The sequence below is a fragment of the Arachis stenosperma genome, chromosome 6 (genome assembly GCF_014773155.1).
Source record: "Arachis stenosperma cultivar V10309 chromosome 6, arast.V10309.gnm1.PFL2, whole genome shotgun sequence".
In the NCBI taxonomy this organism is placed as follows: Eukaryota; Viridiplantae; Streptophyta; class Magnoliopsida; order Fabales; family Fabaceae; genus Arachis; species Arachis stenosperma.
Window position 1 is genome coordinate 133,440,800 of NC_080382.1, and position 72,089 is coordinate 133,512,888.

The 72,089-nt window shown below is 33.2% G+C and overlaps 2 protein-coding genes and 1 non-coding gene across 3 annotated transcripts in view; all 3 read left to right on the forward strand.

Annotated features, from left to right (window-relative positions):
• Positions 1–846, forward strand: part of LOC130934682 (photosystem II CP43 reaction center protein-like) — a 5,587-nt gene extending 4,741 nt beyond the window's left edge. The window contains exons 3-4 of the mRNA XM_057864226.1: positions 471–539; positions 625–846. Coding sequence (XP_057720209.1) covers positions 471–539; positions 625–846 — 291 coding nt within the window. The remainder of the gene's footprint in view (positions 1–470; positions 540–624) is intronic.
• A 34,498-nt stretch (positions 847–35,344) lies between these two features.
• On the forward strand, positions 35,345–35,452 carry LOC130938319 (small nucleolar RNA R71). Its single transcript, XR_009069489.1, has one exon. It is a non-coding gene; the product is annotated as a small nucleolar RNA R71 (small nucleolar RNA).
• A 5,545-nt stretch (positions 35,453–40,997) lies between these two features.
• On the forward strand, positions 40,998–48,569 carry LOC130933165 (WAT1-related protein At4g15540-like). The gene is made up of 7 exons (XM_057862710.1): positions 40,998–41,306; positions 41,559–41,624; positions 44,721–44,834; positions 46,002–46,233; positions 47,139–47,297; positions 47,381–47,529; positions 48,243–48,569. The coding sequence occupies exons 1-7, from the start codon at positions 41,095–41,097 to the stop codon at positions 48,409–48,411; spliced, it is 1,101 nt and encodes a 366-aa protein (XP_057718693.1). The 5' UTR covers positions 40,998–41,094; the 3' UTR covers positions 48,412–48,569.
• The last annotated feature ends 23,520 nt before the right edge of the window (positions 48,570–72,089 follow it).

Here is a 72,089-nt window from a genome sequence, read left to right on the forward strand (position 1 = left end):
AAAGCTCCATACCCTGGAGTTCGCTAGTCCTGGCGAGTTTTTTGTGGTGACGCAAATTGGAGAAAGTCAAAACCTGCTCATCGTTTGTTCAAAATCGGTGAAGGAAGGAGCAAAGCTTTCTCGTGAAGCCCCCTGACACTAGGGTAGGCATGCAGTGAATAAAATATTTTTTATTTATTTTTTATAGTGTTAAGGTATCCATTGTTGTGAATTTGAGTTAGAAATTTTGTGTTGGTTAATGAAAAATTATTGAATGCTACATTATTAAGTAGGGTTTCTTGCAATGGGTGGTGTGAGTTTGGATTTTATGAATGCTCTGTTTTCACACAGGGAATGAGGGTGTTTCTATAATGGTAATGTCATGAAGTAGCTATTTTTAAACAATATTGGATTATTTTCTACTATGGTTTATTGATTGTATTATCAATAACATACATTAGATAACTTGTTATACTTTTTTTCCAGTGTAGATGAAAAAATTGCTGGATATCATGTTCTATCATGGTGGGACGTTTAAGAAGAATGATGATGGAATATTGGTTTACTCACCTGGCAATAGAAGTTGCTTAGGAGATTTAGATGAAGATACCCTTGATATTTTTTTTCGTGAGAAACTATTTCAAGGAGTTGGGGTACGACAAGGTAGTTGAATGCTGGTGGCTGGTTCGCGGCAGGAGCTTGGAAGTGGGACTGAGAGCTCTGACCAGTGATGATGAACTAAGGGAGATGTGCTTCCATGCAAAGAAGAATGATGGAGTAGTTGATGTTTATTTTGAACATGGAATTTCCACACCTGAACTGCTGGAGGGGAAAAGAACTGTGATGTTACTTGATTATGAAGCATAAGAGGTTTGCCATGGTGACTTATAGACTAACAAGAAAACACATGTGGATAGTTCAAATCAAACCCCAGATGCTACAGGTCCATCATTGTTTCTGTGTATGGCATATATGGCAAAATTTCAACAAACAGTGGAAGGATCTGAAGTTGAGGAGACTCCTCTGGGATGCTGCTAGGTCAACTACATTTTAAGACTTTATTGATCACATGGACAAAATAAAGAGAGTCAGTGAGGAGGCATGGACATACTTTAACAAGTGGCCAAGGCATTCATGGACAAAGTCTCATTTTAGCCACAGGCCAAAGCTGGATAATATTTGCAACAATACATGTGAGGTGTTTGATGAGAGAACTTTTGCGTGGTCTAGAATTCAGAATAAATTTCCGTTGCAAGTATAGCTTCTAAACCAACAAAAGTCCTTTCATACAAACGTTTTGGTTGTCACAAGTAACAAACCCCTAAATAAATTGATAACCGAAGTATTTAAACCTCGGGTCGTCTTCTCAAGGAATTGCAGGGAGGTATGTTCTTATTATTGGTTATGAGTTTTGTAAATCGGGGGTTTTGAGAATGAGGAGCAGATATGATAAATAACAAGTAAACTAAATAAATGACAGTAACATAAACTCTTGGCAAGGTATGAGAAATTAGAAGTCCTATCCTAGTTATCCTTATCAATGATGACGAAAATTGAATCTTAACTCCACTTAGTTAACCTCTGCTGTTGCAAAGGAAGGTCAAGTGGCTAATTAGTTTGATCTTTAAATCCTAGTTAATTCCTAAGAAAAGGTTGGGATTATAGAAGTTCAAGCTAATTAGTAAAGATAGCAGTTATCGATCATGTTGAGTTTGATAACTCAAGAGTTACTGATTTCCTAACCAAAGCCAAGAATGTGGAAAGCTAAATTGAAATCATAAATCTAAAAATATCTCAATAATGTATAATCCTAACATGAAAAGCTCATAAGCCAATTGGGAAACATAAATCAAATACCAATAAAAGCATTAAAGTATCTAAAATAAGAGATAAATATAAAGTAAAGGAAATATTGAACCTGATGAAGAGTCGAATTAAATCCTAATTTCTAAAAATCCTACCTAAATCCTAAGAGAGAGGAGAGAACCTCTCTCTCTAAAAACTACATCTAAAACTAAAATTATGAATTATGAGAGCATAATCTCCAGTCTCCTTCATTCCTCTACTTTGCAGCCTTTAATCCGTGTTTTCTGGGCTTGAAACTGGGCCGGAAATAGCCCAGGATTTGCTGTTTGCGAATTCTGCCACGCTGATTTTCGCAGATACGATGCATCCGCGTGGATGACGCATTCGCGTCACCTATCTGTACGGCCACTATGACAAATTATATATCAAATCGAAGCCCCAGACGTTATCTTTCCAACGCAAGTGAAACCGCGTCATTTAGACCTCTTTAGCTCAAGTTATGGTCGTTTTAGTGAGAAGGGTCAGGCTGACAGCTTTGCAGTTTCTTCAACTTCTTGTATTCCTTCCACTTTTGCATGCTTCCTTTCCATCCTCTAAGCCATTCTTGCCCTGTAATCCCTGAAATCACTTAACACACATATCAAGGCATCTAATGGTAATAAGAGAGGATTAAATAAAAGAAAATAAAAGCCAAAGAAGCATATTTTCAATCATAGAACAAATTCTGGGAAGGAATTGTAAAACATGCAAATCATATGAATAAATGTATGAAAGATTGATAAAATCCACTCAATTAAGCATAAGATAAACCATAAAATAGTGGTTTATCAACCTCCCCACACTTAAACATTAGCATGTCCTCATGCTAAGCTCAAAAAAAGCTATAAAGGAGTGAAGATGAATGATAGAATGTATGAAATGCAACTTATCTATATGAATGTAACTACATGCAAAATGTTTCTACCTACTTGGTTAAAAATAAATAAGTTCTTCAAGACAAATATGAATTAAATTTCACTAATTCAAATCACAGAATAAAAAGCAAGTAAACTTGTAAGAAGATAGCTAATGAAAACAGGGAACATAGAATCAAGCATTGAACCCTCACTGGTAGTGTATATCACTCTAATCTCTCAAGTGTCTAGGGTCAATCACTCTATTCTTCTCTAATCATGCTTTCTAAACTTTGTTCTTCATCTAACCAATCAACAAATATTTAATGTACTAATGCAAACATCATGAGGTCTTTTCAAGGTTGTAATGGGGCCAAGGCAAGGGTGAAGATGTATATATAAGGCTAAGTGAGCTAACAAAGTGAATCCTTGATTAGTCTAAGATCTCACCTAACATACATACCTTCTATAATTTCAAAGTTCTTTACCTAGCTACCCAAATTTTTCCACTTTTGTATTACATGCTCATGCACCAAATTTATTTTTGAATTTTGTCTCATGTGCATTGATTCTTTTTATTTTGCTTTTGGGGTATTATTATTTTTTTTTTGTATCCCCTTATTCAATCACTTAATAATAATTTTTTTTATCAATGTACATGGTAATTTATTTTTATTTTGATTTCATATGAGCATGCTTCCCAAACCTTGAAATATCTTATTCAGTTTAATTTTCTACTTTTTTTTTATCATCCAATGTTCCCGTAAAATTCTCCACACTTAAATTTTACACAATATTTATCTTAAGCTAACCAAGGATTCAACTTGGGATTTTTAATTTGTTTTTCTGCTTAAGGCTAGTAATGTGGTTTATAGAACAAGAGGAAATTAAAAAGCTCAAGGGGGCTAACAAGGGTGATGCAAAAGGTAGGTTAATTTGGGATAAGTGAGGAAAATTTCAAATGATAGCCTCAATCATATGCAAGCATGTAAATACACTAAATAATGGACATATAGATTGGAACAAAATCTAGATTGCAGTTATAGAGAAGGAAACACACAAGAATAAAATATTATGGTTAAATAATGTAACCATACAATTAAGCTTAAACCTTACAGGTTGTGTGTTCTAGCTTTTACCTATGTTCTAAATAAAACTTCCAAACAAGTTTTTTTAAAAAGTTTAATTCAAATTAGTGAAATGTTATAAAATTTTTTTGAAAAAGAAAATATTACTTCAGCCAAGTAGTGACTAAATGCATAAAATCAAACAAACATGCAAATGCAACAATTAACAAATTAACATTGGTGTTGAGAAGGGACTAACTAACCCGGGAGATCGGTATCGACCTCCCCACACTTAAAGATTGCACCGTCCTCGGTGCATGCTGAGATGTGCAGGTGGATAGGGGTTGTGGTTCCTCAGCTGGTGCTTTTTTTTTTTTACCTTTCTTTGCCGGTGGTTTGGGAGTAGCTTTCTCTTTGCCTTTCTTAGTGGCCATTCTGAAAAAGGGAAGTAAAGTAAATTAAATTCTAAGAGATAGAGCAAGGAAGAGGAATGAATAGATTAATGAAGGTTACACATGGTTATGACAACATGTGAAAAGTTCATCAAAGGGAATAGAATAAGTGCATGAAAGGGTAAGTAGATGCAGGATGTTTGTTAGCATGCCGGCAAGGGCATGAGTAGCATAGATCAAGCATCACTCCGTAATAAACTATCACGTTTGTATTGACAATTAAATTGAATTAATACAATAGTAGAGGGAATTTGTGAAAAGCAGGCATTGAATAATAGAATAGAATAATGTAAAAAAGTGCATGATGTCATATGGGCTTTTTCACAAACACATAGCATGCATGGTAAATAATCCAATGAAAATAATAAATTGAACATGCAAGCAACCCTTTAAAAATATAATTGCTAAACAATTTTGTAACAATCCACAAGCATATAATGAGGAATAATGACTCAAATAAATTTCTAACACCATATAAAAAGGAAAGAAGAAGAAAGAAAATATGGATAATGAAAAGAAAAAGAAAAGAAAAGAAAATAACATATAAAATAATAAGAATGATAGAAAAGGAAGGAGGGAAGAAGAAAATAAAACCTTGTTAATGGAGGTGAGAGAGAGAGAGTGAAAGGTGAGATAGAAGGAAGAAGGGAGAAGGAAAAAATAAGGAGGGAAAAGAAAAATTAGAATTTGGAGAAGAGAAAGATAAGATATTTTGGCAATTTAGGTTGAGCTGTGCGGCGCAAGCGACGCGGCCGCGTGGAGCACGCGTTAGCGTGATTGTGCTTTAATTCAGTTGACGCGGTCGCGTCGGTCATGCGGTCGCGTGACCCATATTGTGCTTCTGGCGCGAGTACAGCCTCGCGCCTGCACAACTCTTTGTTCAAATTGATATATTTGCCAAATTTGGGGTGACGCGATCGCGTGGGGCATGCGATCGCGTGAGTGGGCTTCAGAAGGGATGACGCGGACGCGTCAGCGACGCGGTCGTGTGCTATGGATTGTGCGTTTAGCACCAATCCAGCACCACTCTCGCACAATAATTCGTTGTGCACCCCTTTTTACGTCGAAAATCAGGGCATGCGGCCACGTGGGAGGCCATTATTCCCATATGACGCGGACGCGTCAGCGACGCGGTCGCGTGGGACGATTTGTGCCACTGGCACGCCTCCAGCCACGCTCCAGCGTGACTCTGTGTTCGTTTTTATTTTCTTTCCTCTCCTTTCGACGCGGACGCGTCGCTGATGCGGTCGCGCGCGTGGCATTTTTTTTTTAGAGAAATAAAAGTATGTAAATGCAGATGCAATGAATGTTATGCAAAATTCCAGGTTCAATCAAAACTCAAAAACAGACTAAAATTTAAACTGAAAAAGGAACGATCATACCATGGTGGGTTGTCTCCCACCTAGCACTTTTAGTTAAAGTCCTTAAGTTGGACATTCTGGTGAGCTCCTTGTTATGGTGGCTTGTGCTTGTACTGATCCACGAATCTCCACCAGTGTTTAGAATTCCAGTAGCCTCCAGGATCCCAAACTAGGCGCAGAAAGCCTTCAAGCAAGTTAAAGCAAGTGACAAGGCCCCACGAATGTTGATTGTTGGAATGAATTCCGGGGTCCCAAACCTTGCTTTTGCACCCGTCTTTGTGTAGATCATCATGATTCCATCCGGGTAGCAAGCAATCTGAATTCTCACTAAAGTGGCCAAACAACTTCCGAGACCCATTCAGTGGAGCTTTACACCAACCTTTGTGTTTAAACTTAAAGCTTCCAACCATAATGAACCTTGCAAGACAATTCTTACCACTGACCATCTTCCTCTTACTCTTAATGCCACAAAGAGCTCTAATTTGACCATCCGTCTCCAGTAGCCCATATTCAAGTGGGGTTAGAAAGCTAAGGGATATGAATTTTACCCACTTGAATGTTGTGAAGGATGATGGCAACTTAGGGGGAGAGGTCTCCAATAACTTTGGCAAGGTGATTTCAAGCTCCACTCCCTTGTGCTCTTTGACAACTTTCACCTCTTTGCAAACTTCTTTGATTTCAACCTCTTCCTCTTGGTAGCTTTCTTCTAATTCAAACTCTTCTTCATTGCGCACCAAGGGCATGGGAGGTTGTGCCTCTTCTTCTTGAATCTCCATCTCTTGATTAACCTCTTCCAAGTCTTCTATTATGACATGCCTTGGAGGTTGTACACCCTCCTCAACATCAATTTCAAATACCTTGGAAGGAGGCTTTATGACTTGAATTTTCCATGGAGGTTCTGCATCTCCTAAGTCTTCAACCAATTCTTCTTCTTTGATAATTACAGCTTCCTCTACTTGTTCCAGTACAAAGTCATGTTTCGTACTGTCCACTGGAGTTTCTAGTATCTCCTTCGTGCTGCGTTCTTCATTAGATTGTCCACATGAAGCCATGGGGGTTCCTTGAGTGTCCGAACGTCGGGAAGCTAATTGACTTATCGCTTGATTTAATTGGTGAAGGGTTGCATGAAATTTTTTCACTGTTTTCTTGAGACGATCCCTTGATTCTTGTTCCGCTTGGGTATCATAAGTAGGACCATAAGACTCTTGGATTGATGGATATGGAGATGGCAAATATTGAGGTGGTGGTTCTTGGTTGTAATTGGGTTGGAATCGGAGTGGTTCTATATATGGTTCATATGGCTCATAAGGTGGTTGGTATGGTGGTTGAGGGTTAAGGTCATATGGAAGTGAATGGTGAAAAGGGACTTGTGAGTATGGTGGTCCAAAGCTATGTTGAGGAGGGGGTTTATAGGCGTATGGTGGTGGTTATTGATAGTCAAAAGAGTGCTCACCATAGCCATTGCCTTGATATGCATCACAAAATGGTTGTTGATAGTCCATTGGAGGTGGTTGTTGCCATGAGGGTTGATCAAATCCTTGTGGCTCCTCCCATCTTTGATTGTTCCAACCTTGATACCTGTTCTCATTATAATTTCCTCTTCCTACAACATAATTGTAACCAGACTCAAAGCCAAAGGGGTGAGAGTTCATAGTAGTGAGATAAAATAAAAATAAAATTAATAAAAAAGAAAATATTTTGAAAAAAAATATGATTTTTGGAAAAGATAAAAAAAATATTTTTGAAAAAAAAAATATGATTTTTGAAAAAGATAAGATAAGATTTTGAAAAAGATATGATTTTTTTTTTGAAAAAGATTTGAAATTTAAAATTTGATTTTGAAATAAGATAAGATAAGATAAAAATTTTAAAATAAAAATCTGAATTTTTTTTTGAAAATATTTACAATAACCAATAATAAGGCACACGTTTGCAATTTCCCGGCAACGGCGCCATTTTGATGATAGAACTTTTGCGTGGTCTAGAATTCAGAATAAATTTCCGTTGCAAGTATAGCTTCTAAACCAACAAAAGTCCTTTCATACAAACGTTTTGGTTGTCACAAGTAACAAACCCCTAAATAAATTGATAATCGAAGTATTTAAACCTCGGGTCGTCTTCTCAAGAAATTGCAGGGAGGTATGTTCTTATTATTGGTTATGAGTTTTGTAAATCGGGGGTTTTGAGAATGAGGAGCAGATATGATAAATGACAAGTAAACTAAATAAATGACAATAACATAAACTCTTGGCAAGGTATGAGAAATTAGAAGTCCTATCCTAGTTATCCTTATCAATGATGACGAAAATTGAATCTTAACTCCACTTAGTTAACCTCTGCTGTTGCAAAGGAAGGTCAAGTGGCTAATTAGTTTGATCTTTAAATCCTAGTTAATTCCTAAGAAAAGGTTGGGATTATAGAAGTTCAAGCTAATTAGTAAAGATAGCGGTTATCGATCACGTTGAGTTTGATAACTCAAGAGTTACTGATTTCCTAACCAAAGCCAAGAATGTGGAAAGCTGAATTGAAATCATAAATCTAAAAACATCTCAATAATGTATAATCCTAACATGAAAAGCTCATAAGCCAATTGGGAAACATAAATCAAATACCAATAAAAGCATTAAAGTATCTAAAATAAGAGATAAATATAAAGTAAAGGAAATATTGAACCTGATGAAGAGTCGAATTAAATCCTAATTTCTAAAAATCCTACCTAAATCCTAAGAGAGAGGAGAGAACCTCTCTCTCTAAAAACTACATCTAAAACTAAAATTATGAATTATGAGAGCATAATCCTACCTAAATCCTAATTTTATGGGCTTGAAACTGGGCCGGAAATAGCCCAGGATTTGCTGTTTGCAAATTCTGCCACGCTGATTTTCGCAGATACGATGCATCCGCGTGGATGACGCGTTCGCGTCGCCTATCTGTATGGCCACTATGGCAAATTATATATCAAATCGAAGCCCCGGACGTTAGCTTTCCAACGCAAGTAAAACCGCGTCATTTAGACCTCTTTAGCTCAAGTTATGGTCTTTTTAGTGAGAGAGGGTCAGGCTGACAGCTTTGCAGTTTCTTCAACTTCTTGTATTCCTTCCACTTTTGCATGCTTCCTTTCCATCCTCTAAGCCATTCTTGCCCTGTAATCCCTGAAATCACTTAACACACATATCAAGGTATTTAATGGTAATAAGAGAGGATTAAATAAAAGAAAATAAAAGCCAAAGAAGCATGTTTTCAATCATAGAACAAATTCTGGGAAGGAATTGTAAAACATGCAAATCATATGAATAAATGTATGAAAGATTGATAAAATCCACTCAATTAAGTAGAAGATAAACCATAAAATAGTAGTTTATCAGTGTTCAATGCACGAATCAAGGAGGCCATGAGCAAGGAGGCTAATCATCACATTGCTTAAAGAGGTAAGGATGTTTGTTATGCGATCGATTGCAAAGAATAAATTAAAGTTGAACAACCATGTCGGGAAACTGCCTCCTGTTATTCAGAGCCGATTGGAAAATTTTTGTAAAGAATCAAAGAATTGGGTTCATATATGGACTGGAGATGAAGAATATAAAAAATTTGAGGTCCATGGACACCCAACTAACATGATTGTTGATTTAGGCAAGAGACTTTGCACCTGCCAGTTCTGGATGTTAACAGGTGATATTATTAGCCTTTACACCAACTTTATTTTCTTCTTCATTATAAATGGCTTTACTTCATTTATTATGTTGGTTGGTGTGGAGTTGATCATTTCTTGGTTTATTTACTATAGGCATTTCTTGTGTTCATGCTTGTGCTGCTCTTGCACGGGTGAACAAGAGACCCGAGAATTTCTGTCATCCCTTGGTCACCATGGATTCATACAAGAAGACATATGAACATCACATCAATCCTCTTCCAGGCCAATCCCTGTGAAAAAAATCAGTCTACAATCAACCCCAAACTCCTAACATTGAACGTAAACTTGGAAAACTGACAACCAAAAGACGAAAGGATGTTGATGAGGGTACTAGTGAAAACAAGAAACCTAAGCCAATCATTACTCTAAAGAGATAGTTGAAGTCGTTCACATGCACATATTGTAGAATAAAAGGTTACACCAAGAGGGGATGTTAAAAAAAAGAGCTGATGAGCTTGCTGCTGCGCTTGCAGCTGCAGCAGCTGCTGTGGCGGTAGCCAAGTCCAAAACTACTCCAACTGGGAGTAACCTACAGCTGAAGCAAGCAACACCACTAATGTGGCACCACAAGTAGTTGAAGCTCCTCCTGGTGTAGGTGTCCAGAATCATGCTCATGTTGAGGTTACAGAAAACCTTCCACCACCAGCGGCTGCTGCCGAGATTGACTTATTGGTGCACGAAATTGTTATCACTAGGCATGGCTCCAAAAACTTGGTGCACAATACCATGATTCACACGTCTCTTCACAACTTCGCATAACTGACCAGCAAGTGCACTGGGTCATCCAAGTAATACCTTACGTGAGTAAGGGTCGATCCCACGGAGATTGTCGGCTTGAAGCAAGCTATGGTCATCTTGTAAATCTCAGTCAGGCGGATTCAAATGGTTATGGAGTTTTGATAATTAAAAGATAGATAAACATAAAATAAAGATAGAGATACTTATGTAAGTCACTGATGAAAATTTCAGATAAGCGTAAGGAGATGCGTTATTCCTTCTGAATCCCTGCTTTCCTACTATTTACATTCAATCATTCATACACCTTTCCATGGCAAGCTGTATGTTGGGGATCACTGTTGTCAATGGCTATCTCCCGTCCTCTCAATGAAAATGGTCCTCTACGATTTCTGTACGACTAATCAACAGTCGGATTTCTCGTCTCGCATGAAAAATACCAGGCACAGCCACCGTATGGCTAATCAGCTGTTGGTCCTCACTTGTGTTGGAATAGGATCCTGTGATCCTTTTACGTCTGTCACTACGCCCAACAGTTATGAGTTTGAAGCTCGTCACAGTCATCCCTTCCCAGATCCTACTCGGAATACCACAGACAAGGTTTAGACTTTCCAGATCTCAGGAATGCTGCCAATTGTTTCTAGCCTATACAACAAAGATTCTAATCACGGATTTAGATGCCCCATTGTCAGAGGGGAGTCGATATAAATTGTTGATTAGAAACCCAAGAGATATACACTCAAGCGATTACAGATAGAATGGAAGTGGTTGTCAGGCACGCGTTCATGAGTGAGAATGGTGATGAGTGTCACGGATCATCACATTCATCAGGTTGAAGTGCGAGTGAATATCTTAGAATAAGAATAAGCTTGAATTGAATAGAAGAACAATAGTACTTTGCATTAATACTCGAGGAACAGCAGAGCTCCACACCTTAATCTATGGGGTGTAGAAACTCCACTGTTGAAAATACATAAGTGATGAAGGTCCAGGCATGGCCGAATGGCCAGCCCCCATAAAAGTATAAGATAGCCTAAAACTGATCAAAGATCTAAATATGATCCAAAGATGTGAGTACAATAGTAAAAAGTCCTATTTATACTAAACTAGTTACTAGGGTTACAGAAATAAGTAAATGATGCAGAAATCCACTTCCGGGCCCACTTGGTGTGTGCTTGGGCTGAGCATTGAAGCTTTCATGTGTAGATACTTTTTTTGGAGTTAAACGCCAGCTTTTATGCCAGTTTGGGCGTTTAACTCCAGCTTTTATCCTGTTTCTGGCGTTTAACGCCAGAATAGGGCAGGAAGTTGGCGTTTGAACGCCAGTTTGTGTCGTCAAAACTCGGGCAAAGTATGGACTATTATATATTTCTAGAAAGCATAGGATGTCTACTTTCCAACGCAATTAAGAGCGCGCCAATTGGGCTTCTGTAGCACCAGAAAATCAATTTCGAGTGCAGGGAGATCAGAATCCAACAGCATCTACAGTCTTTTTTCAGCATCTGAATCAGATTTTTGCTCAGGTCCCTCAATTTTAGCCAGAAAATACCTGAAATCACAGAAAAATACACAAACTCAGTGAAGTCAAGAAATGTGAATTTTGCTTTGATGAGTTTGGAAAACTCTTATTTAATTTTGATGATGAACAAACATTATTGAAATATTTAAATACAAAATTATTAATTTAATCCTAATTCATATATGTTTAATTAATAATTTTGTTGTGCAGATTTTATGCTGGGCCGAAACAAAAGAAAATTAACAAGCCCAACTGTTGCATTATTGGTTCAGCTTTGTGTTTGTAATTGAAGCTAGTTATAATTGGGCCAAAATAAATATTATTGTTACAAGCCCAAACAAATGCTTTCTTGTGTGCTTTCCATGCTTGATCCGAAATCAATGTTATCAGGAAAGCAATTGTTATCTAAATGGGCTAGCTTTGATTATAATGTCACAAGGCCCAAAATTCAACTTTGATGAATGTTTCCATGCTTTGACCGAACCCAAGAAGCAAAGAAATGATTCAATGCTTCCAACGGATTCCATTCCTCACCTTGGATGGAATTCAAATTTAATTTAATGCATTGGAAACATAAGCAAGTGAGAGAAGATTGATTTGACTAAAGGCATCATTGCTACACGCCAACTAAGGGAAGTAAAAGCAAGCTAGTTTCAATTAATTAGTTCAATCACTATGAAATAGCTTTACTTCAGATTCTTTCTTCTCTCTCTCATCTCTTTCTCTCTTCGGTTATTGCACAAAAAATATTGGCAGCCATGGAAGCAAAAGTGAGCTACCGAAAAGGAGAGAAAGCAAGCCTAAAGACCGTCACTATGATGGCAAGAAAACACACCAAAATAAAAGTGAGCTGTGGCTAAGATATTCACCAAATGTGGTTAGATTTGGTGAGGCTATCTTGAGCCTTTCATGCTCAAAAATGGAAGAAGAAGATTCGGCCAAGAGGGAGATCCTTGAAGCATGGCTTGTCTTCGAATCTGACCAACCACCACAGGGAGTAGCTAGAGTGGCGAAGTGATGGTTGGAGGCAGAGTTGGAAGCAGATGAAGTCATCATCATCATGAGGCATCAAGGGCCAGAAATCCATCTTGGAGAGGAAGCCAAGGATGGAGAGCCCGGATTGATGAAGGTTGATGATCAAGAAAAGACTAGAGGTAATTGCATGTTGGTTAATGCATGGTTATCTCTTCTCTCTCTGTGTGGCCGAACCGGTTTGTTGAAGGAGGAAGAAAGTTGGTTCGGTTTTGGCTTCAAGTGTGGAGGCTTTCCTGTTTCTTTAAAAAGGGGGAACAACCACTGTTTGAAGTAGGGAGAAAATTTGAGAGTGCAAAGCACAGAGTTCTCAGAGCTACCTGAGCTAACAGATTTCTCTTCTCCTTCAATGTATTCTGTTTTGTAATTTTTCTGTTTAATTTTGTCATGTCTTGAGTCTCATGGTAAAAGGCAAACAGTGAGGTTTGTAATGAAAAAGCCATAGAGCGGAAAAAGGCAGAGAGTGCAAAATTGAAAGAAAAAGCCATAGATGTCTTAGAGGTCCTTTGTTCATCTATGTTGTGTATCATGATTCTGTGGGAATCCCCTTGTAAGTTGGGTTAGCACTTTACAAGTTGTAATCAGATTGATTATAGTGAAATTCCATCATGTTTGTGATGGAGACTGGATGTAGGCTGCACTGCACTTAGCAGCCGAACCAGGATATATCTGGGTGCAAGTTCTTTCTCTTTCTACTCCATTTCTGTTTTCTACCACACACGAGCAAAAGCCAGAATTATCTCGTGCCAAGTGACGAGACAAAACAAAAAGTCTCGTGGCAAGGGACGAGACAAAACAAAGTTGCTCGTGTCAAGTGACGAGCAAAAACAGAAAAGTCTTCTCTGAAGTTCAGCAAGTGCCAGCATTTAAAAAGGGGGCTAAGATTCAACCCCCCCTTCTCTTAGCCACTGAAACCATCAATTGGTATCAGAGCTTGGTCTCAAAGAGATCAAGCTTTGCAGCTTGGAGTAAAGATCCTCATGGGAGAAAACAGTGGCACAAATGTGTTATCATACAATCTGTCTGAAGGTCAATCAAGCAACAGACCTCCCCTCTTCAATGGGAAAAATTATACCTATTGGAAGGAGAGGATGAAGATATTTGTACAAGCTGTGGATTACAGACTTTGGAAGATCATCCTGGAGGGTCCTAAATTTCCAACTACCACAAATGCTCAAGGAGTGGTCTCTCTTAAACCAGAAGCAAGCTGGACCGAGGAAGATAGGAAGACGGTGGAGTTAAATGCCAAGGCAACCAATCTGCTAAATTGTGCGATCAGCTTTGAGGAGTACCGACGAGTATCACGGTGCACAACGGCAAAGGAAATCTGGGACAAGTTGCAAATCACTCATGAAGGAACTACCATTGTAAAGAAGTCTCGGACAGACATGTTAAACAGGGAATATGAAATGTTTGCAATGAAGGAAGGAGAGTCCATTAATGAATTGTTCGAACGGTTCAACATCATCACTGTTGGCTTAGATGCTCTTGGAATCACACATTCAGAATCTGTGCTAGTGAGAAGAGTGTTGAGATGTCTCACAAAAGAGTGGGAAACAAAAGCCTTAATAATTTCCGAGAGTAGTAACTTAGATTCTATGACCCTTGATGATTTGAGAGGAAACTTACTTGCTTTTGAAAACTCCTATTTGAAAAGAGATTCAAAAAAGAAAGGAATTGCTTTTTCTTCTGTGACTAACCCTCTGGATGATGAATCCAGTGATAACTCTTCTGAAAATGAGTTTGTGTTGTTTGCAAAAAAATTCAGGAAAATGGCAAAGCTCAAAAGCAAAGGCAGTAGCTCCAGGAGGACAAAGAAAGATCTCAGCAAAATAACCTGTTTCAATTGCAAGGAAACAGGTCATTTCAAATCTGACTGTCCCAAGTTGAAAAAGGAAGAGAAGCCGAAAAAGATAAAGAAGAAGGGACTGATGGCCACATGGGAAGATTTGGAAAATGACTCAGAAAATGATGATGAAGAGTCTGAGACTAAATTACAGCATTGTCTCATGGCAAATGAGATAGATCAGGTATCATTTCAGAACTCTAACACTGAAGACCTTCATCTCATGATAGATCACCTTTCTGAAAAAATTAGATGTTTTCTAGCAGAAAATCAAGATCTTGAACAGCATAATTTCATTCTTAAAGCTGAAAATGATTTTCTCAAAGAAAAACTAAGAGAGGCCGAAACTGCTTGTGATCTTGTGGAAGAAAACAAGCAGTTAAAAGCCCAAGTTAGAAGCTGTGAAAGTGATCATTCCATTCTTGCATATGTGAACTGTTTTAAGCAAAATGAAGAGTTGGTCAAAGAGGTTAAAAGACTTAAAGATGACCTAGCCAAGTTCACCCAAAGTTCTGAAAATTTGAACCAAATCTTGGCTAGTCAAAAACCTCTTTATGATAAAGCTGGGTTGGGTTTTTATAAATCTGAAAAATCACATCTTGAAAATATTGCCTCATCTTCAAATGCTGTAACTTATCAAGACCCAACTCACTTTAATAAAACTACAACTCCAAGATTTTGTAGAATGTGCAACCGGAGTGGTCATTTTCCAGTTCAATGCTTCTTTGGTGAAAGAATGATTGGTGACAAAGTTTACAAAGTTGTCTTTGATTACAATGATTTGGGTCATAAGAGATGGTTTAACGTGAAAGGATCCAAGAAAATTTGGATACCTAAGGTCACTTGAGTTTATTTTGTAGGTTCGCCTAGCATCCAAGAAAAAGGAAAATATGTGGTACATGGATAGCGGATGCTCTAGGCATATGACCGGGAAGACAACCTTCTTCATAAAGCTTGATGAATATGATGGAGGACTTGTTACCTTTGGTGATGATGCAAAAGGAAAAATAGTGGCTGTTGGGAAAGTTGGTAAAAACTTTTCTTCTTGTATAAATGATGTGCTTCTTGTAAATGGTTTGAAACATAACTTACTTAGTGTTAGTCAATTGTGTGATTTAGGCTTTGATGTTATCTTTAAGAAGTTTGTTTGCTTGGTTGTTTGTGAGAAAACTGGAGATGTTTTATTTGAAGCTAAAAGATGCAATAATGTGTATGGATTAACTCTTGAGGATTTAAAGGAACAAAATGTAACATGCTTTACCTCACTTGAATCTGAAAAATGGCTTTGGCATAGAAAGTTGGGACATGCTAGCATGTACCAAATTTCTAAGCTAGTCAAAAGGAATTTGGTTAGAGGAATTCCAAACATCAAGTTTGATAAGGATCTTACTTGTGATGCTTGCCAATTGGGCAAACAAGTAAAATCCTCTTTTAAATTAAAAGATGGAATCTCAACCAAAAGGCCATTGGAAATGTTACATATTGATCTTTTTGGTCCTACTAGAACTCAAAGTTTGGGAGGTAAACATTATGGTCTTGTTGTGGTTGATGATTACTCTAGATTTGGTTGGGTACTTTTCCTTGCTCATAAGAATGATGCATTTTATGCCTTTTCCACCCTTTGTAAGAAACTTCAAAATGAAAAGGATTTGAAAATTGCCCATTTGAGAAGTGATCATGGAAGAGAATTTGAAAATCAAGATTTTGAAAAATTCTGTGATGACTTAGGGATTTTTCATAATTTCTCATGCCCTAGAACACCCCAACAAAATGGGGTGGTTGAGAGAAGGAATCGAAGCCTTCAAGAAATGACTAGGGCCATGCTATGTGAAAATGAAATTCCTAAATTTTTGTGGGCTGAAGCTGTGAACACAGCATGTTATATTTTGAATAGAACAATCATTAGGAAAGGATTAAAGAAAACCCCTTATGAGCTATGGAAAGGAACCCCTCCAAATCTTAAGTACTTTCATGTTTTTGGATGCAAATGCTTTGTACTTAATAATAAAGAAAATCTTGGAAAGTTTGATCCAAAATCCTATGAAGGAATGTTTGTTGGATATTCCACCACAAGCAAGGCTTATAGAGTTTATCTCAAAGAACATAGGACAATAGAGGAATCCATACATGTTACTTTTTGTGATTCTAACTTAATTCCCAGTACTGTGATAGATAATGATTCAGATGGAGAAGGAGCTGGAACAAGCAAAGAAATTCCCAAATCTGTCCAGAATGAAGAGTCTGCCAGTCCAGTTTTGTCTCGTCAGATTGAAGGAGAAACTCCCGATTTGTCTCCTGAGCAGGGACGAGAAACTGAAACAGTGATACCACCAGAAGTTCATCAAAGCTCAACACCTGTCCGAAAGCCTAGAGAATGGAAGTCTATGAGGGTTATCCTCATGACTTCATCATTGGTGATCCCTCTCAAGGAGTAACAACAAGATCATCCACCAAAAGGCCAACCGAACCTAGCAATCTTGCTCTCTTGTCACAAATAGAGCCCAACAATGTCAAACAAGCTCTTGAGGATCCTTCATGGGTCAAAGCAATGCAAGAGGAGCTTGCTCAATTTGATAAGAATAAGGTTTGGACATTAGTACCTCATCCGGATGGTAAGAAGGTAACGGGTACTAAGTGGGTTTTTAAAAAATAAACTTGGTGAGGATGGACAAGTTGTTCGTAACAAGGCTAGATTAGTGGCCGAAGGTTACGATCAAGAAGAGGGGATTGATTTTGATGAGTCTTTTGCTCCGGTAGCTAGAATGGAAGCAATTAGGTTGCTTCTTGCCTATGCTGCCCATAAGGGTTTCAAAATGTTTCAAATGGATGTTAAGTGTGCTTTTCTTAATGGTTTTATTGATAGGGAAGTGTATGTGGCTCAACCCCCCCGGTTTTGAACATAAAGAATTTCCAAATCATGTTTTTAAATTAACTAAGGCTCTTTATGGTCTTAGACAAGCTCCAAGAGCTTGGTATGAAAGGCTTAGTGCCTTCTTGTTGGAAAATCATTTTCAAAGGGGAACCACCGACACTACCTTATTTATTAAAGCATCTAATGATGATATTCTTCTTGTTCAAGTTTATGTTGATGACATTGTATTTGGTTCGGCCAATGTTTCCTTGTGTGAAGAGTTTGGAAAACTCATGACTAGTGAGTTTGAGATGAGTTTAATGGGAGAGCTTACTTTCTTTCTTGGCCTCCAAATTAAGCAAACTCTTAGTGGTACTTTTATTCACCAAGGAAAGTATGCAAAAGAACTTATCAAAAAGTTTGGCCTAGAAAATTCCAAATCAATGGGCACTCCTATGCATCCCAATACTAAACTTGAAAAAGATGATGATGGCCAAGATGTGGACGAAACAAGGTATAGAGGAATGATAGGTTCACTCATGTACCTTACCTCCTCTAGACCGGATATAGTCCAAAGTGTGGGTGTATGTTCAAGGTTTCAATCTCATCCAAAAGAATCCCACCTCACGGCTGTTAAACGCATCATTAGATACATTAAGGGAACTTGTAATTATGGATTATGGTATCCTAAATCTGATTACTTTTGTGCAGTAGGTTTTTGTGATGCAGATTATGCGGGAGATCGAGTAGATAGGAGGAGCACCTCAGGCATGTGTTGCTTCCTTGGAAGCTCACTCAACATGTGGTCAAGCAAGAAACAAGCCACAGTGGCTCTATCCACTGCCGAAGCCGAATATGTTTCCGCATCTGCTTGTTGCTCACAATTAATTTGGTCAAAAACACAATTGGAAGATTACAAATTAAAAATCAATAGTATACCCTTATTTTGTGATAATATGAGTGCTATAAACATTTCAAAAAATCCTATTCTGCACTCAAGAACTAAGCACATTGAGATAAAATATCATTTTATTAGAGAACATGTGTAAAAGGGTACTATTGATATTCAATTTGTAAAATCTGAAGACCAAATTGCTGATATTTTTACAAAACCCCTTTGTGAAGACAGATTCTGTACTTTGAGAAAAAGTTTAGGAATGTTTGATTTAAGCTTCATTGAAAATCTGTGAATATGTGACTCTGCTCTGTTTTGCTCGTAGGATTGGACGAGATGAAAATAATGGTACAATGGAAGAGCTGTGGTCAAGGGGGAGGCAACACAGAATTTAATTCCTATGGGCCCCACTGAATCTCTTTGACCCCACTACTGACCGTTTTGTTAGTTCATCATTTTTTTTGAAAATCAAAATCTTTTTGTGGTCTTATCACATCATATCTTAAGAGGGGAGGATAGTAGAAATAGGGAGTGACTGATCTAATGATACTCTGAATTTTTTGATGTTTATTGCCTGCCAATTTTATTTGATCTGATATGTTGGTTGAACTTTATGTTGCTGGATATTTTTGCTTGATTGAATTGTTTGGCAGGAAATATTTTTTGAACATGTTGAGTTTTGGTTACCTGTTGCTGCTGCTGAATGCTCTGTTATTTTGCTCTATGTGTATTTGACTCAAGAAAACTATTTTCATGACTGTACCAAACTTAACTCGATGCTGTTTTGTTTTATGCTTGAATTATTATGGATTGCATTGCTTTGCAGGGTCCCTCCTTGATGACAAAAGGGGGAGGAGAAGAGAAAAAAGGCTGAATTGAAACTGTTATGTTTCATTGATTTGTTGCACTATTTTGCAGACCTGCTTCGCTCTGTTTTATGCTCTGATCTGGCTCTGTTTTGAGCACTTTATGGATTAATTTTGACTTGAGCTTTGATTATCATTGATAAATTTATTTTCTCAAATGCATGTGTGATATGGAATTTTATTAAGGTGTTTGAAAAACATTTTCTTATGAAAATATGATTCAGTCTTAAAAGATCCAAATCCTTGAAATTTTCATCTTTTAGGAATCATTTAGAGTTTGTACACAGTTTTTGCTGTCTTGTTTTAGGTATTGTACTTGGATACTCTGGACCATTGTGTTTTGGTGAAAAACAAATATTCTGCTGTTTGGTATGTTGTTTTCATTTATTTTGCAGTGCCCCTTGATGCCAAAAGGGGGAGAAAATAGCTGAAAATTGAAAATGGAAAATAGGGGATGAAACTCTTTTGAGAGTTCATGATCACTCTTGTTTATGCTTGCTTGATAATGCACTTGTTTTATCATTATTGCTGCTGATTGTGTAATGTTTATCTTGGTAAAATGCTTGGTTGATTGTTGATTGTAATTATGAAGCATTTGTTGTACCTTGATATAATGATTACTGTTTTGACTTTATTTTTGGCAGTTCCTTTAAAATTGTGCAAAGTATAAAAACTGCCTTGTTTTTGATAATATGTACTTCAAATAATTTTCCATCATTTTGTTTTGCTCTGATATCCGAACAGGAAATGTTTGAAAAATACTTGGACAGTTTTTTTGATAGTTTGAGCAGTAAATCAGTTATGATATCAAATGAGTTTTGATTATCAATTAAAACTGCTCATAAATCAAGCAATTTAGCATTATAAAATCTGCTAAATAACATTGTTACTTGAAGCTTGATTTAAATGTTACAGGTTTATGCTTTCCTTGGTAAAATAGCATATATTGAGGGGGAGCCATGTGACATTTTGAAAGGGGGAGAAATTCAAATCAAAGGGAGTATTCCTTACTCAAATCTTTAAATTTCTTTCCATTTCAATTTTAATAATGTTTGTCATCAAGGGGGAGATTGATGAGTTTGGAAAACTCTTATTTAATTTTGATGATGAACAAACATTATTGAAATATTTAAATACAAAATTATTAATTTAATCCTAATTCATATATGTTTAATTAATAATTTTGTTGTGCAGATTTTATGCTGGGCCGAAACAAAAGAAAATTAACAAGCCCAACTGTTGCATTATTGGTTCAGCTTTGTGTTTGTAATTGAAGCTAGTTATAATTGGGCCAAAATAAATATTATTGTTACAAGCCCAAACAAATGCTTTCTTGTGTGCTTTCCATGCTTGATCCGAAATCAATGTTATCAGGAAAGCAATTGTTATCTAAATGGGCTAGCTTTGATTATAATGTCACAAGGCCCAAAATTCAACTTTGATGAATGTTTCCATGCTTTGACCGAACCCAAGAAGCAAAGAAATGATTCAATGCTTCCAACGGATTCCATTCCTCACCTTGGATGGAATTCAAATTTAATTTAATGCATTGGAAACATAAGCAAGTGAGAGAAGATTGATTTGACTAAAGGCATCATTGCTACACGCCAACTAAGGGAAGTAAAAGCAAGCTAGTTTCAATTAATTAGTTCAATCACTATGAAATAGCTTTACTTCAGATTCTTTCTTCTCTCTCTCATCTCTTTCTCTCTTCGGTTATTGCACAAAAAATATTGGCAGCCATGGAAGCAAAAGTGAGCTACCGAAAAGGAGAGAAAGCAAGCCTAAAGACCGTCACTATGATGGCAAGAAACACCAAAATAAAAGTGAGCTGTGGCTAAGATATTCACCAAATGTGGTTAGATTTGGTGAGGCTATCTTGAGCCTTTCATGCTCAAAAATGGAAGAAGAAGATTCGGCCAAGAGGGAGATCCTTGAAGCATGGCTTGTCTTCGAATCTGACCAACCACCACAGGGAGTAGCTAGAGTGGCGAAGTGATGGTTGGAGGCAGAGTTGGAAGCAGATGAAGTCATCATCATCATGAGGCATCAAGGGCCAGAAATCCATCTTGGAGAGGAAGCCAAGGATGGAGAGCCCGGATTGATGAAGGTTGATGATCAAGAAAAGACTAGAGGTAATTGCATGTTGGTTAATGCATGGTTATCTCTTCTCTCTCTGTGTGGCCGAACCGGTTTGTTGAAGGAGGAAGAAAGTTGGTTCGGTTTTGGCTTCAAGTGTGGAGGCTTTCCTGTTTCTTTAAAAAGGGGGAACAACCACTGTTTGAAGTAGGGAGAAAATTTGAGAGTGCAAAGCACAGAGTTCTCAGAGCTACCTGAGCTAACAGATTTCTCTTCTCCTTCAATGTATTCTGTTTTGTAATTTTTCTGTTTAATTTTGTCATGTCTTGAGTCTCATGGTAAAAGGCAAACAGTGAGGTTTGTAATGAAAAAGCCATAGAGCGGAAAAAGGCAGAGAGTGCAAAATTGAAAGAAAAAGCCATAGATGTCTTAGAGGTCCTTTGTTCATCTATGTTGTGTATCATGATTCTGTGGGAATCCCCTTGTAAGTTGGGTTAGCACTTTACAAGTTGTAATCAGATTGATTATAGTGAAATTCCATCATGTTTGTGATGGAGACTGGATGTAGGCTGCACTGCACTTAGCAGCCGAACCAGGATATATCTGGGTGCAAGTTCTTTCTCTTTCTACTCCATTTCTGTTTTCTACCACACACGAGCAAAAGCCAGAATTATCTCGTGCCAAGTGACGAGACAAAACAAAAAGTCTCGTGGCAAGGGACGAGACAAAACAAAGTTGCTCGTGTCAAGTGACGAGCAAAAACAGAAAAGTCTTCTCTGAAGTTCAGCAAGTGCCAGCATTTAAAAAGGGGGCTAAGATTCAACCCCCCTTCTCTTAGCCACTGAAACCATCAATTGGTATCAGAGCTTGGTCTCAAAGAGATCAAGCTTTGCAGCTTGGAGTAAAGATCCTCATGGGAGAAAACAGTGGCACAAATGTGTTATCATACAATCTGTCTGAAGGTCAATCAAGCAACAGACCTCCCCTCTTCAATGGGAAAAATTATACCTATTGGAAGGAGAGGATGAAGATATTTGTACAAGCTGTGGATTACAGACTTTGGAAGATCATCCTGGAGGGTCCTAAATTTCCAACTACCACAAATGCTCAAGGAGTGGTCTCTCTTAAACCAGAAGCAAGCTGGACCGAGGAAGATAGGAAGACGGTGGAGTTAAATGCCAAGGCAACCAATCTGCTAAATTGTGCGATCAGCTTTGAGGAGTACCGACGAGTATCACGGTGCACAACGGCAAAGGAAATCTGGGACAAGTTGCAAATCACTCATGAAGGAACTACCATTGTAAAGAAGTCTCGGACAGACATGTTAAACAGGGAATATGAAATGTTTGCAATGAAGGAAGGAGAGTCCATTAATGAATTGTTCGAACGGTTCAACATCATCACTGTTGGCTTAGATGCTCTTGGAATCACACATTCAGAATCTGTGCTAGTGAGAAGAGTGTTGAGATGTCTCACAAAAGAGTGGGAAACAAAAGCCTTAATAATTTCCGAGAGTAGTAACTTAGATTCTATGACCCTTGATGATTTGAGAGGAAACTTACTTGCTTTTGAAAACTCCTATTTGAAAAGAGATTCAAAAAAGAAAGGAATTGCTTTTTCTTCTGTGACTAACCCTCTGGATGATGAATCCAGTGATAACTCTTCTGAAAATGAGTTTGTGTTGTTTGCAAAAAAATTCAGGAAAATGGCAAAGCTCAAAAGCAAAGGCAGTAGCTCCAGGAGGACAAAGAAAGATCTCAGCAAAATAACCTGTTTCAATTGCAAGGAAACAGGTCATTTCAAATCTGACTGTCCCAAGTTGAAAAAGGAAGAGAAGCCGAAAAAGATAAAGAAGAAGGGACTGATGGCCACATGGGAAGATTTGGAAAATGACTCAGAAAATGATGATGAAGAGTCTGAGACTAAATTACAGCATTGTCTCATGGCAAATGAGATAGATCAGGTATCATTTCAGAACTCTAACACTGAAGACCTTCATCTCATGATAGATCACCTTTCTGAAAAAATTAGATGTTTTCTAGCAGAAAATCAAGATCTTGAACAGCATAATTTCATTCTTAAAGCTGAAAATGATTTTCTCAAAGAAAAACTAAGAGAGGCCGAAACTGCTTGTGATCTTGTGGAAGAAAACAAGCAGTTAAAGCCCAAGTTAGAAGCTGTGAAAGTGATCATTCCATTCTTGCATATGTGAACTGTTTTAAGCAAAATGAAGAGTTGGTCAAAGAGGTTAAAAGACTTAAAGATGACCTAGCCAAGTTCACCCAAAGTTCTGAAAATTTGAACCAAATCTTGGCTAGTCAAAAACCTCTTTATGATAAAGCTGGGTTGGGTTTTTATAAATCTGAAAAATCACATCTTGAAAATATTGCCTCATCTTCAAATGCTGTAACTTATCAAGACCCAACTCACTTTAATAAAACTACAACTCCAAGATTTTGTAGAATGTGCAACCGGAGTGGTCATTTTCCAGTTCAATGCTTCTTTGGTGAAAGAATGATTGGTGACAAAGTTTACAAAGTTGTCTTTGATTACAATGATTTGGGTCATAAGAGATGGTTTAACGTGAAAGGATCCAAGAAAATTTGGATACCTAAGGTCACTTGAGTTTATTTTGTAGGTTCGCCTAGCATCCAAGAAAAAGGAAAATATGTGGTACATGGATAGCGGATGCTCTAGGCATATGACCGGGAAGACAACCTTCTTCATAAAGCTTGATGAATATGATGGAGGACTTGTTACCTTTGGTGATGATGCAAAAGGAAAAATAGTGGCTGTTGGGAAAGTTGGTAAAAACTTTTCTTCTTGTATAAATGATGTGCTTCTTGTAAATGGTTTGAAACATAACTTACTTAGTGTTAGTCAATTGTGTGATTTAGGCTTTGATGTTATCTTTAAGAAGTTTGTTTGCTTGGTTGTTTGTGAGAAAACTGGAGATGTTTTATTTGAAGCTAAAAGATGCAATAATGTGTATGGATTAACTCTTGAGGATTTAAAGGAACAAAATGTAACATGCTTTACCTCACTTGAATCTGAAAAATGGCTTTGGCATAGAAAGTTGGGACATGCTAGCATGTACCAAATTTCTAAGCTAGTCAAAAGGAATTTGGTTAGAGGAATTCCAAACATCAAGTTTGATAAGGATCTTACTTGTGATGCTTGCCAATTGGGCAAACAAGTAAAATCCTCTTTTAAATTAAAAGATGGAATCTCAACCAAAAGGCCATTGGAAATGTTACATATTGATCTTTTTGGTCCTACTAGAACTCAAAGTTTGGGAGGTAAACATTATGGTCTTGTTGTGGTTGATGATTACTCTAGATTTGGTTGGGTACTTTTCCTTGCTCATAAGAATGATGCATTTTATGCCTTTTCCACCCTTTGTAAGAAACTTCAAAATGAAAAGGATTTGAAAATTGCCCATTTGAGAAGTGATCATGGAAGAGAATTTGAAAATCAAGATTTTGAAAAATTCTGTGATGACTTAGGGATTTTTCATAATTTCTCATGCCCTAGAACACCCCAACAAAATGGGGTGGTTGAGAGAAGGAATCGAAGCCTTCAAGAAATGACTAGGGCCATGCTATGTGAAAATGAAATTCCTAAATTTTTGTGGGCTGAAGCTGTGAACACAGCATGTTATATTTTGAATAGAACAATCATTAGGAAAGGATTAAAGAAAACCCCTTATGAGCTATGGAAAGGAACCCCTCCAAATCTTAAGTACTTTCATGTTTTTGGATGCAAATGCTTTGTACTTAATAATAAAGAAAATCTTGGAAAGTTTGATCCAAAATCCTATGAAGGAATGTTTGTTGGATATTCCACCACAAGCAAGGCTTATAGAGTTTATCTCAAAGAACATAGGACAATAGAGGAATCCATACATGTTACTTTTTGTGATTCTAACTTAATTCCCAGTACTGTGATAGATAATGATTCAGATGGAGAAGGAGCTGGAACAAGCAAAGAAATTCCCAAATCTGTCCAGAATGAAGAGTCTGCCAGTCCAGTTTTGTCTCGTCAGATTGAAGGAGAAACTCCCGATTTGTCTCCTGAGCAGGGACGAGAAACTGAAACAGTGATACCACCAGAAGTTCATCAAAGCTCAACACCTGTCCGAAAGCCTAGAGAATGGAAGTCTATGAGGGGTTATCCTCATGACTTCATCATTGGTGATCCCTCTCAAGGAGTAACAACAAGATCATCCACCAAAAGGCCAACCGAACCTAGCAATCTTGCTCTCTTGTCACAAATAGAGCCCAACAATGTCAAACAAGCTCTTGAGGATCCTTCATGGGTCAAAGCAATGCAAGAGGAGCTTGCTCAATTTGATAAGAATAAGGTTTGGACATTAGTACCTCATCCGGATGGTAAGAAGGTAACGGGTACTAAGTGGGTTTTTAAAAAATAAACTTGGTGAGGATGGACAAGTTGTTCGTAACAAGGCTAGATTAGTGGCCCAAGGTTACGATCAAGAAGAGGGTATTGATTTTGATGAGTCTTTTGCTCCGGTAGCTAGAATGGAAGCAATTAGGTTGCTTCTTGCCTATGCTGCCCATAAGGGTTTCAAAATGTTTCAAATGGATGTTAAGTGTGCTTTTCTTAATGGTTTTATTGATAGGGAAGTGTATGTGGCTCAACCCCCCCGGTTTTGAACATAAAGAATTTCCAAATCATGTTTTTAAATTAACTAAGGCTCTTTATGGTCTTAGACAAGCTCCAAGAGCTTGGTATGAAAGGCTTAGTGCCTTCTTGTTGGAAAATCATTTTCAAAGGGGAACCACCGACACTACCTTATTTATTAAAGCATCTAATGATGATATTCTTCTTGTTCAAGTTTATGTTGATGACATTGTATTTGGTTCGGCCAATGTTTCCTTGTGTGAAGAGTTTGGAAAACTCATGACTAGTGAGTTTGAGATGAGTTTAATGGGAGAGCTTACTTTCTTTCTTGGCCTCCAAATTAAGCAAACTCTTAGTGGTACTTTTATTCACCAAGGAAAGTATGCAAAAGAACTTATCAAAAAGTTTGGCCTAGAAAATTCCAAATCAATGGGCACTCCTATGCATCCCAATACTAAACTTGAAAAAGATGATGATGGCCAAGATGTGGACGAAACAAGGTATAGAGGAATGATAGGTTCACTCATGTACCTTACCTCCTCTAGACCGGATATAGTCCAAAGTGTGGGTGTATGTTCAAGGTTTCAATCTCATCCAAAAGAATCCCACCTCACGGCTGTTAAACGCATCATTAGATACATTAAGGGAACTTGTAATTATGGATTATGGTATCCTAAATCTGATTACTTTTGTGCAGTAGGTTTTTGTGATGCAGATTATGCGGGAGATCGAGTAGATAGGAGGAGCACCTCAGGCATGTGTTGCTTCCTTGGAAGCTCACTCAACATGTGGTCAAGCAAGAAACAAGCCACAGTGGCTCTATCCACTGCCGAAGCCGAATATGTTTCCGCATCTGCTTGTTGCTCACAATTAATTTGGTCAAAAACACAATTGGAAGATTACAAATTAAAAATCAATAGTATACCCTTATTTTGTGATAATATGAGTGCTATAAACATTTCAAAAAATCCTATTCTGCACTCAAGAACTAAGCACATTGAGATAAAATATCATTTTATTAGAGAACATGTGTAAAAGGGTACTATTGATATTCAATTTGTAAAATCTGAAGACCAAATTGCTGATATTTTTACAAAACCCCTTTGTGAAGACAGATTCTGTACTTTGAGAAAAGTTTAGGAATGTTTGATTTAAGCTTCATTGAAAATCTGTGAATATGTGACTCTGCTCTGTTTTGCTCGTAGGATTGGACGAGATGAAAATAATGGTACAATGGAAGAGCTGTGGTCAAGGGGGAGGCAACACAGAATTTAATTCCTATGGGCCCCACTGAATCTCTTTGACCCCACTACTGACCGTTTTGTTAGTTCATCATTTTTTTGAAAATCAAAATCTTTTTGTGGTCTTATCACATCATATCTTAAGAGGGAGGATAGTAGAAATAGGGAGTGACTGATCTAATGATACTCTGAATTTTTTGATGTTTATTGCCTGCCAATTTTATTTGATCTGATATGTTGGTTGAACTTTATGTTGCTGGATATTTTTGCTTGATTGAATTGTTTGGCAGGAAATATTTTTTGAACATGTTGAGTTTTGGTTACCTGTTGCTGCTGCTGAATGCTCTGTTATTTTGCTCTATGTGTATTTGACTCAAGAAAACTATTTTCATGACTGTACCAAACTTAACTCGATGCTGTTTTGTTTTATGCTTGAATTATTATGGATTGCATTGCTTTGCAGGGTCCCTCCTTGATGACAAAAGGGGGAGGAGAAGAGAAAAAAGGCTGAATTGAAACTGTTATGTTTCATTGATTTGTTGCACTATTTTGCAGACCTGCTTCGCTCTGTTTTATGCTCTGATCTGGCTCTGTTTTGAGCACTTTATGGATTAATTTTGACTTGAGCTTTGATTATCATTGATAAATTTATTTTCTCAAATGCATGTGTGATATGGAATTTTATTAAGGTGTTTGAAAAACATTTTCTTATGAAAATATGATTCAGTCTTAAAAGATCCAAATCCTTGAAATTTTCATCTTTTAGGAATCATTTAGAGTTTGTACACAGTTTTTGCTGTCTTGTTTTAGGTATTGTACTTGGATACTCTGGACCATTGTGTTTTGGTGAAAAACAAATATTCTGCTGTTTGGTATGTTGTTTTCATTTATTTTGCAGTGCCCCTTGATGCCAAAAGGGGGAGAAAATAGCTGAAAATTGAAAATGGAAAATAGGGGATGAAACTCTTTTGAGAGTTCATGATCACTCTTGTTTATGCTTGCTTGATAATGCACTTGTTTTATCATTATTGCTGCTGATTGTGTAATGTTTATCTTGGTAAAATGCTTGGTTGATTGTTGATTGTAATTATGAAGCATTTGTTGTACCTTGATATAATGATTACTGTTTTGACTTTATTTTTGGCAGTTCCTTTAAAATTGTGCAAAGTATAAAAACTGCCTTGTTTTTGATAATATGTACTTCAAATAATTTTCCATCATTTTGTTTTGCTCTGATATCCGAACAGGAAATGTTTGAAAAATACTTGGACAGTTTTTTTGATAGTTTGAGCAGTAAATCAGTTATGATATCAAATGAGTTTTGATTATCAATTAAAACTGCTCATAAATCAAGCAATTTAGCATTATAAAATCTGCTAAATAACATTGTTACTTGAAGCTTGATTTAAATGTTACAGGTTTATGCTTTCCTTGGTAAAATAGCATATATTGAGGGGGAGCCATGTGACATTTTGAAAGGGGGAGAAATTCAAATCAAAGGGAGTATTCCTTACTCAAATCTTTAAATTTCTTTCCATTTCAATTTTAATAATGTTTGTCATCAAGGGGGAGATTGATGAGTTTGGAAAACTCTTATTTAATTTGATGATGAACAAACATTATTGAAATATTTAAATACAAATTATTAATTTAATCCTAATTCATATATGTTTAATTAATAATTTTGTTGTGCAGATTTTATGCTGGGCCGAAACAAAAGAAAATTAACAAGCCCAACTGTTGCATTATTGGTTCAGCTTTGTGTTTGTAATTGAAGCTAGTTATAATTGGGCCAAAATAAATATTATTGTTACAAGCCCAAACAAATGCTTTCTTGTGCTTTCCATGCTTGATCCGAAATCAATGTTATCAGGAAAGCAATTGTTATCTAAATGGGCTAGCTTTGATTATAATGTCACAAGGCCCAAAATTCAACTTTGATGAATGTTTCCATGCTTTGACCGAACCCAAGAAGCAAAGAAATGATTCAATGCTTCCAACGGATTCCATTCCTCACCTTGGATGGAATTCAAATTTAATTTAATGCATTGGAAACATAAGCAAGTGAGAGAAGATTGATTTGACTAAAGGCATCATTGCTACACGCCAACTAAGGGAAGTAAAAGCAAGCTAGTTTCAATTAATTAGTTCAATCACTATGAAATAGCTTTACTTCAGATTCTTTCTTCTCTCTCTCATCTCTTTCTCTCTTCGGTTATTGCACAAAAAATATTGGCAGCCATGGAAGCAAAAGTGAGCTACCGAAAAGGAGAGAAAGCAAGCCTAAAGACCGTCACTATGATGGCAAGAAAACACACCAAAATAAAAGTGAGCTGTGGCTAAGATATTCACCAAATGTGGTTAGATTTGGTGAGGCTATCTTGAGCCTTTCATGCTCAAAAATGGAAGAAGAAGATTCGGCCAAGAGGGAGATCCTTGAAGCATGGCTTGTCTTCGAATCTGACCAACCACCACAGGGAGTAGCTAGAGTGGCGAAGTGATGGTTGGAGGCAGAGTTGGAAGCAGATGAAGTCATCATCATCATGAGGCATCAAGGGCCAGAAATCCATCTTGGAGAGGAAGCCAAGGATGGAGAGCCCGGATTGATGAAGGTTGATGATCAAGAAAAGACTAGAGGTAATTGCATGTTGGTTAATGCATGGTTATCTCTTCTCTCTCTCTGTGTGGCCGAACCGGTTTGTTGAAGGAGGAAGAAAGTTGGTTCGGTTTTGGCTTCAAGTGTGGAGGCTTTCCTGTTTCTTTAAAAAGGGGGAACAACCACTGTTTGAAGTAGGGAGAAAATTTGAGAGTGCAAAGCACAGAGTTCTCAGAGCTACCTGAGCTAACAGATTTCTCTTCTCCTTCAATGTATTCTGTTTTGTAATTTTTCTGTTTAATTTTGTCATGTCTTGAGTCTCATGGTAAAAGGCAAACAGTGAGGTTTGTAATGAAAAAGCCATAGAGCGGAAAAAGGCAGAGAGTGCAAAATTGAAAGAAAAAGCCATAGATGTCTTAGAGGTCCTTTGTTCATCTATGTTGTGTATCATGATTCTGTGGGAATCCCCTTGTAAGTTGGGTTAGCACTTTACAAGTTGTAATCAGATTGATTATAGTGAAATTCCATCATGTTTGTGATGGAGACTGGATGTAGGCTGCACTGCACTTAGCAGCCGAACCAGGATATATCTGGGTGCAAGTTCTTTCTCTTTCTACTCCATTTCTGTTTTCTACCACACACGAGCAAAAGCCAGAATTATCTCGTGCCAAGTGACGAGACAAAACAAAAAGTCTCGTGGCAAGGGACGAGACAAAACAAAGTTGCTCGTGTCAAGTGACGAGCAAAAACAGAAAAGTCTTCTCTGAAGTTCAGCAAGTGCCAGCATTTAAAAAGGGGGCTAAGATTCAACCCCCCCTTCTCTTAGCCACTGAAACCATCATGCTTAAAAACTAATAATTATTTACTAAAAACTAACTTAATCATACTAAAAACTACCTAGAAACAATGCCAAAAAGCATATAAATTATCCGCTCATTACAACACCAAACTTAAATTGTTGCTTGTCTCCAAGCAACTGAAAACAAAATATAATAAAAAAAAGAGAGTATACAATGAATTTCACAATATCAATGAAACTTAGTCTCAATTAGATGAGCGGGGCTAGTAGCTTTTTGCTTCTAAACAGTTTTGGCATCTCACTTTATCCTTTAAAATTCAGAATGATTGGTATCTATAGGAATTCAGAATTCTTGATAGTGTTATTGATTCTCCTAATTCAGTATGTTGATTCTTGAACACATCTACTTTATGTGTCTTGGTCGTGGCCCTAAGCACTTTGTTTTCCAGTATTATCACCGGATACATAAATGCCACAGACACATAATTGGGTGAACCTTTTTCAGATTGTGACTTAGCTTTGCTAAAGCCTCCAATTAGAGGTGTTTAGAGTTTTTAAGCACACTCTTTTTATTTTGGATCACGACTTTAACCACTCAGTCTCAAGCTTTTCACTTGGACCTTCATGCCACAAGCACATGGTTAGGGACAGCTTGATTTAGCCGCTTAGGCCAGGATTTTATTCCTTTAGGCCCTCCTATCCATTAATGCTCAAAGCCTTGGATCCTCTTTACCCTTGCCTTTTGGTTTAAAGGGCTATTGGCTTTTTCTGCTTACTTTTTCTTTTTCTTTCTTTCTCTCTTTTCTTTTTTTTCGCCATTTTTTTTCCGCTGCTTTTTCATGCTTCAAGAATCAATTTCATGATTTTTCAGATCATCAATAACATTTCTGTTTGTTCATCATTCTTTCAAGAGCTAACAATTTTAACATTCATAAACTTCACTATAAAAAATATGCACTGTTCAAGCATTCATTCAGAAAACAAAAAGTATTACCACCACATCAAAATAATTAAACTAATTTCAAGATAAAATTTGAAATCCAAGTACTTCTTGTTCTTTTATAATTAGGCACATTTTTCATTTAAGAGAGGTAAATGATTCATGGAATTATTCATAGCTTTAAGATATAGACACTAGACACTAATGATCATGTAATAAAGACACAGGCATAGACAAACATAAAGCATCAAATTTGAAAAACAGAAAAATATGAACAAAGAAATCAAAGAACGGGTCCACCTTAGTGATGGCGGCTAGTTCTTCCTCTTGAAGATCCAATGGAACACCTGAGCTCCTCTATGTCTCTTCCTTGCCTTTGTTGCTTTTCCCTCATGGCTATTTGATCTTCTCTAATCTCATGGAGAATGATGGAGTGCTCTTGGTGCTCCACCCTTAGTTGGTCCATGTTGTAACTCAACCCTTCCAAAGAGGTGTTGAGTTGCTCCCAATAGTTGTGTGGAGGAAAATGCATCCCTTGAGGCATCTCAGGAATTTCTTGATGAGGAACTTCCTCATGCTCTTGTTGAGGTCCATGGGTGGGCTCTCTTATTTGCTCCATCCTCTTTTTAGTAATGGACTTGTCCTCTTTAATGAGGATGTCTTCCTCTATGATAATTCCGGCTAAACTGCATAGGTGACAAATGAGATGAGGAAAGGCTAACCTTGCCAAAGTAGAGGACTTGTCAGCCACCTTGTAGAGTTCTAGAGGTATGATCTTATGAACTTCCACTTCCTCCCCAATCATGATACTATGGATCATGATGGCCCGATCCACAGTTACTTCAGATCGGTTGCTAGTAGGAATGATAGAGCGTTGGATGAACTCCAACCATCCTCTAGCCACAGGCTTAAGGTCCGGTCTTCTCAATTGAACCTGCTTGCCTCTTGAGTCTCTTTTCCATTGAGCTCCTTCCACACATATGTCCATGAGAACTTGGTCTAACCTTTGATCAAAGTTGACCCTTCTAGTGTAGGGGCATGCATTTTCTTGCATCATTGGCAAGTTGAACGCCAACCTTACATTTTCTAGACTGAAATCTAAGTATTTCCTCCGAACCATTGAAATCCAATTCTTTGGATTCGAGTTCATACTTTGATCATGGTTCTTAGTGATCCATGCATTTGCATAGAATTCTTGAACAATTAAGATTCCGACTTGTTGAATGGGGTTGGTGAGAACTTCTCAACCTCTTCTTTGAATCTCATGTCGGATCTCCGGATACTCATTCCTTTTGAGCGTGAAAGGGACCTCAAGGATCACCTTCTTCTTGGCCACAACTTCGTAGAAGTGGTCTTGATAGACCATTGAGATGAATCTCTCCATCTCCCATGACTCGGAGGTGGAAGCTTTTGCCTTCCCTTTCCTCTTTCTAGAGGTTTCTCCGACCTTAGGTGCCATAAATGGTTATGGAAAAACAAAAAGCAATGCTTTTACCACACCAAACTTAAAAGGTTTGCTCATCCTCGAGCAAAAGAAGAAAGAAAGAAGGGGAAGAAGAAGAAGATGGAGGAGATGGAGGGAGAGAGGGAATTCGGCCAAGGTGGTATAAGGTGATTGTGATGTGTGATGTGTGAAAATGAAGGAGGGATGAGGGGTTTATATAGGAGTGGGGGGAGGGTTGGGTGCGTGTATTTTGGGTTGGGTTTTGGGAGGGAAAGGATTTTGAATTTTGAGAGGTAGGTGGGGTTTTTGGGGAAGAGTTTTGGAGGTGATTAGTGAAGGATATTTGGGGTAGAGAAATGGAGGTGATTGGTGAAGGGTATTTGGGAAAGAGTGTTATGAAAAGGTGTGTGAGAGAGAGAGAGAGAATAAGTTGAGGTTAGTGGGAATCCTGTAGGGTCAACAGATCCTGAGGGGTCAAGGACTTCTCATCCCTGCTCCATTTAGGCGTGCAAAACGCCCTTAGAGTGCAATTTTGGCATTTAACGCCAGACTGCTGCCTATTTCTGGCGTTAAACGCCAGCTTTTAAACCTTTTTTGGCGTTTAACGCCAAGCTGTAGCCTGTTTCTGGCGTTAAACGCCAGTCTGGTGCTCATTTCTGGCGTTAAACGCCCAGAATGGTGCCAGACTGGGCGTTTAACGCCCATCCTGCTACCCTTACTGGCGTTTAAATGCCAGTAAGTTCTTTCTCCAGGGTGTACTGTTTTTAATGCTGTTTTTGAATTTGCTTTGATTTTTGCAGTTGTTTTTTTGTGACTCCACATTATCATCATCCTAAAGAAAACATAAAACAATAATGGAAATTTAACATAGATAGATAAAAATTGGGTTGCCTCCCAATAAGCGCTTCTTTAATGTCAATAGTTTGACAGTGGGCTCTCATCCTCACAGATAATCAGAGCATGGTTGTGGCCTCTCAATACCAAACTTAGAGTTTGGTTGTGGCCTTCGAACACCAAACTTAGAGTTTGAATGTGGGGGCTTTGTTTGACTCTGTATTGAGAGAAGTTTTTCATGCTTCTTCTCCATGTGTACAAAAGGAGAACCTTGAGTCCTGAACACAAGGTAGTCCCCATTCAATTGAAGGACCAACTCTCCTCTGTCAACATCAATCACAGCTTTTGTTGTGGCTAGGAAAGGTCTGCCAAGAATGATGGATTCATCCTCATCCTTCTCAGTGTCTAGGATTATGAAATCAACAGGGATGTAAAGGCCTTCAACCTTTACTAGCACGTCCTCTACTAGTCCATAAGCCTGTTTCATTGATTTGTCTACCATCTCTAGTGAGATTCTTGCAGCTTGTACCTCAAAAATTCCTAGTTTCTCTATTACAGAGAGTGGCATGAGGTTAATACCTGACCCTAGGTCACACAGAGCCTTCTCAAAGGTCATGGTGCCTATGGTACAGGGTATTAAGAATTTACCAGGATCCTGTTTCTTTTGAGGTAAAGTGTGCTGAACCCAGGTATTCAGTTCATTAATGAGCAATGGAGGCTCATCCTCCCAAGTCTCATTACCAAATAGCCTGGCATTCAGCTTCATGATTGCTCCTAAATACTGGACAACTTGCCCTTCAGTAATGTCTTCATCTTCTTCAGAAGATGAATAGTCATCAGAGCTCATGAATAGTAAAATAAAATTCAATGGAATCTCTATGGTCTCTGTATGAGCCTCAAATTCCTTTGGTTCTTCATTAGGGTACTCCTTAATGGCCAGTGGACGTTCCTTGAGGTCTTCCTCACGGGGAATCACTGTCTTTTCACTCTCTCCAAGTTCGGCCATGTTGGTCACAGTTATGGCCTTGCACTCTCTTTTGGGATTCTCTTCTGTATTGCTTGGGAGAGTGCTAGGAGGAGTTTCAGTAACTCTTTTACTCAGATGACCCACTTGTGCCTCCAAGTTTCTGATGGAGGACCTTGTTTCATTCATGAAACTGAGAGTGGCCTTAGATAGATCAGAGACTATATTTGCCAAGCTAGATAGATTCTGCTCAGAATTCTCTATCTGTTGCTGAGAGGATGATAGAAAAGGCTTACCATTGCTAAACCTGTTTCTTCCACCATTATTATTGTTAAAGCCTTGTTGAGGCTTTTGTTGATCCTTCTATGAGAAATTTGGATGATTTCTCCATTAGGAATTATAGGTGTTTCCATAGGCTTCACCCATGTAATTCACCTCTGCCATTACAGGGTTTTCAGGATCATAAGCTTCTTCTTCAGAAGATGCTTCTTTAGTACTATTGGATGCATCTTGCAATCCATTCAGACTCTGAGAAATTATATTGACTTGCTGAGTCAATATTTTGTTCTGAGCCAATATGGCATTCAGAGCATCAATTTCAAGAACTCCTTTCTTCTGAGGCGTCCCATTATTCACAGGATTCCTTTCAGAGGTGTACATGAACTGGTTATTTGTAACCATTTCAATTAGTTCCTGAGCTTTTACAGGCGTTTTCTTCAGGTGAATAGATCCACCTGCAGAATAGTCCAATGACATCTTAGACAATTCAGACAGACCATCATAAAATATATTCAAGATGGTCCATTCTGAAAGCATATCAGAAGGACACTTTTTGGTCAGTTGCTTGTATCTTTTCCAAGCTTCATAGAGGGATTCACCTTCTTTCTGCCTAAAGGTTTGAACATCCACTCTAAGCTTGCTCATCTTTTGAGGAGGAAAGAATTTGGCTAAGAAAGCCGTGACCAGCTTATCCCAAGAGTTCAGACTATCTCTAGGTTGAGAGTCCAACCATATTCTAGCTCTGTCTCTTACAGCAAAAGGGAAAAGCATAAGCTTGTAGGCCTCGGGATCAACTCCATTGGTCTTAACAGTATCACAGATCTGCAAGAATTCAGTTAAGAACTGAAAAGGATCTTCTGATGGAAGTCCATAAAACTTGCAATTCTGTTGCATCAGAGAAACTAATTGAGGCTTAAGCTCAAAATTGTTTTCTCCAATGGCAGGGATTGAGATGCTTCTTCCATGGAAGTTGGGAGTTGGTGTAGTAAAATCACAAAGTACCTTTCTTGCATTGTTATTGTTGTTGGGTTTGGCCATTACTTCTTTTTCGAGATTCTCTGTAAGGTTTTCTTTGGATTGTTGTGCTTTAGCTTCTCTTAGCTTCTTCTTCAGAGTCCTTTCAGGTTCAGGGTCAGCTTCAACAAGAATATTCTTGTCCTTGCTCCTGCTCATATGAAAAAGAAGAGAACAGAAAAGAAGAAGAATCCTCTATGTCACAGTATAGAGATTCCTTTATGTGAGTAGAAGAAGAGAAGAATAGAAGAATAATGTAGAGAGAAGAGATGAAGAATTCGAACACAGAGAGGGAGAGAGGGTTCGAATTATAAGAAGAAGAGAAGAGTATTAGTGATTAAATAAATAAATAGAAGAAGATGAGAGAGAGTTTTCGAAAATAATTAAAAGGAAAAGGAAAATATTTTTGTTTTTATTTTAAAATTTAGTTAGAATTCGAAAATTAAGAGAAGAAATAAAATTAAAATTAAAATTTGAAATAATTAGTTAATTAAAAGAATTTTTGAAAAAAAAAGGTGAGGATTTTTCAAAAATTAGAGAGAGAAAATTAGTTAGGTGGTTTTGAAAAAGATTTTGAAATTAATTTTGAAAAGATAAGAAGTTAGAAAAAGATATTTTGAAATTAAAGTTTGAAAAAGATATGATTTGAAAAAGATATGTTTGAAAAGATATGATTGAAAGGATATGATTGAAATTTATTTTGAAAAAGATTTAATTTTTAAAATCAGAATTAATGACTTGACTCTCAAGAAATCAAAAGATATGATTCTAAAATTTAAAGTTTGAATCATTCGTAACAAGAAAGTAACAAACTTTGTTAGTATTAATTTCAAAAAATATGAGGTAAAAATAGGGAAAAAATTTTTGAAAAAGATTTTTGAAAATTTTTGAAAAACAAAGGAAAAAAATGAAAAAGATTTGATTTTGAAAAGATAAATTTTTGAAATTGAAATTTTGACTTGACTAACAAGAAATAACTTATTTTAAAAATTTTTGACTAAATCAACCCAAAGATTTCGAAATTCATGAGTGAAATAAGGAAAAGATATATATATATTTTTTTTGAATTTAACGAGGAAAGAGAAAAACCACAAAATGACTCAACATATAAAAATTTTGGATTAAAACAAATGATGCATGCAAGAACACTATGAATGTCAAGATGAACACCAAGAACACTTTGAAGATCATAATGAACATCAAAAACTTATTTTGAAAAATTTTCAAGAAAAGAAAAACATGCAAGACACCAAACTTAGAGATTTTTCATGTTTAGACACTATGAATTCAAAAATGCATATGAAAAACAACAAAAGATACAAAACAAGAAAATATGAAGATCAAACAAGGAGACTCGTTAAGAACAACTTGAAGATCATAAAGAATGCAATGCATGAATTTTCGAAATTTTTTTTAGAAAAAATTAAAACATGCAATTGACACCAAACTTAAAAATTGACACTAGACTTAAACAAGAAACACACAATATTTTTTTATTTTTATGATTTTATGATTTTTTTTATTTTTCGAAAATTATTTTGAAAAAAAACGAAAAAGAAGAAGAAAAAATTTGAAATATTTTTGAAAGCTTTTTAAAAATAAAATGAAAAGAAAATTACCTAATCTAAGCAACAAGATGAATCGTCAGTTGTCCAAACTCGAACAATCTCCGGCAACGGCGCCAAAAACTTGGTGCACGAAATTGTTATCAGTAGGCATGGCTTTAAAAACTTGGTGCACAATACCATGATTCACACGTCTCTTCACAACTTCGCACAGCTGACCAGCAAGTGCACTGGGTCGTCTAAGTAATACCTTACGTGAGTAAGGGTCGATTCCACGGAAATTGTCAGCTTGAAGCAAGCTATGGTCATCTTGTAAATCTCAGTCAGGTGAATTCAAATGGTTATGGAGTTTTGATAATTAAAAGATAGATAAACATAAAATAAAGATAGAGATACTTATGTAATTCATTAGTGGGAATTTCAGATAAGCGTATGGAGATGCGTTATTCCTTCTGAATCTCTGCTTTCCTACTGTCTTCATTCAATTATTCATACTCCTTTCCATGACAAGCTGTATGTTGGGGATCACCGTTGTCAATGGCTATCTCCCGTCCTCTCAGTGAAAATGGTCCTCTACGATTTCTGTACGACTAATCAACTGTCGGATTTCTCGTCACGCATGAAAAATACCAAGCACAGCTACCGTATGGCTAATCAGCTGTTGGTCCTCACTTGTGTTGGAATAGGATCCTGTGATCCTTTTGCGTCTGTCACTACGCCCAACAGTTATGAGTTTGAAGCTCGTCACAGTCATCCATTCCCAGATCCTACTCGGAATACCACAGACAAGGTTTAGACTTTCCAGATCTCAAGAATGCTGCCAATTGTTTCTAGCCTATACAACAAAGATTCTAATCACGGATTCAGATGCCCCATTATCAGAGGGGAGTCGATGTAAATCGTTGATTAGAAACCCAAGAGATATACACTCAAGCGATTGCAGATAGAATGGAAGTGGTTGTCAGGCACGCGTTCATGAGTGATAATGGTGATGAGTGTCACGGATCATCACATTCATCAGGTTGAAGTGCGAGTGAATATCTTAGAATAAGAATAAGCTTGAATTGAATAGAAGAACAATAGTACTTTGTATTAATACTCGAGGAACAGCAGAGCTCCACACCTTAATCTATGGGGTGTAGAAACTCCACCGTTGAAAATACATAAGTGATGAAGGTCCAGGCATGGCCGAATGGCCAGCCCCCATAAAAGTATAAGATAGCCTAAAACTGATCAAAGATCTAAATATGATCCAAAGATGTGAGTACAATAGTAAAAAGTCCTATTTATACTAAACTAGTTACTAGGGTTACAGAAATAAGTAAATGATGCAGAAATCCACTTCCGGGCCCACTTGGTGTGTGCTTGGGCTGAGCATTGAAGCTTTCATGTGTAGATACTTTTTTTGGAGTTAAACGTCAGCTTTTATGCCAGTTTGGGCATTTAACTCCAGCTTTTATCCTGTTTCTGGCGTTTAACGCCAGAATAGGGCAGGAAGTTGGCGTTTGAACGCCAGTTTGCGTCGTCAAAACTCCGGCAAAGTATGGACTATTATATATTTCTAGAAAGCCTAGGATGTCTACTTTCCAACGCAATTAAGAGCGCGCCAATTGGGCTTCTGTAGCCCCAAAAAATCAATTTCGAATGCAGGGAGGTCAGAATCCAATAGCATCTGCAGTCCTTTTTCAGCCTCTGAATCAGATTTTTGCTCAGGTCCCTTAATTTCAACCAGAAAATATTTGAAATCACATAAAAACACACAAACTCATAGTGAAGTACAGAAATGTGAATTTTGCTTAAAAACTAATAATTATTTACTAAAAACTAACTAAATCATACTAAAAATTACCTAAAAACAATGCCAAAAAGCGTATAAATTATCCGCTCATCACTTATCCCAACCAAATTATAGTGGAACACAAGATGAGGTAAAAATTTTGTATATCATTTTTTGATATTTTTTTAATTGTTCATTTTTCACACTTGTTTCCTAACTTTACTCAGGCACCACCACCACCACCAATAAAAAGGCCAGATAAATTATCAACCAAAAGGAGAAACTCACCACCACCAGTAACTGCTTCTGTTGATCCCATGCAAGGAGCAAGTGCAGCAACATCTTTTAGGTTGGCAAACTTTTTGAAGTTTGTTCCAACTTCAGGGTTTAAACCATTAAGAAAGAAAAACACTAAGTAATTAGATGTACTAGCTGCTGAAGTCTGATTGATTACATATGGAATTTGGGCACTAATTATTTTTTTTTTTTGTTATTTTCGTTCAAGAGTAGCACATAACCAGATTGTATGAATAATTTTTACTTTTGGTAGTTATAAACCTTTAAACTTGGAGTTCTTATTATATTCCTTTTTGGTGTTGTATTATGGTATTTATTAGGAGCTACTCCACTGACAGTGTTTGACAATGTGTTAATTATAATCAAAATATGGTTTTATCAATTTACTTGTTCTGTTCTATTTTTTCAGTTTCGTTATTATCTTTGTAAACTATTTAGTATTTACATAGACCACACTAATAATCCAAAGAGTGCCCATTCATTCATAAACAATACATAGTTGTTATATTTTTACAATCACAACTAGTACAACAACTAACAAGAAAAAAACCAAAAATCCTAACATTTGTATTACATATTTCTGGGTCTTTAATTCAGCCTCCAAATTGCCAATCCTCAATGCAAGACTCACGCTCATTTCTTCATTGTTATATGCTGTAGCTTCTTCAAAATTACCATTATCATCTTCCACAACGTATGTTCATTGAAAAAATTCACACCACCGTTTTTCACTATACTGTGAGCAGTAAATTTAAGGATTTAGGAGTTGACATTAAAAGCTGAACAAGAACTCTTAAAGACAAACTCACGTTGTAATTCGGACATCCGAAGAACGGATTGTTTGGGTGGGTATCCGTTCCAGACCATCAGAACACAGGGCGTTTCCCACACCCACAGTCTTCTGGCACTCGTGAGGCTCTGCTGCGACTAGGCATCCTTGTCGTCGATCGAATAGAACTTCCATCTCCCTCATTTGCACGTCCAACCATCGTTCCACCCAGCACAGCAACGACGAAGAAAACGAACAGGGAAGTGGTGTGCTACTCCATCAACAGTTAGGATTAAAAATGGGCTCAGGACCACATTGGGTTACAAACTTTCGATAGCCACGTCATTTAACCGTTAGACACTCCAGCATGGCAAAAAAATGCTATATCATTGTCGCCGGAAAGGAGTTTGGACGGAAAAGCGGGAAGGAATCAACTAAGTGCATTTTTTTTTCAATCTCGATGACATAAATAGTACAATTGAGAGTCACGGATTAAATCGGTACATTTTGTAAATTTCAGGACTACTTTGAGATTTAACTCTATCAAATCAATTATTATACATAAATTTAATGAATATTATATATTATATTATTAATTGATTAATTTTTAATACGTACCTAATACGATTATTTGTTATTTCACGTGACATACAAGTTATATGGGATATGACTTATGAGGTGTGATAGTTAGTGCGACTTATTAATTATTTAATTAGAGTGTAGGTGAGGGTGTGGCCTATGCAACCGTAACTTGAGTCTTGAGTGAGAGAGAGAGAGAGAGATGGAAACTATAAATAAATAGAAACTTGAAGAAAGAACGTGGTTCCATTATGCGTGAGAGAGAGAGAGAGAAAGAGAAATGGCATCATCATCAGGTAGATGTTATTGGTACATGAACGTGGTTCCATTGTGTGCAATGGTGGCAGTTGAATGCTTCAGCGTTGTTTCCAGCGTTCTATTCAAAGCAGCCACTCAGAAAGGCTTGAGTTACTATGTTTTCATTGCTTATTCCTATGCCATCTCCACCTTTATTCTTCTTCTGCCTTTTCTCTTCATCTTCTTCACCACCAGGTTCATCTATCAACTCTCTTTCATCAATTATTATTATCATTGTGTGCTTTAAGATTTGAAAAAATCTAAGAACCAATATTTTTATTAAAATTTTATCCGTACTTATTTAATAAAAAAAGTGAATAATCACATACTATTAAATATAATTTCACACAACTAAAATTATTAATAATAATTAATTAATAACTACAAATTACAAAATTTCCTAATCCCTAACATTCCTCTCATGATTTAATTTACTCAATGGCGCAGGTCAAGTGGATTGCCCACATTTAAAGCCTCATTGGTCGGTAGGATTTTTCTTCTTGGAGTCATTGGGTAACAATATTTAATTTACAATCCTTTTCCTTGCAAGAATGGTTCCTATTGTCTCTTTCTTTTTCCACTCGGCAACATAACATACTCAACAACAAACACTACATATGAACTGAATTAAAAGGTTGGAAAATGTTACAACTTAGCTTACTCCCTCCATGAATATATGCCTGTTTATTTTAAAGTTAATGAGTTTCTGCAATTTTAAAATGTTAATGTAGTACAGTGTTAGTTATTAGTTCTTTTCAACTGTACCTAACATTGATAATCTCTTTCAACTTATTTTATTAAGAATCTCTTTTTTCAAAACAATATGCTCCTTCGTTCTAGTTCCAAATAAGGATGTCAAAACCCGTAAAAAATGGAACGCCTTGACTCGATCCGCCTAAATAAAAATGCCTAAAATTCTAATTTATTCTGGTTTATAGAGAATTAAGCATATCAATCCGGTTATGTAATTAATAAGGATTCTATCAGTGCCAATTCCTGTTTATGATACAATATTTTTTTTATGATTGTGTCTTATATTTTTTAAATATGTCTCTTTATACATGTGTTTTTTAGTAGAAATATCTTTGATATTAATTATTATTAGCAATAAGTTGAAATATAATATATTAGTATCCTATACTTTTTCTAAGCATATTGACGAATTAATTTGTCTACTTTTCTTTTAATAAAAATAATAGATCAAAGAATTTTGTAATTTGTAATTATTAATTAGCCATTATTAATATTTTTAATATTCTAAAATTATATCTAATAATGTAAAATTACTTTTTTTTATTGATTTAATAAAAACATTTTGAGTTTAAATAAATTTAAGTGAATGCATACATAGATTTATTCTTATTAATTATCCTATTCTTATAGGAGTATTTATTTTTTCCTGCTTATGCTCTCACCTTTAATTCATTTAATGAGGTTATTAGTTGGATAAATTTAATTAGTATTCTCTAAAGAATAATGCTAAAAAGCTAACATTATAATACTTAATTTCATTCAATATTATATTAAGTTTTCAAATAAATTTAATATAAAATTTATTAAAAATATAATTTTGTTGAGTTTGAATTTTAAATGATGGTTTTAATTGAATTTTGTATATTCTTATTTTTATGAGGTTCAATTTTTTTATATTAAATATTAATTGTAAAGACCTTTTTTCTTTAATAGTTTTAAAATAACAATTATTTGAATAATTTTTTTAAAATAAAATAAAAAATATATTATTTTTCTAAACAAATAAATCTATTATTATTCTCCGAGGACAAATTTGCCGTGCAGACAGGCTACCTTCGTCTTTTAATCATAGCAAAGATCAGTGTCCAATCATAATTTCACTCTAACATGTATGCAATGTCACAAACTTAAATTCAGTGCGTTTGAGATATTTTTTAGGTTTAGTTTGGTAAAATTTTTTGAAAAGATGTTTGTATTTTTTAAAAATTTAAATTCTTTATTTTGTGTTTGACAAATAAAAAAGATCATGTATTTATGCTTACAGTTCTTAAAAGATTGAGGTATTTTTGAAAGTACTTAGGATAGAACTTTTTAAAGTTGGTTTGTGCTTTTTAAAATTTAAAAGTCTAATATAACCTCATATATTAACTAATTTTTAAATTTAATACTTGCATTTATGCCTATTATAATATTTTTAAATTTTAAAAGCTATTTTACTAAATACAATTGATATTGCTTATGTTTATTAAAAACTATTTTTGATTTGATTTAACAAACATAAATATTACAATTTTTAAAAAGTCATCTTTTAAAAATTAATTTTTATAAGCTACTTTTAAAAAGTAAAAATTTTAACAAAGTAAACCTTAATCTCTTTGAAAAAACACACCAGATATAATTCCTTTTTGTCCGCAAGATCCGAGAATCCTAAACAAAAATTGAGATCATAAAATCAGATAACATCAATAATCTAAATTTTGAACATATTAAAGATATAACAACTTAAATAAGTTGTATTCTCATTCAGTTAAATTTGTCGGACAATATAGTAGTCAATCCGATCTCGTTTATAAATCATATCCTAACAAATTTAATTTTACGCCATTAAACTACACCACAATCAATAAATAAATTAGAATAAATGATTTTCAACTAAACAAACTTCTTATCAAACATATTAGAATTCTAATTAATCTCCAATCATGTCATAAATTAAACTGAATAAAGTTTTGCTATAACTTTATAATTCTTTGACCTACTCTAACATATAACACAACTAAAGTTAAAATAAATATAATACTATTTACTCTAACTAACATAATAATGTTCTCTAAATTAACTATGTAATTGTGATATAGTAAGTAAAACTACTTTAAAACTAAATAAAATAATATTGTATGAAATAAACTTTAACAGAAATAGAAAGATAAAATTATCTGAAAGTGACGAATACCAAACACAAAAAGTCATGTACTATAGAAACGGACAATATAACTGAAATTTAATGTAATTGACAAAGAAGAGAAGAAAGGATTATAAAATGGTAAAAAAGTGAAAACCGAAGGGAACCACGACTTATACAGCGTCAAAATTCTCGTATATAATGTCTATCCTCTTATATAATATCTGTTTTATTTGTTTGGGGAAATAATATATTTTTATTTTTAGAAAAAATCCATTATTTAAAACTAGAATGAGTATAAGTTTTAGATTCCCTAGATTTTAATAATTTTAATAATTTCCTTAATATGCATAGTCAAATCTTAAAGGACAGGTTTTTCAAATGGATGAACTGTAATTTGACTTAATTTTATTACGAATGTTTATATAAGTATATATATTATAAATAGTTTTTACACCTTCATGTTTGGTGTGAATAATATACACATTAAATTACTATTACAATTTTATGAGTATAAAAATAAAATCAAATTCACCATGTGCATATTTTTACTCTGTTTCTTTTTTATGTCATTGTGAAAATTTAGAACACAAATGGATATCAAGGTATATTCAAATACTTTGATAGCTAATGATGTATCAAATTTTCATAGTAACATTTAATTATCATTTAACTAGTGATATATATATACAGGTACATGATTAAATTAATGTTGCTGGTATTTGATGTGGCAGGTTTGTATTTCAACTTATTGGATATAAAGGACTTGAGTTTAGTTCACCTACTCTCGCTTCTGCTCTCAGTAACCTTGTACCCGCTTTTACTTACGTACTCGCTATTTTATTCAGGTAATTTTTGTTCAATTCTCCTTCAACATCATAATACTTTGCAAGTCAAGAGAGCTAAGGAATTATTATATATTCTCATGAAATATACTTGTCACATAGTTATAGCTAGAAATTGAAACGATCTCATCCACTTCAACCTATTGGGTTATTAGATTTTTTTTTTTTTTCGTTAAACACAAAACTCATCGCAACAATATGAAACAAAGAAATAAAATAAGAACCACAAAAACTAAAATTTAAATCCTTTAAAGTTTGAATTTCACTTTAAAGAATAAAGTGTGATTTCTCACCATTGATTTCATAAGTAAGATCAAGAATAAATATAAAAGAGAAACTATTTAAGGATAGAAGATCACACTTTACTTTCTAAAATAAAATTCAAACTTGAGAGGATCTAAATCTCAAAAACTAACTACAAACCCCAATTCCTATGTCACTATTTCAACTACATCAGACTTAACTAAGTTAACTAACAGATTTCTCTATAAACTTTCATTTTCTTGCACTACAAGCTAACTGTACTACTCACTCTATCATGTCTTCACGTTTTAATCAAGATATAATATTTTATATTCTACTAAACCACTAGGCTGTATTTAAAAGAGAGATTGAGACTGATACTGATACTGAGAGACTAAAATGAAAAGACTGAGATTGAATTAAATTTCTATATTGTATTTAGTATAAAATATATTGAATTAAATAATGTCTCAATATTATATTTAATTTAAAATAAATATAGAGATTGAATGATAGATTTGGAATTTAAAAAATTAAATAAAAATATTTTTGATAAAAAATATTATTAAAGTTTTAATCTCTGTGTTCAAAATTTTAGTCCTCTGTTTTCTCACTTTCGGGAGATATTGAAGGGAGTGACGGAAACTAAAATTTTAGTTCTAATTTCTAACCAGCAAAAAGAATACTGAGGCTCAATCTTCCGGTCTCAGTCTCAATCCTCCTAATTAAACACTACTTTAAAAATTTAAATGAATTTTATTTTTTGATCTGGTTTATTAATAATAAAAAATCTATAACTAATTTGCTATTATTTGTCTTTCTTCTTTTCCTTTTCATCTACAAAAAGAAAAAGACAGTATTATTACTAAAAAGAAATGCACATTTACCTTAACCTTTGTGAATTATTATTCTCATGAGTAACTGAAGGATGGAAAAAGCAACATTGAAAAGCTCGAGCACTCAGGCCAAAATAATAGGTTCAATTGTATCAATCATTGGTGCCCTTGTAGTAACGCTCTACAAGGGCCCTATTGTGTTATCTGCTTCTGCTTCTTCATCATCACTACTCAGCTCATCGTCTTCACAAGGGGATTGGGTTCTTGGGGCCTTCTTACTTGCTGCTTCATACACTTTACCTCCACTTTGGTTTATTGTACAGGTAAATTAAACTAAATCTCAGTAAATCTCTCTAAATTCATCCTCACAAAATTTCATTATATTTAACAAATTATTTTTTAATTACATATTAGTTTTTAATATTTTAAAATATTAAACATGTTAATCGCTTTTAACAAAATAATAAATTAAATCAGTCTATAATACTTTTTCTAAAAAAGGTGAAAAATTAATCATTAATTTCTTTAAAAATAGGCAATTAAAAAATAGTTTTGTTTATTATTTTTATCAATTTTTTATAATTATAGTTTTATCATTGTGATTTTATTCTTAAAGATTTTATAGAAAAAATTAAAATTTAATTAGACTTTCATAACTTATTTTTTTATATTTAATTTATTATCAAATTATTAAATAAAATATAAAAATATTAAATTTTGTATTTCTATCTTTTATATTTTATTCTCAGTGTTATTTGTGAATATCATCATTATAAGTGCATAAAATTTAAATTTAGAGTAATACTCTAAATAATTTCTTCAAAATTTAGAGAACAGTTTATTCTTTAACAAATTTTTACTATTAAATTGGTTTATAATCTTTTATACTGTTAGAAAAAGTAATCACGTGAGAATTTTTTTTAGACACTAATAAAATTCGTCTATACAAAGAAACTAATATAAAAAATTTTAAAAACTTTAGAAACTTTCAGATATTTTTCAAATAACAATGAGAATTAATTTGACTAAATAACTAGCATCTAACAAAAAAAACTTGATATGAAACTAATTTATGCAACATAATAGAAGATTTGAAAATAATATCAGTAATCAAAACTTGTTTGGAAATAAAAATTCTTGAGCACTGGGTTAGCATATACTCTAAAATTTTTTGAGTCAAAGTCAGATTTTCCACAATTTAATGTCCTTTTATTTTTTCCCTCAATAGACGCAAGTTATGGAACAATATCCGGTAGAACTTGTTGTGGTGTTTTTATACAACGTGTGCGGGACTCTTATATCTGCGCCAGCATGCATACTTGTTGAATCAAGCTTCAGTGTTTGGAGGCTGAAACTTGACATAACATTATTGGCGGTTATATTCTCAGTAAGAAAGTTCAAATCAAGTAAGCTATTATTGAAAGGAAAATATTGAAATGTGAATTGTGCAATTTAATTTATTATGTGTAGGGATTTTGTGGGTGCCTGGTGAGTGTGGTTCATACATGGGCAATACATCTTAAAGGCCCTGTTTATGTATCAAGTTTCAAGCCTCTATCAGTTGTCATAGCTGCTGCAATGAGTGTTATATTCCTTGGTGATGCTTTGTATATTGGAAGGTACAAAATTTGAGCTTCACAAGTTTTTTTTTATCTCTATAAAATAAGAAATTTAGTTTTGGTTTTAAAATATGAAGAAATCTGCTTAGAAGTTAATATTGTTCAGCCACATTGCAGCCAACATTTAATATAAATGAAAAATATCCGAAAATTTTTAAAGTAAGAAGATATAAGAAGATGATCTTTTGATGTATGATTTAATGATCTCTGTGTTATTAGTGCAAGTAATGTTTTGAGGTATTTTGTGTTTTATTGTTTTCTTTTGCTTTCTTTTTGTAGTGGATTAATTTTTTGAGTTATAATACCTTGTGTCGAATATGTGTAAATTATCAAAAAAAAAATTCTGAAATTTAATTAAAAAATATTTAAAATTTAATAAATGTTATAAGAACATTTTAAAATAATAGAAAAGAAATATTAGAAAACTAACAGAATTTATTATTTTGACTATTAATTATTAATATTTAAAAATGTGTTAAAAATATATTGTTAAATTATTAGACTAACAAAATTAAATTAATAGCTAAAGTTAATAACTAAAAATAATAAATTCTGCTGATCATCTAATATTTTTCAATAAAAAATATCATAAACACAAGATTTAATCCAAAAAGGTAAAAATTTATGGAAAAAGTGCACTTACTTCTTGATGTTGATATTATTTGCTCAGATATTTTTTGAAATTTTAATTGTTGATTGTTCCATATTTGCAGTGTTATTGGAGCAGGGATACTATCAATTGGATTTTATGCTGTTTTATGGGGAAAAGCAAAATCATCAGCAGAATTGAGTGAAGAGTATTGCTTGAATAGAAAGCTTACATGCAATAGTACAACTCCTTTATTGAATAATCAACAAGGAAAGCAGAGTTTTCCTATATAATTCCATTAATAAGATTGTTCTATATACAATTAAAACATCAGAAAATGTAAATACAACACAGTCCTCTATATTATATTGACTCTGTTAAGATCATGTTTAAAAGTAATTTATTAGCTAGAATAATACGTTGTTAACTTGTATAAATAAGTCATTTTCATTTTATTTTTGATTCGTCTATATTTTTGCACCAGTTTTTGTATTCTTGTGTGCTTGTTATCTTTTCCCTCGTCCATGTTGATGGTAATCAATACTTAACAAAAGGGATTGAATTTTGTCTTTTTTTTTTATTTTACTTGTAATTTTGCATTTTGTTGATGAAATATGAGAGAGATTTTAGTTTTGTCTCTTGACTCATTAGGAGTCAGAATAGTATTATTTACAAAGAGTGTTGTGATAAAACGAAGTTTAGTAAATATTTTAAGAAATATTTTGTTTTTGTCTCTTTTAGTGCAGAACCAAAAATAAAGAAGAGAATAGAGAATGATATACAGATGTATCTTGGTTCGGTTACCCAGTGTAATGTAGCCTACATCCAGTCTCTACTATCACAATAATAATAAAATTTTACTATCTTTTTAATAGATTACAAATACCAATTCTCCCTAGGATATGTCCTATTCTTATATGGGACAAGTCCAGATTCTAACACAACCTGAACTTGACTCACCCTAACTTTCAACTACAAAGTGCTGACCCAACTTGTAAGGAAATTCCCTTACGATCATGACCACAAAACAGAAACACATACAAAGGATTTCTGAAATAACTTAGACTTTTTTTCCAAGTCTAGCTCTATGCCTTTTTTTACTCATTAGTTTTTCTTACAAATCTCACCATGTTTGTCTTTTATCAATGAAACTCAAACATACTAAACTGAGAAAAAAATACAAAATAAAAATCATGAAGGAGAAGAATAGAACAACTCAGTGAGCTATGAGAATCAAAACTTGTGCTCTCACTCCTTACTCCAATCATTGGCCGTTCACCCTTATTATAGAAGAGTGAAGCTTCCTAGGCTTGAATCTTGCTTCAGCACATGTTGGTTTTTCTTCTCCCAATATCAGAATCAGCAGCGGCTTTCACATGGGTAAAAGAGAGCAGAAGCAGTGACATGCAACCATACCTTTCTCTTTCATCCTTTTTCTTCATGCTTCTTAAATATGGACCGTACTTTCTTTCTTTGGCCTCAAGTTTGTTTTTAGACCGTAGATCTATAGTAGAGTACCATTGACTTCAATTTCTTCATTGTTTCTGGAATGGTAGTTGTGACTCAGAGGATTTCTTCAACATTCTTTGTTGAAGCACAAATGTGAAAAATACTTTTTTTTTATCTTTTGTTTGGATGAAATTTACCTTTTGCTGTAGTCTTTCTTCTTTCTTTTCTTGCTTGAGAATGGAAACAACCTTTTTATTCTTGACTGTATCTTAGCTCTAGAAAATTTTTTTCTTTCTTCTTGATTTAGAGATGATGTGATGTTAAAGAAAGAGAAGAGAGAGAAGAGAGAATTTTTAGTTTGGTGGGTGAAGGAAGTGTATTTCAAATGAAATGGAATCTCATTACTTAGTTAGCAACTAAGTTGAGGGTGTGAATTTAGGTAAGGCCACCAATTGGGCTTGATTTTGGCCAATGAATTTTTATTCTTTTATTTTGCTAAGGGCCCATTTTTGTTTCATATGAGAATCATTTGAGGTGGAGATAAGTGAACATTGGACCTTGAATGTGTGTATTTGAGCCAAATTTAGTTTGGGCTTAATTTCATGTTTCTTAGGCCAGTTTTAATTTGGTTTAATTTCTGTGCACTAAACCAAACAACATTATACAAATAATTGATAATTAACCCAAAAATATTTAATTATTATTTTAATCATGGTTTAGTTCACTAAACTCAACAATCTCTCCCTTAATCTCTTAATGACAAACATTATTAAAATAAATTAAAAGAAAGGAAAAGGAGTTTTAGAAACTTTTCTTTAATGCTTCCTTTGACATGAAGCTCCCTTTTTTTTTTTGGTCTTCAAGCTCTTCCTGAATGTTTGTATTTTATAACTTGATACCATCAAACTTTTCACAAGAATAATATCAAACATCCAATAATTTTTAAACAGCTAAAACTTAGAGAACCTATTTGATTATATATCAAGGCTAAAATTCTCATCAGCCATCCTTGAAGCTAGCAAAAATCAGAGCTAGTTCAATCACAAATTTTAAAAAATTTAGACACTAAGTTCTATACACAACCATATTAAGCCGCAAATTTTAAAGCACAAAATCAAATTATAAGCAGCATTAATGCATCATCTAAACATAGACCAAAGCATCAATCATTTCTTAAGTTCCAAACAATTCATCACAAGTTTAAAATAGGGTTCAAATCAGAAGCAGCCACTTTTAATTTCAAAAACATAAAATTTTCAATTCAAAACAGAGAAGAGGCCATTTATTCAAAATAAAGAGGCAGCCATTTTCAATTTTATTTTTCTTTCATTCTCCCCCTTTGACAGATATAACAGAGGCAGCCTATATTCAATTCATTTTATTTTTCTCCCTTTTGTTATCAAAAAAAGAACCTGTAGAAAAGCAAAGTAACAAGCATACCAAAAGAGTAAGCTAAGCAATCTTGTTAATTAACATGGTGAAAAGTCTAGATTTGTTATAGTTATCCTAAAAAAAATATTCAAAACAGTATCTAAAAGACAAAAAATAAAAGGAGTGTTTCAGTAAGATAAGAGTTCAAAGAGTAGAATCAAAACATTAAACTTTAGCAGCAGCATCAGGAGACATATACTAGACATTAGAGCCTTTGTCCTTAGTTTTCAAGTTCTCTTTCTCTGACTCAGACAATACTTGTCAAGGTATTTTAAAAGTATTTCAACTCTACTTTGAGATTTTTGCAGTGATTTCTCATTTTGGATTGTAAGTTTCCAAAATTGTTGGCTGGAATTGACCATCTGTTTAGTTAGATTAACAAATTCTTCAAGCACATCTTTAACAATTTCATTAATCAAGTATTTATATGAGCTGAAAGTGCTTGCAACCGAATGAGGAGGGAGGCTTTCATCTTTTATTTCTTCTATGACTGTATCCTTGGTGGCCTTAGAGCTTTTTTCTTTAGATTGCTTCACTACACCACCACCCTTAAGTGATGAAATTTTGTTCTCCTCGAACTCTTTGCTTAGATCAACACCAAAATACTCAAAGATACATGTCAAAAATATTCCATATGGAAGTGAAATATTTTTATCATTTTTAATGTAATTAAACATGTGGTGCATCATTAGATAAGTAAAAGATATTTAAATTTTGTTGAGAATGGCATATAAGACCAAGGTATCACAGAGGGTGACCCTTTGGTAAAAATCACTTTTGAGCAGCAAGATACGTGTGATGATATGGTGAAATTGTAAACGGGAAGGACCTAGGACTCTATAAGTGGGAGTGACACCATCTACGAGGGAGATGTTCTCATATATGTTGTCCAGAACATCTTGGTGAGAAACTCCAAGATGATTATCCCACTTTTCAAAGATGTAGGCATTGACTCCGACATCTGTGTAAGCAAGGGATTTACGGATATTTTCATGATTTAAAAGTATTTGACAGCCTTTAACATGGGAGTGAACACAACCATCACTATATTGCATATTTGCATAAAATTTTCTGACCAAGTTGGGATAAACAGCAACAGGTTTACAGATTTCAAATAGCCTTTCCCAATCTAAAGCTCGAAAATTTTCAACAAAGTTTATTCTTTTTTCAGCCAATGAATTAAAATCAACAACATACGAAGAATATAGAGATCTTTTTGAGAAAACGTCTCTGTAAAATTTAAAGTACATGCAAGAAGAAAATCTTAGAAGATCAAAATGGGCTTTGAATGCAACAGAATCTGGGTAAATAGGTTCTTTGACAAAGTGAAAAAAAGGTCTTTTGTTACCTTTAGATGGTTGTGAGGAAGGGGTTGGGTGTCCTGGAGGACGAAAAGTCGAGCGAGGAGGAGGAGAAGATGCGGTTTTTCTTCTGTCATGGCCCTTTTGACTTTTGCTACTTTAGCCTTCGAAGAGCCAGTCTCTTGTGTAGCTGATGAAGGTCTGGGTTTGTAGTTTTGGTTCTCGCCATTTCCTTTAGAGATTGAGAGGAGTGCGAGGAGGATGAGTGTGAGTGTATGTGGATATGAGTATGAGATTGAGGACTGAAAGGAGGAGGATTACAAGGAGAACAAATTGTTCCTGTTTCTCTACGAGTTGCAACTTTTTTTCTCATCATGAAAGAAAATTAAAAAAGGATAGAAGTAAGAGAGAGAAACAGAGTGGAGTAATGAAAAAGATGAGAAATTATCAAATCAAAAACTGCTTTAAATGCTTAGAGTTTTTTTGAAAACCGCATTAAGAAATGAAGAAATCTTTTATTCAAATGATTTTGAAATTTAAAATCGATGCAGGCAATTTTGAAAAGACATATAAAAAGATTTTGAAAAGTAACTGACTGACTTGACTTAAATTATTACAAAATTAAATATTCTCTTTTTATGTTGATGATCAAAATAAGCAAGAGGCCCACTTCATAAAATAACATATATTTTTCTTGGGCCCAGTGGTGGTGTTAAGGAAACATACAAAGCCACCTTAGATTTGGTTCATGTTCAAATTCATAGTAATTCTTAACTCATTGTCTGAACTTCATGAAACCTAGAGGGAGTTATCATGTAACATCCTAAGTTAATATTCTACCTTTAAAGGCCTTTAAGTAGGGTGTCACACTTAATATGAAAAAGCAAAGAACTAAATCGTTAGTTAAGAAAAGAAGGAAAACACGCGCGAAACCTTGGGTGGAAATCGAGTAGTACTAAAAGGATGAAATTGAACAAAACTCAAAGAGGTTCAAGCAAACATAAAAGAATTTCCATGAACATGGTTTTAAAGGAGATAGTGCTTAAAGGTAACTATGACGAAAAGGAAACTAATGCATCCTAACTAGTTTCATCGAAGAAACTTCCATCCTTGTGTCATATCCTATCCTTGGCTCGGGTTATCGGATTCCTCTTCCTCGGTTTCGGAATCAGACTCGAGGTGTACCACCTTAGATGACCGCTTCTTAGATGCTGAAGCGTTCCTGTCTAGGAAGGTTACGACGGGCAGCTGGGGTTCTTCTTCCACGAACTCTCGATCTAAGTAGATAGTTTGGAGCACGGTAGTAGTGGCCGCAACTACCCACGCGTGCTTCGAGGGGTCATACTCAGAAGTTACCTTCGGAGGACACTGCAGTCGTCTCTATCCGTTGTGCCATGTTCCTCTGGAGACAGTATGGGAAAAAAAAGGAGTAAGAACCTAACGTCTCAGTAGGAGTGCTATGCAACACCTCCATATCTATCTCCAGCCCACGTGCGGAATTTTTAAAAAAAAGCGTATAACGTGGCATGTAATATGTATCTTTCTTGTAAAACATGTGTGCAAAAAGAGAAAGCATATAGGGAAAACAGAAGGATAACATCCTAAGTAACATCAACATAATCATACATAAATCTGAGAAGAACTAAGAATCAAACTTTCATTCATGTTTTCTTCTTTCTTAACTTTTAACTTTTATGGAAGGTATTGAGCTCAAACCGGTATAAATGAGAGTCCCCTTCCCTTACCGAAGGTTCTTATCTCGAGTGTCTTGGCGATCTCCTTCCCTTACCGAAGGATCATCTCGATCGATCACCCTCCCTTACCGAGGGATCATCTCGATATCTTGTCTTTGGGGGTCACCTTCCCTTACCGAAGGATCACTCCCTCAGTTCAATTTACAATCAAGGTTATTTAGACATACACAAGAAAAGAGTTATATCAACAAAGATATCTTATTATATAACATTGATGGGAGTTCCCTTCCCTTACCGAAGGTTCCCAAAGGTTTTCCGATCACCTTCCCTTACCGAAGGATCATCTCGATTCGATCACCTTCCCTTACCGAAGGATCATCTCGATTATCTTGTCTTTGGGGGTCACCTTCCCTTACCGAAGGATCATTCCCTCAGTTTAATTAACAAGTAGGGTTATTTAGGCATATACAAGAATAGATCATGCAAGAGGAGAGACATATACCATGATAAAATAAGCATGTTGAATAAGACTTTACAAGAAAGTAGGTACTCTTTTCCCTAGAGGAGTATTAATAATATAAAATAAATGTACATTATAAAATATAGAATAATTTAAATAGTTGAATAAAATAGTTATAAGAGAGCATGTACTCTTTAACTCAAGGAAATATTAGTATTAATCTAATGGTATAAAAGTCAATATAATTTCATGTAATAAAATGGGGGATATTAATTAGCTGAATAAAATAATTATAAAGAAACATGTACTCTTGACCCTAAGAAGATATTAATGATATAATGTATAAAATATAATCTAAGTGCATATAAGAAAGTGGGTATTTGAAATACTTGGATTAGATATTATAAGAAGCATGTACCCTTGATCTTTAAAATAAAGGAGCAATAATAACATAATGATATAAGGGGTAACATGGATGCACATAATAGAATAAGGTATGTTAAATAATTGAATTAAAATATTATAAATAATAATATAACCATGTAAGAGATCACACATATGCCTATATGTTGAACAAGACATAAAAAGGCATGTACTCCCGGCCCTAAGGGAATATTAATACAATAATATAGGATATTGAATAAGCAGTATAAGAGGGCATGTACTCTCGCCCTAAAGGGGATATTAACAACATAATTATATGAAAGATGCACAAAATGGGTATAGTAAATAATTTAATTAAAATATCATAAATAATAGCCATGTAAGAGATCACACATATGCTTATATGATGTACAAGACATAAGATGGCATGTACTCCCGGCCCTAAGGGAATATTAATACAATAATATAGGATATTGAATAAGCAGTATAAGAGGGCATGTACTCTCGTCCTAAAGGGAATATTAACAACATAATTATATGAAAGATGTACAAAATGGGTATAGTAAATAATTGAATGATTCAAGAAGACGTGAATGACATGGTGAAAAGACATGCTCAACATGAATGAAAGGTGAGTGAAAGAAATTTAATGTCATGATAACATTCGTGAACGGAAGAAAGTAATAAGATAACAATGAAACATAACACATGCCAAGCATTTTAAAGAACATAATTTCCTACTCTTTTTCCTAACGCTTCTTCGAGCTTGCCTCTTGTGTTTGCCCACGGAATATTATTTCTTTGTAGAGAGAGAAGGGAGAGGATTAGTGTTTGAGAGGAGTGATTTTCTACCTATGGGTGCTCCCCTATTTATATACGTTTGAGGATGGGGTGGTTGGGATATTTTAAATTTCAAACTGAGGGTAGTTACTAGGTTCCTATCCAAAATTTCAAAAATTCTAATCTTATCTCCTAACCGATTTTCAAACTTCGAAGTTTAATTTTGTTTCTAGAAGGGGTGGTTGTTACATATCATCTGCCCAATTTGATCTTCCTGCGAAATAAGAGACAAAAACAACCAGAAAATTGTTAATCAATTTCAGTTCAAGAATTCAGAATTAACAATCCCTAAAGCAGTTTTCAATTTACAGAATCTATCTTCACATAGAGGTTTAGTGAAGATATCTACCAATTGATCCTCAGATTTTACAAATTGAATGTCAATTGTACCCTTTTACACATGTTCTCTTATTGAATGAAAACTAACTTCAATGTGCTTAGTTCTTGAGCGCAAAACAGGATTTTAGAGATATTTATGGCACTCAAATTATCACAAAATAGAGGAATACTATTGACTTGTAATTCGTAATCATCAAGTTGTGTTTTAAGCCATATTAATTAAGAACAACAAGAAGAAGTTGAGATATATTCAGCCTCAGCCATTGATAAAGCAATAATAGCTTGCTTCTTGCTTGACCACACATTCAGAGATTGTCCAAAAAAGTAACATATTCCAGAAGTACTTCTCCTATCAACACGATCTCTAACAAAATCTGCATCATAATACCCAACTATACAAAATTCGTCAGTTTTAAGATACCAAAGACCAAAATTAGCCGTGCCTTTGATGTATCTAATGATCCTTTTCATAGCCAAAAGATGTGATTCTTTTGGGTGGGATTGAAATCTATAACACACACCCACACTTTGAACAATATCCGGTTTAGAGGATGTTAGATACATGAGAGATCTTATCATTGCTTTATACTTTGTTTCATCAACATCTTTCCTATTTTCATCCTTTTCAAGTTTAGAATTTGGATGCATCAAAGTACTCATTGGTTTGGGATTTTCTAAACCAAATTTTTTTACTAACTCCTTGGCATATTTACCTTGGTGTACAAAAATTCTACTAGGAGTTTGTTTGATTTGGAGTCCTAAGAAGAATGTGAGTTCTTCCATCGTACTCGTATCAAACTCACTAGTCATTAATTTTCCAAATTCTTCACACAAGATTTCATTTGCCGATCCAAACACAATGTCATCCACATAAACTTGAACAAGTATGAAATGATTAGATTCTTTAATGAACAAAATAGTATCTGTAGTGCCCTTTGAAAATTATTTTTCAACAAGAAATAGCTAAGCCCTTCATACCAAGTTCTTGGAACTTGTCTCAAACCATAAAGAGCTTTTGAAAGTTTAAATACATGGTTTGAAAAATTTTTATTTTCAAAACTGGGGGGTTGAGCTATGTATATCTCTCTATCAATAAAACCATTCAAAAAGGCACACTTAACATCCATTTGAAAGAGTTTAAATCCTTTATGAGCAGCATAGGCAAACAATAATCTTATTGCTTCCATTCTAGCTACCGGAGCAAATGACTCGTCAAAGTCAATTCTCTCCTCTTGGCCATACACTTGAGCTACTAATCTAGGTTTATTTCTAACAACACTACCATCCCCACCCAATTTATTTCTAAAGATCCACTTGGTATCCGTTACCTTCTTACCATTTAGATAAGGTACTAGAGTCCAAACCTCATTTTTATCAAATTGGACCAATTCTTCGTCTATTGTCTTTATCCAAGAGGGATCTTTAAGTGCTTCTTTAACAGTTTTGGATTCCATTTGTGATATAAGAGCGAAGTTATTGAGTTCAGCTCTTTTTCTACTTGAGGATCTTGTGGTAACTTCATGAGAGGGATCTCCAATGATGAATTCATGAGGATAGTTCTTCAAGAACTTCCATTCTCTTGGCTTTGGTGAGGTGACTTTAGATAAAACCTAATTCAATTATGCATTGTTCACATTATCAGAGTTTTTTGCTTCAGTAGGAGACAAAATAGAATCGTCTCCTACATTTTGATCTGCAGAATCAGAGATAGCATTTTTTAAAGAGGGTTTTGATTTATCTTCTTCTTGAATCTTTTGAGAACTCAATTCAGCTTCAGTTCCTGCATCATTTTCTTTAATAACACTTAAAATGGTATTAGAATCATAAAAAGAGACATGTATGGACTCCTCTATTATTTTATGTTCTTTGAGATAAACCCTATAAACTTTACTAGTGGTTGAATAACCAACAAAGATACCTTCATAAGATTTTGGATCAAAATTTTTAAGATTGTTAACGATTAAATTTCTGCCAGTAAAGAAATTCACAAATATAATCGCGTTGTAAGTATAGTTTCTAAACCAACTGAGAATCCTTTCGTGCAAAAATTTTGGTTGTCACAAGTAACAAAACCCAATAAAATTTATAACCGAAGTATTTAAATCTCGGGTCGTCTTCTCAAGGAATTGCAGGGAGGTGTGTTTTATTATTGGTTATGAAAAACATATTTTTGGATTTTTGAAAGGTTTGAATAAGAGAAATAAATTGCAGGTCACTGCAAAGTCACGCAGAAGCATCGTCCACGCGTTAGCGTGGATTGGGTTTTTGCCAGGTCACGCATCCACGTGATCCACGCGTTCGCGTCGCATGACTTTGGGCAGATATGGCAAATTACATATCGTTGTGAAGCCCCGGACGTTAGCTTTCCAACGCAACTGGAACCGCGTCATTTGGACCAGTGTATCTCAAGTTATGGTCGATTTAGTATCAGAAGGTCAGGCTGGACAATTTTAGCAGTTTCTTCAGTTTCTTGTATTCCTTCCACTTTTGCATGCTTTCTTTCCATCCTCTAAGCCATTCCTACCCTGTAATCCCTGAAATTACTTAATGCATATATCACGGCATCTAATGGTAATAAGAGAGGATTAATATTAGTAAATATAAGGCCAAAGAAGCATATTTTCAATCATAACACAAAATTAGGAAGGAAAACGTAAAACCATGCAATTAGTATGAATAAGTGAGTAAAGAGTTGATATAAATCACTCAATTTAGCACAATATAAACAATAAAATAGTGATTTATCAATTGTCTTTAGTATTTAACACAAAATATTTACATCCAAAAACATAAAAATACTTAAGATTGGGTGGTACTCCTTTCCAAAGCTCATATGGTATTTTCTTTAAGATTTTTCTAATGATGGTTCAGTTTAGAATGTAACAAGCTATATTCACAGCTTCAGGCTAAAGAAATTTTGGAATTTTATTTTCACAAAGCATGCCCTAACCATTTCTTGAAGATTTCTATTTCTCCTTTCAACAACCCTATTTTGTTGAGGTGTTCTAGGACATGAAAAATTATGTAAAATACCAAATTCATCACAAAATATTTCAAAATATTGATTTTTAAACTCTTTTCCATGATCGCTTCTAATGGAAACTATTTTCAAATTTTTTTCATTTTGGATATTTTAGCATAGAATTGAAAAAGCAATGAAGGCATCATTCTTATGAGCTAAGAAAAGAACCCATCTAAGACTAAGTATAATCATCAACCATCAGTAAATTATAGTACTTAGCACCAAGACTTTGAATCTTTGTAGGACCAAAAAGATTAATATGTAACATTTTCAATGATCTTTTGGTTGAGATGTCATCCTTGGGTTTGAAAAGGTTTAATTTGTTTACTTAATTGACAAGCATCATAACTGATGTCTTTGTCAAATGAAATGGAATCTCATTACTTAGTTAGCAACTAAATTAAGTATATATAGATTTGGATAAGACCACTGATTGGGCTTGGTTTGGACGAATGTGTTTTCATTCTTTTATTTTGCTAAGGGCTTGGTTTTGTTTCAAATGAGAAGCATTTGAGGTGGATGCAAATAAATATTGGACCTTGACTGTGTGTGTATTTGGGCCAATTCAGTTTGTGCTTAACTTCATATTTTTTGGCCAATTTTAACTCGATTTCATTTTTGCTCACTAAATCAAATAACATTACACAAATAATTAATAATTAATCTAATAATATTTAGTCATCATCTTAATCATAATTTAGTTTACTAAACTCAACACAGATTTTCTTAATTTTAAGTATATTTAGTTAATTAAAATACTCCTAACATTTAATTTAACTATTAGAATAAAATTAAAAATGATTACAAACGTTAAGAATGAAATTAAATTAAATTAAACAATAAATATATTTTAACAAATTTTAGAAAAAAAAATACTTTAGCCTTCATATATTACTTACATGATCTATAATATAAGTACAATTGCCAAAGAGGTCTCAAGTTTTTAAACTTTATAGTTTTAATTTTTAATATTACTTTATTCAAACTAAATGTTATATTTTCATTTTATTATCCTTTTGGAATAGTAAAGATTTAGCTAAAATATACCCCAAGAAGTAAGAACATTTAAGAGAAGTAAAATAAAAAAATTCAAATACATAAAAAGTAAAAAAAAATACATTCTACTTATATTTATCCTTTAGATTTTTTAATTGCAATATCTTTATAAAATAAACAAACATTTTTGTTAGCAAGAGTAGTAAACAAATAATAAAAAATATAGAAAATTATCAAAATTTATTATTTTTTATTATAATTTTTATTTATTATTAATTTAATTTTTTAATTTAATAATTTAATAATATATATTTTTTGGTTGTCCACCATATTCTTTAACTCGATGGAGGTCACTCAGATAAAGACGTCTAAAATGTCTTTTTTTAAAAATGTTTCCATGTTGTGTTTTAATTGGTTTCTGTATAATTTACTCGGTATTCCTCATCACATATTATTAAATTCCTCAAAAGATTTTCTTTCCAAAAATAATAAAAAGATATTTAATTTGGACTAAAACAAAAAAGGTAATAGATTAACTATTAGATTTTTTTAAAAGATTATTTACATAAAAAAAATATATCACATTCATCAAAATATATATATATATATATATATATATATATATATATATATATATATATATATATATATAACAAGTTCTTAAAATTTTTATAAACAAAAAAAATAATTAATTTTTATTCGTATAATATATAAAACAATTACTATATTATTATTATATTATAGATTAAAATTTACTAATTTAAATTTTTTTATTTTTAATATAAGCATTAGAAATAAATAAATTTTTTATAACAAGATGTAATGTAACAAAATATATATAATATTAATTAATTTTTAAAAAATTCAGAAAAGATGGTTTTTTCTAATAAAGTATTATTAAAAAATTAACATTATAAAAACTAATTTCAACCAATATGATATAATAGGTTATTAAATATATTTAATACAAAACACATTGAATATAAATTTTTATTGAGTTTAAATTTTAAATAATTTTTAATTGAATTTCGAATATTTTTATTTTAAAGAGTTAGAATATTTTAACATCATTTTTTTCGTATCTTTTTAATTGAGTCTTTGATTTTTTAAATTATAAACCTTATTTATAATTAAGAGTAATGTTTTAACACCACCAATTAGTCACACATATAAAAATATAAGAACAATTCTATTGTCATAATTATAATCTAACTTTATAAGCAATACAATACAATGAAACTATATATAAGTAATATAACTAAATTTTATCTACATCTATAGTCACATTTCATAAATAATATAATTAAACTATATTTATGTTTATAATTAAAATATGAATAAAAATACAAAAAATTATCAGGATGGCTAATTTTTTTTGTTCATAATTTTTTTATTATTTTTGTTGTGAAAAATTTAATTATTTTTTAAAAAAGATAATTGAATAACACAAAAAAATCTTATTAAGAGTAATTTATTTATATATGATTAAAAAATAATTGAATAATTATATACAGTAAAAAATTAATATTATTAAAAAATAAAATTAAAATTTATTTTAAAATTAAAAATAAAGTTTATTTAAAAATAAAATTAAAAATCATGATTTTTTTCTTTTTTCCAAAATTTATCTACGAGTAATTCTATAAATATTTTATGATGAATAAAAATATTAAACTCGTACTAAAATTTATTCTAATAAAATTTATTTTTATTCTACTAAACGTTAAATAAATTATTGAAAAAAATTTTGTTTCCTCCATTAGAGAAGAATGATAAACTTTCATACTTCTATTATGTTATAGCAATAATTTAGCCTGTTATTTTTTAATGTACATAATAATAATAATAATAATAATAATAATAATAATAATAATAATAATAATAATAATAATAATAATAATAATAAAAATAAAAACAAGTATATCATAGTAAAAAAGGAAGCACGTCACCAAATAATTTATCATCCGAATTATATATGAATCAAATTGATAATATGAGGACTAATACTACAAAAATCGATAACAATGTTAGGGACTTACAAAACCTTTCTTAAGATCATAGAAAAAAAAGGTTTATATTTGTGTGATATATAAAACAATGATCATATTATTATTATTATTATTATTATTATTATTATTATTATTATTATTATTATTATTATTATTATTATTATTATTATTATTATTATTATTATTATTATTATTATTATTATTATTATTACATTATATATATTTGATTAAATATTCTTGTATTTAGTACTTTTTTTAGCAAAAAAAGTTCAACTGTTTTAAAGTAAAATATTTTTTTAATATTTGATTAAATGTTCTTGTATTTAGTACTTTTTTTGGCACTTCCTCTTAGTTAAAAATATAATCATTATAATTTTTTAGTTATTATTGCTAGGGGTGTTTACAGATGGGATATGACTGAAATTTCGATTCAATCCGCACTAACCTCATTAGATCAAATTCGATATTCGCACTTTTTATGTTTAGATCATATATCAAATATATCCATAAAATAAAAAATATTAAAAATTTTTATTTTTATAAAAAAAGTCAATAATTTTTTTGTTTACTTTTTTAAACATATTTACTTCTATCTGATTAGAGTGTGGATCCGATTCGATCCAATCCGATCATCTTACAGATCAGATCATATCCTCAAATTACAGATCAGATACGGATAAATACTGTGAATTTATATGGATATGATCTAATCTATGAACACCCCTAACTACTACTACTACAGGTTAATTGTTGCAAAAGAATGCTTCTTTTATTATAAACCATTATTAGATCTTAATTACCATTAAAACAACTTAATTGTCAACAAAGAGATAATACTTATTGGTCTCTGAAATTATGTTCGTATTTCAATCCATAGTTGTAAAAACCGAACTGGATTAACTGGTTCGACCGAAAAACTAGTGAACCAGACTAGAACTGGACTAGAGTCCAATTCAGTTTACTCTTTGGACCGTTTAAGAAATAAAACCGATGTGAACCGGTAAGAACTGATACAAACCAGTCTAACCGAACTGGTCTGCTTAAAAAAATTTTAAAATGTCTCCATAAGGTCTCGAACCAAGAACCTTGAAGCAAAAGCAACCTCTACTTGCTACTTAGCCGTTGCACTTCTAAGTACTATATTTGACAAATACTAATTATATAGTATACATAAATATCTAATTTAATTTAATTTTTATTTTTTTCTATTTTTAAAATTAATTATATTTTAATTATATACCATTATTAATATAAATATAAATTTCACTAAAAATTTATTAATTTACTTGATCTATTTTATTGCTAGTATTGTGATTAAGGTTATTTGTTTTGATGTTAGTGTTAAAATCTACTGATATTATAATTAGATGATAGGCTTTGTGAATTAATTATTTTTTTATTGAGTCAAAATAAGATACTATTGTAGTATTAAAATTTTATGGTTTTTTATATTAATTATTTTTAGAAGTTGAGACTTGATTCTTCATAAAATATTAGTGAAGATATGTATTTCAAATTTTAATTTTAAGTTTTTAACTATTTTATATTTTATATTTACCTGAGACCGGTTTTATCGGTTCAACCAGTGATTTATCGATTGAACCAATAAACCAGTGAACTAGTAGCTTGACCGGTTCGATCACTGGTTCGGTTCTAACAACTATGTTTCAATCTAATTTCAAAAATTTCGATTTATTCAATTTAGTCTCCCAACTTAATAGTTATGACTCACATTGGTTCCTAATCTTATTTTTGTCACTGTTTCACAAAATCGTTAACGACATGTTGAGATGGACTAACGACTGCTACATTATACATTCTAGTGACTATTTGATGTGACAATTGAATTTTTTTTACCTTATTTTTTTCAACTAAACACTTAAAATCCTAATATGAGTCATGGATACATAAGTTAAAAAATCAAACTAAGTAAATTGAAACTTTAAAAATCAGATTAAAACTCGAATATAACTTTAAAGCAGAACTTTAACTTATGTAGTGATTAATTTAAATGAGAATCAAATAAATCAAAATTCAACATAATTTTTATCAATGTTTTCAAATTCAAAATTTTTATACCAAAATTAACTAGGATTTTTCTTTAAATTAAAAATTTAATAAAATAGTGACTTTAATTATCTTAACCAATGTCCTAATTAATTACTTTTTATGTCTTAAAAAAACTGTATATGAAAAGAAAATAATTAATTTGTCTACTTTAATAAATAGTTATTTTACTAAAATAAAAAAACTATTTTTTAGAATTTTTTAAGAACTAATTAATATTATATATATTTTGTTACACTACATTTAGTTATAAAAATTTTATTTATTTCTTATGCTTATATTAAAAATAAAAAAATTAAATTAGTGAATTTTAATCTATAATATAATAATAATATAGTAATTATTTTATATCAATCACGTCAAGTAGTCATATTTGATTTTTCTATTAGGTTTGACATATTCAAATGAACATAAAGAATCGATATGTCTAAGATTTAAATGTATTTTCAAATTTTTAATAATTTAAATGTTTGGGAATCAAAAGTTAAATACTTATTTTTTTTTTAAGAAAACTTAATAATTGGAATGACGTAAATCATTATATATAATTTCACTTTTAAAATTATAGATGATTATAATTCTATGAAGTTATGAAGCTTCTTTGCTTCATAGAGATTAGAGAATAATCAAGGAGGTGATCCGAAACTTGTTTTTTTATATTTTATTACATAATACTGAATTTGAACATATAATAAATTTTATAGTTATTTAACAAGGATAAATCTTTGTTTAAATAGCATTATCTTATAAATTTTAGCCACAAAAAAATACATCACTTATGTGCAAATTGAGATCGAACCTTTTCTAAATTCATAAATTTGATTCTTTAACTTTTGTTAAATATGTATTATGTTTGTTATCAAAATATAAAAATATCAATATAATAAACAAATATTACCTGCATATAAAAAAATCAATCATATATATAATTAAGATATATAAAATTATAATATATATATTTAATAGCTTATTTTTTTATGTGCATATATATAATATTTTTTTATAACAAATTTGTTTTTAAAAAGTTCACGGGGATTGATAGGCACAATCTTTAAAAATAAGAAGTTTAAGTGCACATCGTACAAAATAGTTTAAAAATTTTAAAAAGTATTTAACACTTATTTTAGTGTTTAGTTTATGTTTTTGGTATTATAAGATATATATTATAAAAATAAATAAATAAATAATATACGAGTCTTTGATTTTGCACGTTAAAAGACATCCTTCAATTTATTAAGAGAGTCCCAAATAACTATGAGCTTGCTTCTGTTATTTTCAGAAAATCCAGAACTACCACCTTATATTAAATATTTATAATTTATTGTTAAACAATAGTTTATTTGACAATATATCATTATTACTCACTAACTCATCACCTGATACAAAGCCTAACAAGTTGGATGAATAATGCCGCTAATTTTATTTGTATGTCACATCTTAGTTTGGTAAATGAAATGATTTCTCATAGAATATGCTTTATGATTGCAATCAATTTGGACCCCGCCAGCATAAAAATACTTGAAATAAATATATGAAAAAGTCTAGGGATCAATAACTTTTGTGTTTTGTGACTATTATTTAACCATAAAAAAAAAGTGAGTGATCTTTTATTATTGGATGTAATCTCATACCATTAAAAATACTATTAATAATCAATTGATAATTACAAAATAAAAAAATTGCTGTTCCTCTAAATATATATATAGCGGTTGGCTTTAGCTATTCTATTTCCCATCATCATGCTAGCTATTTCCACATCAAAAAATAGTATTTATTTAATACCAATTTTATATTATATCAAATTATTGCTGGATTCCGATCCATTCATTCGTTTTTTTATATATTTTCTTTTTATCTGTTCTCTTTATTATATTAATGGATTTGGTGGATGTTTAAATTCAAATAAATTTACATGTGATGCAAACAATATATATATATATATATATATATATATATATATATATATAGCATTTTATTTAATTCCATCTTTCTATCTTTTTTTGTTTTTAATTTCTTTTATCAACGTTTTGCTATCTTTCATGTTTTTTATTGCAATTTTGTACGATATCGGAAAAAAAAATTAATGGTGGTCTAGATATTAAGGGTACTCAATTAGTTAATTTCACTGTGGATTCCAACTTTGTAAGAAAACAAAACTAAGAATAAAAAAAAAAGAAAAGTTTAAGAAGGCAGTAACTTTATTAAATTTTTTTCAGTATATAATCAATAAAAAAAATAAATTATTAGATAAAATCTTACACCAATTTTATACTATTAAAATTATTATTAGTGACTATTTAATAACTACAAATCACAAAAGTTATTGGCTCCTAATATTCTTCGAAAAAATATTGTTTTAGAAGGTAATAATCACATGGGAATATATATATATATATAAGTGAATGCTACCCAACCCCCTCTAAAATAACATGTAAGTTATCCTTCATTATGTGTCACATTGTAATTGGTCCTTATCTTAACCATAGTTGAGTTATTTTATAATTTATTATTCTTAAAATATCAAAGCTCCACTCCCGTTAATTGAAGCACATTCCACTCCTTCATTCTTTGTTTATCATTTCATCACTTAGATTTGGTCCTTCCAAGCACCGTCGCGTTCGTGACAAGAAGCGCTAACGTCATCGCTATGCCCTCCCACGCAACCTCTCTTCCCAGTATAGTATAGCCAGTGCCTTTTTTGGCGTGAATCACTGCTTACCCATGTAATTAATGATTAATTTGGTTATTAAATTTTTTTATTAAAAAAATATATCTTTATTTAATTACGTGATGGAACATATATTTACATGTAAAATATAATATAATAAAATAAATCTATTCAAAGTATTTAAAAGTATAATTAAAATCATGAACATACAAATATAATAATAAAATTTGTACTCCAAAAAAATAAACATATTTTTTTTATCATACATATATTATTTAAAAATAAATATATTATTAAAATTAATAACAGAAATTTAAAATGATAAAATTCAACCTTTTTACCGTATTTTTTTATAGTATTTTTATTTTTTAATTTTTAATTTATTAGTACTTTATTATTTAATTAATAATTAAATAAATTATTTTTATGAAAAATTATTTTTTATATTATATTAGAGAAGAGACCAATATAACAGTTTAAAAAATAAATTGTATAAATATTTAAGAGATAAATATAAAATACATACATAAGTAATGTTTAGTTTGGTTATTAAATTTTTTTATTAAAATAAATCTTTATTTAATTACACGATAGAACATATATTCATATGTAAAATATAATATAATAACTCTATTTAGAGTACTTAAAAGTATAATTAAAATCAGAAAAAATATATTTTTTATTATACATAAATTATTTTAAAAAATAATAAATTGTTAAAATTAATAACACAAGTTTAAAATGATAAAATCTAACTTTCTTACAAGTATTTTTTATAATATTTTTATTCTTTTAATTTTTAATTTATTCGTACTTTATTATTTAATTAATGATTAAATAAATTATCTTCATGATAAATTATTTTTTGTATTATCTTAAAGAAGAGGCCAATATAACAGTCTAAAAAATAATGTAAAAATGATTTTTAAATAAAAAATAGATAATATTAAAATTTTTAAATACAAAAGTAAATTATATAGATAGATATTTAAGAGATAAATATGAAATACATGCCTAAAATAAATAAAACAGACAAAAATAATTCTCTATTTTTTAATAGTACTCCCATTTTGTCTATTTTATTTATTTTAGGTATGTATTTCATATTTATCTCTTAAATATTTATACAAATTATTTTTTAAACTGCTATATTGGTCTCTTCTCTAATATAATACAAAAAATAATTTTTCATAAAAATAATTTGTTTAATTTTTAATTAAATAATAAAGTACTAATAAATTAAAAATTAAAAAAATAAAAATACTATAAAAAATACGGTAAGAAAGTTAAATTTTATTATTTTAAATTTCTGTTATTAATTTTAATAATATATTTATTTTTTAAATAATATATGTATGATAAAAAAATATGTTTATTTGTTTGGAGTACAAATTTTATTATTATATTTGTATATTCATAATTTTAATTATACTTTTAAATACTCTTAATAGATTTATTTTATTATATTATATTTTACATATAAATATATGTTCCGTCACGTAATTAAATAAAAATATATTTTTTTAATAAAAAAATTTAATAACTAAAATTAACCATTAATTATATAGATAAGCAGTGATACATGGCAAAAAGAAGCGCTGGCTATACTGGGAAGGACAAAAAATGGAGGAGTGGAATGTGCTTCAATTAACGGGAGTGGAGCTTTGATATTTTAAGAATAATAAATTATAAAAGGACCAATTACAATATGACACATAATGAAAGATAACTTACATATTATTTTAGAGGAGGTTGAATAGCATTCACCATATATATATTGGTACAACTGGCAGTTCTTATACAGAGATATAAAACCGGCGACTTCACCGACTTGAGAGCGTAGTACACATGAAATTGATCATATAGAAAATCAGATAGTTAACCTTAACTAATTTTAAAATTTAATTTTATAATTTAAGATTTAAAATGATTTAATTTTAGTATTTAACATAAACAAAATAATTTTTAAAAAAATTAGTTAATATTGACAAAAAAATTTTAATTATCTAGTATTACTCTTGATGATATATATCACGTGAAAAACTCTATAATCTCTTAAAAAGATATGTGTGCTTATATTCTAATCGTGGTTATTTCTATAAAATTCAATAGTGTATATAAACTTTTTTTTTCTAACCTTGGTTAATATTTTCTCATACCAAAAGTCTGGCTTTTAGAAATTTTGCAAATAAGTGTATGCATATATATGAATGAATGAGATTCAATTTAATCCGATAGTTATCAAATTATAGATAAAATTCAGTTGCTGAATTAATTGAGTCAGCATATTAACCGACTCACACAAGTATAATATCTATCGTTCTAAGTTATAAGTTTATAACACCTGTAATGTAACATGCACACCCAGCCAGCTAGTGTGTTAACGTTTGGCATAATAGTAGAGATTTGAAAGTATGCAAGACATATTTCTCTTCTTTTGTTTCACTATTTTGTTTTCCTATCTCAACATATATATATTTTTTTAAGATAAAAAAAATTTATTGATTATTTTAAATTTAATAAAAATTATTCTTATATATCTCATTATTTTACAAATTTTTTCACTTAAAAAATCGGACAAATCACTGATATAAATAAGTTAAGGGGAGGAAAAATTTACGAAAATCAAGCCAAATCAAAAACTGGTTCATGAATCAACCAAGAGACATTTTTATATAGTTTGAATCAGTCTAATTCGAACTTCATATCTATGTAATTCAAATCATACTGATTCGAATTATACACACGCACATACCCACTAATTCGAATCAACCTGATTCGAATTACACACAAACAGTAATTCGAATCAGGGTGATTCAAATTACACCCACACACGCGTTCTTAAGTAGTTCGAATTTGAGTGATTCGAATTACTCATTTTTTGGCTCTAGTAGTAATTCGAATTGGGGTGTTTCGAATTACTCATGCTTCGGCTATAAAAGGAGTTCGAACCAACCTCATTCGAACCATTTTTCCATTATCATACCCCACTAAATTCCAGAGAAAATGACCCAAATTCGCTCCAACAAAGGCTTGAGCAGAATATTCAGTCCATGGGGATAATCCAGACAGACTATATCGTTTGGATGGAGAAGCTTATATAGCCGGGGTCATCAACGAAGAAGTTAGTACATAATCTTTTTTTTAAAGTAGGATTAAGTAACTTATTCGTTTGTTTATATACGTTATGTTAGTGGTTTTGATGATAAATGACGTTGGTAACATTGTATGTGACTGATTTTTTATGTTTTGTTAGTGATAATGTATGTGATTTATGTTAGTGGTTTCGTTAGTGGTTGTGTTAGTGGTTTTGTTAGTGTTTTTGTTATTGGTTTTGCTAGTGGTTTTGTTAGTGATTTTTTTAGTGGTTTTATTAGTGGTTTTGTTAGTGGTTTTACAAGTGGTTTATGTTAGTGGTTTTGCAAGTGATTTATGTTAGTGGTTTATGTTAGTGGTTTTGCAAGTGGTTTATGTTAGTGGTTTTTGTTAGTGGTTTTGTAATTGGTTTTGTAAGTGGTTTTAATTATCTGGTCCATCATATGTGCAGCCCCAGCGATGCATCTCGAGCATGCGACGGCAGCAGGGCATGCGACTCGACGAGAGGTACGTTCCGTACTTGCAGATGGCGGGATTATACCATCTTGCGAGACTGAACGAGAGATGGTTCAGATTGGATGAGCCCCTTGTCAGTGCTTTCGTCGAGCGGTGGCGTCCGGAGATGCACACATTTCACATGCCGTTCGGGGAGTGCACGATCACACTGCAGGACGTGGCGTACCAATTGGGGTTGCCGGTCGACGGACATTATGTCAGTGGTTGCTTGATGGATTTCCAGACATACATCCAAGGTGGCCGTCTAAATACCCTTGCGCTGCCAGAGACTTAGCCTAATCAACCATGTGCACCCATTCCCAAACTCAGAACACTTCCCAACATACCGGCGATAGTCAGACTCCAGCACCTTGTACTGTACCCCGCGTCGGATACTATACGTCTTCACACTTAACACAGCCTCATCTTTATCCTGAAATTACTGACCAACCTAAAACTCTGTGAGACATGCAGACCCCTGCCCATCTCTAGCACCAAACCCAGCAGGCTCCCCAGGAACCCCCTCCTGTCTCATGGCATCCAAGTGCAAAGATAAAAAGTGCGGAGGGTACTGCTGTGTGCCAGAGCTAGAACCACTTCCAGGTTCAGTTAGCTCACTCGCTCCAATATCATCGCCACTATCATCAGCAATGATATCCGGCTCCACATAATCATCGTCAACATCATCCAGCAATGCATCGCCCAAACTAGCCGGTGTAGCACACTGTAAAGAAGTCGGCACAATATCTCCTATTCCAACCTTTCCGCCTCCACTACAGTTGAGATCAACAGCGAACGATGGGGAGGCGACAGGCTCGACCGGAGGTTCATTCACAGGGACGGACAAAGATGCACCAACAGGTCTGGAGCTAGAACCGGCTACCGTGTCTATAGTGTGGGTATTCCAGTTCGAACCCCCCGAGCTAGATACTACATCAACCAACTTCGCCAACAGCTCAGGTGTCCTAACCTCGGGAAACTGCCGACGACAATGAAACATGACCTGCAAGTTCTCATCATTACCGACCGTGAAACAATCATACTTCACGATTTCTTACAGCACTGAGATCGGAATGCGAAAGAGTAACTTCTTAACCCATTTCACGCCTTGCATAGGGGTGGCAAACGGGTCTAAACCCATCGGGCTGGCCCGCGTAACCCGCCAAAAAAGGCGGGTTGGGCTGGAAAATCGGGACCGCCAAATAGCAAAAGCCCGCCTAACCCGCACCGCTTAAACCACGGGTTTTGGCGGGCTTTGGCGGGGCGGGGCGGGCTTCCCCGCCGGGCTAAGGTTTTTATTAGTGAGGGGGTATTTTTGTAATTTTTTTACCAATACCTAACTTCCCCCAACCTAACTTACAAGAGTATGAAGATAAAAATTGAGTGTTTTGAATTATGTTTATGTTATTTTGGAGACAATATTTATAATTATGTTTTGGATTATATTTATTTTGCTTTGGAGAGAATATTTATACTTATATTTTGAATGAAAATTTGGTTTATAATTATATTTATTAGATATTTATAATTACAAAGACTTTAATGTTTGTGAATATAAAAAATATAATTTTTTATGCCATTAGAAATTATAAATTTATTAATATGGTTGTAAAATTATATATATTACTTAGTAGTTAATAGTATAAAAAAAAAGAGGAGCTTTGGCAGGCTTAGCCCGCCAGCCCGCCAGTCCGCAGTTAGGCGGGGCGGGCTAAGATTC

What these genes read in the sequence shown, in the direction of transcription:
- LOC130933165 (XM_057862710.1), top strand. Translation starts at nt 41,095, where the DNA reads ATGGCATCATCATCAGGTAGATGTTATTGGTACATGAACGTGGTTCCA. An exon ending in GTACTCGCTATTTTATTCAG is followed by an intron (nt 44,835 to 46,001) that starts GTAATTTTTGTT and finishes GAGTAACTGAAG; the next exon opens with GATGGAAAAAGCAACATTGA. An exon ending in TATTGGCGGTTATATTCTCA is followed by an intron (nt 47,298 to 47,380) that starts GTAAGAAAGTTC and finishes TATTATGTGTAG; the next exon opens with GGATTTTGTGGGTGCCTGGT.